This window comes from Lactuca virosa, chromosome 9, assembly GCF_052849685.1.
Source record: "Lactuca virosa cultivar CGN04683 chromosome 9, Lactuca_virosa_CGN04683_v6, whole genome shotgun sequence".
Classification (NCBI taxonomy): domain Eukaryota; kingdom Viridiplantae; phylum Streptophyta; class Magnoliopsida; order Asterales; family Asteraceae; genus Lactuca; species Lactuca virosa.
The window spans coordinates 2185776-2257864 of NC_136434.1; the positions used below are offsets into that span (position 1 = coordinate 2185776).

At 36.6% G+C, this 72089-nt stretch overlaps 1 protein-coding gene across 1 annotated transcript; it reads right to left on the reverse strand.

The window, feature by feature from the left end:
• Positions 1 to 28707: 28707 nt before the first annotated feature.
• Positions 28708 to 30643, reverse strand: LOC145137247 (uncharacterized). Its single transcript, XM_079071391.1, has 3 exons — positions 30422 to 30643; positions 30197 to 30326; positions 28708 to 29846 (listed from the first exon to the last, which is right to left on the reverse strand). The coding sequence occupies exons 1-3, from the start codon at positions 30552 to 30554 to the stop codon at positions 28940 to 28942; spliced, it is 1170 nt and encodes a 389-aa protein (XP_078927517.1). The 5' UTR covers positions 30555 to 30643; the 3' UTR covers positions 28708 to 28939.
• Positions 30644 to 72089: the final 41446 nt, after the last annotated feature.

Consider the following 72089-nt stretch of genomic DNA (forward strand, 5'->3'; position numbering starts at 1 on the left):
TTGAATATTAGACAGGGACCAGAAGGTATCTTTATCAACCAGGAGGCGTACACAAAGAACCTGCTAACAAAATTTGGCATGACAGGAGACTCAAAAGTGAAGGTTCCTATGGCGTTTGGCACTAAGTTAACACCTTCTCTGTAAAAACCTGATGTTGACATAACACTATATCGACAAATGATAGGGTCCCTTATGTATCTAACAGCTAGTAGACCGGACATTATATTTTCTGTTTGTTATTGTGCCAGGTTTCAAGCTAATCCAAGAGAACCTCACATGGTGGCAGTGAAAAATATTTTCCGTTACCTAAAGCCAACCTCATCTCTCGGTCTCTGGTACCCTGCTAGATCTGGATTCTTCATTCAAGCTTTTTCTGATGCTGATCTTGGAGGATGTGGTGTGGACCGAAAGAGCACTACAGGTGGATGCCAATTTCTTGATGGGAAACTTGTTAGCTGGCAGTCCAAGAAGCAAACCTGCGTGTCACTTTCAACAGTCGAAGCTGAGTATATAGCTGCAACATCTTGCACTTCTCAAGTAATATGGATTCAGAGTCAACTAAGAGATTACGGGCTAAGTATGAAGAAGATTCCTCTCTATTGTGACTCAGAAAGTGCAATAAGAATATGTCATAATCCAGTGCAACACTCAAAGACTAAGCATATTGCACTAAGATATCATTTCATCAAGAACCATGTAGAAGATGGGAACGTGGAAGTACATTTCGTTCGGTCCTCTGATCAACTGACTGACATATTCACTAAAGCCTTACCTGAAGCGAGTTACAATAAAATTTTACAAGGCCTGGGCATGATGGAAGCAGAGTCGGTACCGAATCCTCAAATCTCTCACTAAAAATTAGACAAACGAAATGGAGCGAACGCTCGGTCTATTTCGGCTCCATAATTTTCGGGAACCGAAATGAACCGAACGCTCGGTCTATTTCGGGTCTGGAATTTTAAGGAACCGAAATGAACCGAACGCTCGGTCTATTTCGGCTCCATAATTTTCGGGAACCGAAATGAACCGAACGCTCGGTCTATTTCGGTTCTGGAATTTTAAGGAACCGAAATGAACCGAACGCTCGGTCTATTTCGCTTCATTCTTTTAAGATAAGGTTTCGGTTGTACATTTTGTTCACTCTTTTATTTTTTTTTAGTGTTTTGTGCTATTTTTTTTGTTTCTCTTTCTGTTTTTATAATTTTTCAGAAAACTTCAAAAATCCAAAAATATTTTCTCTTTCTGTTTTTATTATTTTTCAGAAAACTTCAAAAATCCAAAAATATTTTCTCTTTCTGTTTTTATTATTTTTCAGAAAACTTCAAAAATCCAAATATATTTTCTCTTTCTGTTTTTATTATTTTTCAGAAAACTTCAACAATCCAAAAATATTTTCTCTTTCTGTTTTTATAATTTTTCAGAAACTTCAAAAATTCAAAAATATTTTTCTCGAAATTTTTTTTGTTTTGTTTGTTTGTTTGTTTTGTTTGTGTGGTGTGTTTGTTTGCTTATTCTTTTAAATAGGTCCCAAGTATACCAGTACAACAGAATTTGGAGCTAAGGCATGTATGATTATCCTTATCTGAACTAGTTAAGGGTCCCTAGAAGCATGCTGCTGCATGTTGACCGAAGCCTCTTCGACTAAGAGCTTGGCCTTAATGATTCGATCTATACCTATCGTTTCTTCCCAATCAGGCTGTTAGAATCATCTCACGTCAAGAGCTACCTTACTCTTCTCAAATGAGTTCAAAGTTTTTCTGCTTTGTCATGTCTTTATCGCAGAAGGTACTTTTGGTTCTTTAACCACCCTCCTCATATTCTCCATTCACTTTCGGTTCACCACTGCAACCCTTGAGACTCTCGGTCTTTACCACTGAGGTTTATGGTTGCATAAAATCTGTGTTTGTGATCTTAGATACGTACACCACGTGCTGAGTGAAACCCACAATCCAACACCTACAATGAATTGACGGTGAATTGTTCTATTCAAGATCTTATTGGTTACCTATTGAAATCTCATTTTTATTTTTGCGTGGTCTTTTACGAAATTGTCTAACACCAAGGCTTTTCTTCCCAAAAAGATCCAATTTGTTTTTTGTTTTTGAGATTTCTATCACTTCTTTTGTCACTATAAATTATATCCCACCTACTTGTTCAACAGACCACATCGGTCTCACAAGTACTTCTTCCAACGTTCGGTCTTATGTTAAGAATTGACGTTCGGTTGAAGATAAGCTGCCCTTAGCCTTTAAATTAAAAGAAGCCTTTCAATGTTTATCTACAAACACTTGATCGTATTTTCTCGGGAAACCACACAAGCACTTCAAGTCTCTCTTGACTTTGAAGGAAGCGATTCTTGCCCGGAATCACCTGCTTTCTGTCTTCTAATAGACATCACTGACATCCAATACACATTTTGCTTTATTTCTTTATCTTTTTTCACACTATTGCACGCAAATTTTATTTTCCAACATTCTGGTTGCTGTTGGTTCGATTTTTGTTTATCTTTTGGAGAAACAGGGGTAATCCTAAATCTTGGAGCGAAACTGAATTTCAAACGATGATTGAAGATAAGATTTTGGGCGCGTGAATTTGAACGGTCTCTATACCCACGCGTGCTGACGTATACCTGGGAGTAACCAACCTGTCACATCACGCTTTTTCAGGCGACGTTTTAGTGATCGCGTCATTATCATGATGATTTTTATCTCTCCTGGCAACGGTATATAAAGGGTTTCTAATCTTATTTGTCTTTTACCAGCAACAAATTCTCTCAAATTACAAGACAAGTTGAAACTGTTCATCTTCTTTCTTCGATCAACAATGGCGACTTCTTCATCGGCTCACGATCAAACTGCTTCGTCTACATTACTCTCGATTAAGCCAAATCAGAATATGATCATCGAACTCAATCATTTTCTGTACGATTCGTATATGCTACAAGTGGTTGAGTGTTTGAAGTATTCACCGCTGGTTCTTGCCCTAACGTAGATGGAATCCGTTCCTATGTCACTTCTCTCGCAAGTCTACACTACCGCTTCGTATGATAAGAACAAGGAATGAATTTACTTTCAAATCTTCTCTCATAAGGCATCGATTTCGAAAGGAAGATTTTGTTCGCTGTTACAACTTGCTGTGGATTCCTCTGTGATCTCACCGGACTTCATTACCATAACTCAGTTGTTCTCAATGCTCTACGAGATGGGCTATACCGATGTCCTAACTACGGTTACAAAGGTTAAGAAGTCTTGCTTACCGCCCCAGTGGAATGGATTACTTACTCTTCTCATCAAGAGTTTGGCAGAAAGAAGTGGTGGTTCTGATGGTACCAGTAAGGGTTTCCTAACCCTTCTCTATGGCCTTTACAATGGTCTCAATCTCGATTACGGGACGATTATCTGGTCTCAGGTGGTGTAGAGCCTCAACACTTCAACGAGGCATTCTGAAATCTCGTGTGCACGCTTCTGGACTCTTATTACACGACGGGCGATTGATTCCTTGCAGATTCCGGTCATGAAGGATGCCCTAATTGCATCTGTGGCCACGTTCCACACCAGGAAAATCATTATCTCTGATCCTAGAAAGTTTCCTCACATTGGTTCTATCCCAGAAACAATGTACAGATGTGTCACCACTGAGAGCAAGGTCATGGCTGATTATCGCCAAATTCCTCCTAAGGAACCGAGGGTCTTATCTCCAGAACAGCAGGCTGCCTTGGAAGCTGTGGAAAAGCCTGGCAATCGTGGAAAAAGGGCTACTACCAAGACAGAGGATGATAAGTCTAAACCTGCCAAATCCAAGAAGCGGAAGTCTGAGAAAGGGGATTCTTCCAAGCCTAATAAGTTCAAGAAGAAGGCAAAGAAATCCAAGAGTCCCACTCCTCCCAGTTCAGAAAACGATGAAGAGGATGAAGAAGAGGAAATTCATCATGAATCACCGAGAGGTAACACTCCTCCCCGATCTCCTACTCTAACTGAATCTCCTCATCACAAACTTCCAACACCACCTCCATCACCGAAACAGACAGTTCCAGTTTCGGTTGCTCCTGTTCCCCCACCTACCACATCTCAAACAACAACTTCTTTTCCACCACCACCAGTTTCTTCTATTCCTATTTCTACAACTCCCTTACCACCTCCTATAATTTCCCAATCAACTACCACTACTATCCCAGAACCGACAGTAAGAGTCAACGTATCTGATACGGGGGCGACTATTGAAACAGAACCTCCAGTTACTTCTACACCACTTTCACCCTCACCTTCAACCGATTCTGGTGCCACTCTCGGTGATGCTAATGATGAGTTTGATTCAACATACTACATTCCCTATAGGCTTCCTACTGATGAGGATGATGATGCTCCAGTCACACGCCAACACTTGCAGAGCATTAATGAGAAACTGGATAAATTGCTTGATGACAACAAGTCCTACAGTGGTGTTGTGCTCAAAGCCTTTTTAGACACAGCTCTTGAGCAATACACTGACTCCATTGACAAATCCACTAAGGCTATTCATGAGTCTTCTTCTTCTTGCAAAAAGGCTACTGATGATGTTGCTGATATTGTTCATACTACTCAGATATTTCTCGAGTCACTTAAAGGGCATGCTGATACAACTGCAGCCAAGGTGCAAGCCTCTGTGGATTCATTCTCCAAGTCCCTTCAAGAAGAGCACACAAAGTTTGAGGTTGTACGTTCTTCGATACAAGCAGAGAACACTTCACTTATTAGTTTTGTGAATTCTCGACTTGAATCTCTTCACGCTGATTTAGCAAAAGAGAGTGCTCTGAAGGAGGATCTTGTTCGCCAAGCCTCCACAATTGAAGTTCAGAAGGTGCAGCTTGCTCAAGCAGAAAAGGAAATTCTTTGTTGAAGACCGAAAGAACTGTCTTTCGTAGTTGTGCAGGGGATGTCAAGGATATGCTTACCAATATTCTTGGTGCTCTTGATCCTATCCTTACTCTCACAATCAGAAATCATCTGACATCAAAACTTATTCTTGCCCTTGCACTATTACACGAGATGAAGGGTATTTCGGAGAGATTCATTGCTCCAAAACAAGGGGGAGAAGGTGCTCATCAACCGAAGGTTAAAACCGAAACTGAATCTGCCCAACCGAAAGTCAAAGTTACAACCGAACTGAAGGGTAATGAAGCTTCAGGTTCTGGTTCTCAAGCTACGAAGAAGGAGATTGATGATGATAGTAATGACGAATCTGATGAGACTATTGCTGAGGCCCTTAAGCGAAAGAAGAGGGATAAAGAGTTGGATGAAACCTCGAAGGTTGCAAGGGAAGCTGAGGAGAGGGAAAGGAGGAACAAGGAAGAAGAAGAAGCCTTAAACTACAAGAAGGCCTTGTTTCCCCTGTGGACAAAAGAGGCACTTATCAATCAAGCTATAGATTTTCCAAGTGTTTACTGGTTGGAACCTGTTGCTTCATTTGATTGTGACAACTCTAAGGACTCGCAGTTCGACATGCCGATAACACGAAAGGCATTTACGTTTCATTTTTTCGATTCGACTGCTGAAGTTCCTTTCCCTCATCCAAAGGTTGATCGTGAGCTTATAGACTTCTATCTGAAGTATGGTCAACCACAGTACTTGACATGGAGCGCACAAAAGATTATCATTGTCAAGGTACTCAAACCTTCGTCTGCTGGGAGGTTCATAAATGTCAATTTCAAAATTACACGAGGATCAGCAAACTCGGTGTCATTGATTTCCCTGCCGGACCTTCCAAATCTAAATCCTCATGACTGGATCCTACTGTTTAACATTCTGCTCACTAATCCTAAAGAATACGAGCCGATACTGGATCACTTGAAGAGGATGTTGGCTTCTTACATCCATGAGGTTGCTGCTATGGATCAGGAGATAGCGAAAGTAATGAACAAGAAACCGACCATCAAGCCAACACCGAAACCAGGAGATGTGAATAAGATGAAGATGGGCCAAATCGATTCTACACATCTTACTGTGATGTTTACAAACGGCGAAGCACACATATTTTTATTCGCTCTTGTGTATAAACATTTGTTTTCAACAGGCTGCTTGGAGCACATTATCAACATTATTCATCGGTGCAAGCAGAACTCAGAAACAGATAAGAAGAACTTCACAGACATGCTTCGGTGGTACATAACGTTTCGTCATCATCTGTTGGCTATCATACCGAAGGTGTTCAAAACAATAAAGAAGTCTTCTGCAGCTCAACAGAAGTGAGCTTTCGGCTCTATTGACGCAAAGGGGGAGATTGTTGGGTCTAATTGTGTTGCGTCATGGGCTTATGTTTTGTATCTGGATTGGGCCTGTCCATCCGTTATTTGCTAGTAGGGTTAGACTATAAATAATGCATGCATGTATGGATTAAAAGGTTAACGTTCTTGATTATCGATTATTGTTTTTGTAACCCTAAACATCTCTACAGTCGAAGTTCTTAATCGAGCTCTTCTGAGGTGTTAAAGCTTTAATCATACGACACATTCAAAGCCATTCTCGTGTTCATAATTACGTTCTTAATTGTTTGTCTGCATAGAATCTATCGATCCTAATTGAACTTTGGTTCTAACATCAGGTAATCGTTAAGCAGGAGATTTTCAAGTGTGTATGGTTTCGTTTATGTAACATCACTCAGCGTATTATTAATACTTTGAACTTATGTAATTTATAACAATGTACTTGATGTGAATAATACTGGTTGTAATATGTAATGTTGGTGATGAATGTGTTATGATTCATGTATATTCATTGTGATGATAATTCAATTGTTAGTCACACGAGCCCCCGGACGTTTCCGCCGTCTGGTTCGAGGGTGTGACAGGTTGGTATCAGAGCAATGTTTATAGTGAACTAGCATATCTAACCATACATGATATGAAACTATAAACACAATGGGACTAAATAACTCTGAAGAAAACAAAAATTTCACACTTATGTGCGCAAATTAGAATAATAATCTAACAATATCTAATAAAAGCTTAGGGAGGAAATTCAACACTATGACTAAACCTGGGCAGTTATGTAGTCATATTAGGGATAAATATAGCCTGATCAACTATATTTATTTAGAATATGATCAACATGTGTTTGGGAGTAATCATAGCGGGAAATGAATCCAAAAGCGTACCTCACTCACCAATAACTCTAGGGAACCCAAACTTAAATAACTAAAAATATACTATAGGGATAATCAAAACGTGATTTATTTATGCACTCTCATACAGTCCGTATGGCTGGTTTCCACCTTCCCGGAGATCCTTATTTTCCCAATCAGGGAAATAACGGATGGCTAGAAGAATCTGAAGAGGAACTTGAAGAGAACCCCGAGGAAGAGGAAGAACCGGAAGAAGAAATCGAAGAGGGACCTACGGAACCTGTGGCAAATGTTGAAGTAGAAGAGTCTGGTGACGACAGCGATGATGATTCGGACGCGGAGTCCGTAGTCATCAACTTACCGTACCCCGTGAGGGTGACAACTCACCGAATGGGCCCTAGTGGCCCGACACCTCCCTGGGGTATCGACATTTGGAGATGGAGCAGACAACAGGGACAACGACCCCCGTTTGGCATGGCTCAAGAGTTCTATGACTTGAGGGATGGAGGACCGGCTGACCGAGCACTTCCAGTCATGGTGAGACGATTGAGGGATACTGGCGATCTGACTCAGAGTACCGCCGATCAGATGCACCAGATGCGAACTAGGGTTGAGAGGGCAGATCAAGAAACGCGAGAGGTTATCCGATAATTGCACATGAGGCAGGTGAGGTGGGAGGCTCGACTTCGAGACGCGGAGCGACAGGTGGCTCGCCTTCAGGGAGCATCCACTTCCTCAGCACCACCCCCTGGCACATCCCACCATGACTAGGACCAGCAGTATCTATTGTTAGTATTATGTTTATGTGATCTATGCTATGTATTATCGACTCTATGTTTAAGTGACCACATTACTCATAGGGTCGTCATGCTGCCGAATTTTATATTTTCCCATGTACTGTATGCCGTCTGGCAAATTTTCATGTATCAAAACTATTAGTATTAATGAAAATGCTTTATGTTTTACCATGACGTTGTCATCTGCTATGTGTTTTATTTTCTTGTTTTATGATAATGCATGAAATTACTTAAATACACACACTATACGCCTAGTCTATGGGATTCCAAACTCTTAAAACAATAGGCACTCAACATCTTTCCGTTCCATGACAGAAAGATGCCTCAAAGACCCAACCGTGGAAACAACGCAACACCGACCCCACATGAGATAAACTCGGTTGCATTCCAGGCAGCAGTGTCCGCGGCAGTCACTGCAGCACTTGCGCAGATTCGCAATGGAAACAACATACAAATACTACTTACTAATACGGTACGATTAGCACTTCAGGGAACATACATACAAATACAACCACAAAACACTATTTTCTAGTACAGTACAACTTACATTTCTGAAAGGACCATTGTTGTTAACTTTGTGATTGCTTAGGGTATACGTTAGGGCTATATACAATGAAGATCCGATAGGCAGTCAAATGTGTGATTTCCGCTTTACTTCCTGTTCCTTGTTTGGTTGTGGGATTAAGGCAGATCCACCCATTCGACTGTCCGTTTGGTCTTGATTATATATAACTGGTATACACTAAGTGATCATAGTAGGAAACAGTATGGGTCACACCACTGCATAAATTAGAACTTCGTATTACAAATTTTAAGCATAAGAAACTTATATATTTTGGTCTTAAGGTACTAAGACTACAACTCATGTACAAAGAAAATATTGGATTTTCTGGAAGAACACATTAACATTTGCAAGGAACAAGAAAAATACTTTTCATACAAAATGTTTATGAACTCACCAACTTAAATGTTGAAATTTTTTCAAAACCACTTGTATTTTCTGGACATCAGTAGACAGGTACACACACAAGTTTTCAGAAGATGGAGCATAGTATCGTCACATCTTAGTTTTTGCTATAATTTTGTTGTCAAACAAATGATGTTTCGAACACAATGTAAATTATATATATTTCAATATGATGGTTGTTTTGCTTTTATTACTATTATTCAATTGTTATGATACTGTACATGACGTCATCCACCCCCGATAGTTTCCGTCGTTCCGGTTTGGGGGTGTGACAATCAGTGTATGGCAAATAAAACGAATCATTAAATTCTTTAATAAAAGATTTGTTGGGAAAGAATGGGTAGGTGTGTGTAATATATCACGAAAAATGATATACCCATCGATAAAAAAAAATTCGAAATTTCATCAGCATCTGGTATCATACGCCGAATCACAAAATTCTAAAGAAGAATGTATGATGAGAATGGATTGGTGCGTGTGATAAGCTACGATACATAGCCTAGCCATCGACAAAGATGTTTCAAGCTCTCATCAGTGTATGGTATTTACGCTGAATCATAAAGCTTTTAAAAAGAATTTATGGACAAGAAGGGGTTGGTGCGTGTGATAGCCTACGATACATAGACTAACTATCGACATAGAGTTTCAAACTTTTATCATTGTGTACTATATCATATTGAATCGTTAAGTTTTATCAAGAAGAAATTGGGGAGAGATGAAGTGTTTCAATCAAGTTGAGGTGGTATCAGCGTGAACCATAAACATTTTAAACTTATCAACGAAAAGTGGTTTATCTTCTTTATCTTAAAGTTAAGTTTCATTCTAGAAATTATAGTTCACCATCAATTCATTTATTATGGTACAAGAAAAAAAAATGGTAAAAACGATAATATTGAAGATATGGTCAACAAATGAATAGTTAAAAAAATATGCAGCTATTTCAGAGGACCTTTACATAGCCTTTTTTTCGGAGAATCATAAAACTGATGCAAGAAAATATTTTTATTTAAAAGCTCATGAATTAGTTTCCTTTCTTCGAGATATCTCCCCCTTCAATACAACCTATAAAGTAGTGCACAAACAAGAAAAAAGCCATCCATACCAAATATGATTTAGCACAAACCCAGAGTGAAGATGTCTTTAATCGTTGAAGTGTTGCGGATAGATTCCAAACTTCATGTTCATAAATAACAAGAGAAGAACATGAACCAGTATTTATAACCAACGAGTTAATCGGATCTAAAATGTATAACCATCAAGTTGACAAGATCAATATGAGGACACTCGAGGTTTTATCAAATTATAAGTCAGTAGATGAAAGTAAGACACATTGTAATTATGGTGGCTTCTTGCATCCATAATAGCGAGTGGAGGAGAAAGAGGACATTGTCAACAAGAAGAAGACTTGATGCCAATATTCTTCTCAACAACTACAGCATTCAAAACATTCTGAATGACCCTAGCTTTTTCTAACTCTAGAAGGAAGAGGTGCAGTAGTGATTGACCTGAAAATAGAGAATAGAGAAAAGAAAATACTTGTAAACATTAGATGCAAAACTAGAGCAAACTATGTAAATTTATTTAATGAGAGCATAAAAAAAGAAAATAAAAGCAAAGTTATTTTAAGCGAGTTATAAGAGGATCAAGTCATTGAAAGCCTGCCAAGATCTGTAGTCAATTTATTCAGGGTATTCTCATCCAATGCTTTAGTGAAAATGTCAGCCAGTTGATCAATGGATCGAATGTAGAACAACTCAACTTTTCCTTTTTGAACTATGTCCCTATTGAAGTGATGAAGAATGTCAATGTGCTTGGTCTTGGAATGTTGCACTGGATTCTGTATTATCTGAATGGCGCGGGTGTTGTCACAACAAATTAGAGTTTTTAAGAAGTTGAGACCATAGTCTAAGAGTTGATTTTGAATCCAAAAAATCTGAGCACAAAACCTTCCAGCGGCTACATATTCAGATTCGGCGGTAGAGCAAGCCACTGATGTTTACTTCTTGTTGGACCAGCTCACAAATCTGTCTCCTAACATTTAATCCCCTCCTGAAGTACTTTTTCAATCAATACTACATCCATCATGATTTGAATCAGTGTATCCTACTAGCTTGAACTCAGAATCACATGAATACCATAACCTAAGATTAGGTGTATGCTTCAAGTAACGAAAGATCCTTTTTAGAGCGAGAATTTGAGATTCCTTTGGATAGGCTTGATATCGAGCACACAATATGGTGGCAAACATAATGTCAGGACGACTGACAATAAGATAGAGCAGTGAACCTATCATTCCTTAATACATCATTGCATTCACATCAGCACCAATTGGATCAACAAATATAAACGTTGATGAACACATTGAGGTCTTTGTTGGTTTGCTATCAGAAAAGCCAAACTTCTTCAATATGTTTGTAATATATTTAGCTTGAAAAACAATTATTCCATCAGTTAATTTTTTAACCTGCAAACCTAAAAATAAAGTTAGTTCACCCATCATGCTCATCTCAGATTTCTTTGATATAACCTCAACGAACTCAGAACTTAGTTTCTCATCAGTGGATCCTAAAATGATTAATGTACAAGGTGTTATCAATGTTTCCTCGTTTGTATCCACTTTGCAGAAGATAACTATACCACGCCCTGGGTTCCTGCTTCAAACCATAAACAACTTTATCAAGACGATGTACACGATTGGGAAATTCTTCACTTTAAAAACCTGGAGGTTGCTTTAGAAAGACTTCTTTTTGAAGATCCCCATGTAAGACGGTAGTTTTTCTGTCCATTTGATAGACTTTGAAGTTCTTGGATGAAGAAAAAGAAAGGAACAGAATAATTGCTTCAAGTCTAGCAACAAGGGCAAAGGTTTTGTCATAGTCTAACCCTTCCATTTGACAAAATCCTTGGGCGACAAGTCTTTCTTTGTTTCTAATGACGATTCCATCTTCATCCTTTATGTTTATGAAGATCCAACGGGTACCAATGATGGTTTTTCCTTGAGTCCTGGGAACTAGAGTCCACACTCGATGACGTTCAAACTCATTCAGCTCGTCTTGCATCGCTTTGATCTAGTCAACTTCCATGAGAGAATCAACAACATTATTTGGTTCGATCATCGAGATAAAATTCACAAACATGCAGGAATTATTGTTGACTTTGTTCCGAGTGAGAATCCCAAAATTTAATTCTCCATTGATTTGAGATTCATGATGATCTCAAAGGATTCTAGGATTAGTACTCTCATTCATGTTGTTTGGAAATGAGTCTTCCTGATTTGAGGAGTTAGATGGCTCAGCTTCATCAGAAACAACAACCTGATCTTCAAAGTCGAAATCACAGTTGACGGTTTGATCATTATTGGAATAACATGCTTAGTGACATTAGGTAAGAACTTGGGAACAAGGTCTGAAGAGCTGAAAATAAGTTTATTCGTAATAGAAGAAATATGATCAATCCGATTATGGATGAATGAATCTTGATTGAACTTGACTTGAGCGGTTTCCTCAACAGTTTGTGTTGCAAGATTGAATACCATGAAGGCCTTGGACACACTAAATTATCCCGGAAACACTCCATCAGCTTTAGCTTCGAACTTTGAGCGTTGATATCTTTGTTTCAAAATGTAGTCGACACATCCAAACACATGAAAGTAGGGAAGACTTTATGATCATAAAGAACTTCCCATTGCTTAATGAGTGATTTGATTTCATCAGCAGCATGACTTTTCTTTCTAAAAAAGATTACAAAAGTAAATCTTGAATATTCATCTACGATGAATAGAGTGAACTTCTTCCCAGCTTTTGACTTAATTGGGACCAGTCCATATGGAGGAGATGAAAGTGTTTGATGATGTATGAACAGGACTTTGGCTTGAAGGAGGACTTGGTTTTCTTTCCTTTTTCACACACTGAACATAGTTTATCTTTGACAAACTGCGTCTTAGGAATTCCTCACACAAGCCGATTCTCAGAAACCTTTGATATGTTCTTGAAATTCAAGAGAGATAGTCTCTTATGCCAAATACAATTTAAATGAGACTGAGCACGAAAAAAGAAGTAGCGTCGTAGAGAGTTGGCAGCAGAAAACATGTCCAAAAAATGTCATTTTGTCTATTTGCAGTAAGTGTAGTGACATTCTTTTGATCAACAACCTTTCCTTCCTTCTTGTTAAAGTGAACTTCATAGTCACCGTCACATAGTTGGCTGATTGAGATAAGATTGTTTTGAATACCTTTTACATATGAAACATTCTTGAATACAACATAATTGCACTTGATGGTTCCATATCCCTTTGTAGTTCCCTTGTTATTGTCTCTATATGTAAAAGTTTGACCATCGTTCCTTACAAAGTCATCCAGAAGTGACTTGTAACATGTCATGTGTCTTGAACAACCACTATCTAAATACTAAATATGTTCTTTACCCTGAAAAACAAACAAAAGAACTAAATTATACAATTAGTATACACTGACCGATCTTACAATGGGCACTTAAGAGAAAATTTGATAACAAGCATCCGAGAGACAATTTAATGTGTTTTCCTTTTTGATCCATTTGTCATTTCGAGTAATGATGTTGTCAACACAAAAAAAAGTTCTTTTCAAAAGTACACTTGCTGACTCTATGAAAAGCATCACCACACTGATAACAAACTCTGGTTCGAGGATTCTTTTTTTTTTTTTTAAGATTAGAACTTTGTTTTCTTTTAACAACAGAACCTAAAGAGTCTTGATCACTGGATTTAAAAACTCTTGATTTAGTTCTAAACCATGGAATATCATCGATGGTACGCTTTGATGACTCTTCGCCATGAGACATAGAAGAGATTAAAAAATCATCTGAAATAGAAGGCTTTAATTGATCTCCAAATTCAACGTTGCTAAAATAGAACTGAGGAAACATGCTGAGAATTTCGTTTATAGAATGAACTTCACCACTTGAGATAGGAAATTTTAGCAGGATCTTAGTAGAGGGCAAAACATACTCATGATGAGGAAGTTGACGAGAAGGATCAAGAGTAGATAAACGAGATACATATTTGGTATTACCATTAGAGTCCATAGTACAATGTGTATTAATTAGAGTTTGATTTATGAAATAGGTACTTACAAATCTATTTTTTAAATCTTTCTCGAGACTTTCAGTGTTATAAAAATTTTGTTTAGTCTCGACCTTTCTGATTAATGAAACAGATCCTTCAACATCACCCCAAGAATTTTCTCACATTGACCAAGAATTTGATCATTAATAATTCTCGTGACATTACAATGTGAAGAAGCCCAATTATTTAAAATAAGTTGAATGCTTATTGCATGATCAACAACTTTTTCTTTCTCAGCATGAAGAAAATTGTTGGTCAGTGAGATACAAGTATTTTCCTTTTTTAAATGAGAAAGAGAGTCCTAAAAAAATAGAGTTTTTCTCTATGATTTTTTAACTCTATTTTGAGAGAAGATTTTTCTTTATTAGAGATAGATAGATCAAAATGTAAATGATGAAACATGTCAGCCTTTTCAATGGAAGAATAGTTAACGAAATTCTTTACCTGATACGTTGAGCCTGAGTCCTAGTCCTGAGACTTAAAGTTTGTAGTGGCTTGAGAAAGGTCAGTGTCAAATGTACTAACACTGTCCCTTGGTGCTTTAGAAGGAGACTCGATGATTTGAGCCATGATATACTTACCTTTTGAGACTTCATTATCTGAGAGATCTTCTTTGTCAAAGGCGGATGATAGAGTGATCATCATCTCATGCGTAGTTGAGCAATTTTGAACCAAACGATAGACATGAAATGGAAATAATTTTCAACGGAAATCCTAACCTTTACATCGAGATTTACGATCCTTGTTTCTTCCTTGTTGTATCCTGGTACAGATTTCTTTTTTACTTTACTACCATATGCATTGTCATTGGATAACCGATGCATAGAGATGATGGGACCCTTGTTGATGATATCAAGCATGTTGTAGTCCATGATTTTGAGAACATCCATGGCCTTTGATTTCCAAGAAGTAAAGTTTTATTCATCAAAATCAAGGATCTTGTTAAGAGCAGACGACTTGGCATTATAGGAGGTCGACATGATAACTTGAGTGTATCAAAAACCTGCCCTGATACCAATTGAAGGTTTCTATCGATCAGATACACTCAAGTATGAATAACAATAACTAAACAAACTAAGAAAAAGATTAAACATAAAAACAAAAGAACAGAAGTAATCACAAAGATGCTTTCACTAAGAAAGAATGTTCTCACCAAGAGAATGAGGTCACAAAGACCATCACCAAGAATTACATTAGGGTTTCACCCTAATGTTGATTAAATACGATTACTATAAATGAAATACCACTAATTAAGGGATGTATACCTATCTAAGTAAAGGTCTAGTCCTAATCACTAAGATTACGGATCAGACATATATTCTATATATATGTATAAATGTTGAATATACATAAGATCAGCAAGATCATTGGTTCACATTGACGCTGATAAGATTTGGTGTTGGCGCTGACGCTGATGCTGGCGCTGGTGGTCAGCGTGTGGTGTTTGACTCATCAGATCATAAGGTGTGACCTTACACTTTCTTCACAATCTATTCTCCGTCATGAAACCAACCCTATCCTCCCTCCATACTGACATTTTCTTACCTTAAATGTATGGAGTTATGATGCTTGAAGTTCATGTTTGAAGCCTTAGTCAAATCCCCTCAAGTTCAAGCATTTAGAGGTAGGTTCTCCCATTTTTCTCTTTTATTTTTTTTCTAGAACATCATGGATGTGGTAAATCCAAACCTCCCTACCAATTATTAAGCTCACGTGAGTTTTATGTTGTGTTTTCATTTCTAGAACCATCTTTTATCTTCAACTAGCAAATACTTGGTAGATTTGGTGATTAGATTGGTTTAAATGGATTTTCAAACCCTATATCTTTCAAATCTGGATCTAGGTCTTATTTGTGATGTTTTATGTTCTAATTTCACTCCTAGATCCATCTCTAAGCTCCAACTAGCTAATAGTTACGAGATATGGGAAGTTTGGGTGTGATTTGGGGGGTTTTCTTTGCCATCAATGGTGAAATAAAAAATTTGTCATTTAATTGGGGGATTCTTGGTGCCTCATGTTTATCTAATGTTTTTAGTTCCATTTTCAGAATTGCAATTCATACTCTCATTTGGATTTACTTGATTTTTGGTCATAATTTGGGGTTTTCTAACCAAAGGAATTCTAGATATTAAATCCATGGTTTATGATGAGTATGAAGTTTTTTTATGTTCTCATGAAGTTTAATCATCATCTTTAAGGTTTTGATGGAAATTCATGCTTGGCTTGGTAATTAATGAGTTTTTGAAGAAGAAAACCTTCTTTAGAGTCCATGAGAAGCTTTGAGCTCAATGTTAATCATAGATTGAGTTTTAACCTTCCATGACCCTATGAATTTCATATGTTTTAAGTTCTATATTGGTATTAACTAATTTGGCTGCAATCCATCTTCACACATAATGATTTTCGGTGTAATTAGAGTTCTATGTGCTCATTAAGCTTCTTATTTTAACTTATATGAGTCCATTGTTTCAGATTTGATGTTATATGAAAGTTAAACGACTTAATAAGAAAAATTTGCAAAACTTGAACTCTGTTAGCGATTCCACGACGCATCATGAAGGGGTCTCGATGTATTCTCTATGTAGACTCATTTTGAATGTCGTTTTTAACCTGAATTTTGAGTTCGGTTCCATTCCTTTGGTTCCTTTTGGTTTCCATGAGTTATAACTGGATAATTAAGGATTATTATAGACTTAGAATGACGGGTTAATCCTTATAAATATATTCTTAGTCTTTGACACTTTGTAACAATGATACTAGGTGTTGAGTTGGAGGAACAAGCTTGGTGAAGTGTAGGAAGTGTGGAGTATCACCCGCATTGCACTAAGGTGAGTTTACCGAGAGCATATTTCCCAAACTATAACTTTTATCTAAAACTTTTCACATGCTATAAATTGCAAATTTTCTATGAAATGTTTTGTTGATTCTTGTATGCTTCTATATGGTATGTTCTTTCTATATTAGGAAGCAGGTAAAATGTTTTGTATAAGTTGTTTGGAAAATAAAATAGTTTTTCCATAAATGGTTGATTTGAATATAAAAGAGATTTAAGATGAAATATTTAGAAGTTGTTTTCGAAAAAGGGCTTTTATAAAACTAACATGTTGTTTTATGTTGGTATGATATTTTATGATGTTCTCATGTTGAAAGGATGTTTTTATGGAACATGTTGCTTTTTGTAAGTGACCAATACCAACCAAATCCACAATTCCAACATCCATATCCTCCACCTCCTCAACAACCCGAAACGTCAAGCATGTCCTTAGAGGATATTGTGAAGAGCATTGCCACTTCTACCTAAAATTTCCAGGAAACAACCTAAGCTAGCCTCAAAAGCTTAGAGCAACAAATAACACAACTTGCTCAATCAATAAGTATAATGGAAGTTCAAAATAAACTACCATCTGAAGAGAGCCCATGGCATAGTGCATGTGCCATTCCTTTGAAAGATGAGAAAATTTCTGATGCCCCAAGAGTGTTATATGGAGAAGTGGAAGAAGAAGTAGAAGTGGAAGAGGCTATCAAGGAGGAAGAAGAAATTGAGAAAGATGTCAATGAAACTATAGAGGACGTGTTGGGGGTTAACGAAAGAGATTTTGAACCACCCACTACCATTGAGAAACTAACTCCAGTGATAGACCAACCACAAGAGCCGAAAACGCTAAATCTGTCAGACCCTTCAAAGGATACGTATCGCGAGAAAGAAGACGCTCAACCAGTCATCTACTCTACCACCATGTCAAAGAGGGAAGAGTTAGTCACCTTATTGAACAAGTACAAGAACGAATACGGTTGGACGATTGCTATTATCAAAGGTCTAAGTCCGATATGGTTCTCTCGTAAAAATAAAGCCAAATACAAGAAAAGAGTCCTAATAGAGGTGTGAAAATTAAAAAATATCGACACGGGACAAATTTTCAAAGTCAATGGGCATCGTTTGAAGCCATTCTATGAGGGTTTCGATACAAATGCTCTTGAAATCATCCATTTGGATGTCCCGATGTGTTGAAGCAAGCAAGGAAGACGTCTCGCCAAAGACGTTAAAGAAAGGCATTTTTGGAAAACGTTATGTTTTCATCTTTTCTAATTCCGAATAAATGTTTTAGCTAAGATCTTTTTTTTTCATTTCACATTTCTTCTTCCTTTTTGCAGTGAAAGATTGTTGAATTTTGAGGCCCGGTGTTCGTTTTGGTCAAGTATGAAGGTTTAGGAATTTTTACGGGTTCACAAATGGACCGCGTGTACTCGAAGACTTGTCCGCGTGGATCCACAAATGGTCCGTGTGCACTCACCCAAGTCGTCCCCGTCATTCTTTGAATTTAGCATCAATACAGAACTTTTTACGCGGACTGCGTGTGCTCTAAGACTTGTCCGCGTGTCCTGCAAATCGTCCGCATGTACTCCAGAACTGTCCGCGTGGATTCGTTGACCAACTTTGACCAGCTTTGACTTCCATTGACTTGTTGACCAAATAACCTAAGTGAAATGCAACCTTTCTTCTTCATTAGCGCACCGGTTGTTTCCCTCTCTCTCTCTATGCATTCTTTCTCCCTCAAGAAACCATTAACCCAAACCCTCCTCCCATTCATCCTTATCCCTCTCCACCTTACCCTTACCCCCAATACCCATATCCTCCTCCCGATCCCCCGGTTTAGGTACTTTCACCTCGCCCCAAGCATTGAGGACAATGCTTATTTCTAAGCTTGGGGTGGGGTATTCCCTTTTTCTTTTTTCTTTCTCATGCATTCTAACTTAGGTTACATAGCATTTTAGCTTTAATTTGCATTACATAGCATTTTAGCTTTAATTTGCATTCATTTTCTTTTCTCAAACTCCAAAAAGATTTTATTTTCTTCTTTTTCACTTTTTATTTTTACATGACATTTAGCTTAGGGCATTAGCATTCATGCATTTTTGTTATCTGTTTATTCTCACTCCCTTGGATGCCATGGAACAGGTTCACAATTATTGTATCATTATTGGTCCAGGATCTTGTTGCTATCTCACCCATCGAACCGGGACCACTAGCTGCAGTTTGGGACTTCATACTTGGGATCAGATGCTGGAAGCTTAAAGGGGTAAGTGATCATGGCCATGTAGCTTTCATGAAGAATTATGCATGCAATACTAACAATTGTAGGATATACTATAGCAATTGATGTTTTGAGCCATGCGGTCCATGCCGCCGAGAGGATCACACTTGATCATGTTTGAACCGTTAGGATGAAGCACTGATGCTTGTCCCCGAGTAGAATCTAAATCCAGTCTCCTTGCATCACCATATTTTTTTTGCGATTTTCTTAGGATTTTAGAGAGTCTTTTAGTCCACATTTGGACATTTTCATTTTTTTTTTTTGGAAAATCACAAGTTTGAAAAGGAGCTTACATCTTTATGCTCCACACATGGTCATTTTCATAACTTAGACCATTCGGATTATTACTATTACCCTTTCGGTTCCACTTACATACTTCTAGGAACCAAATTTTGAGTTAAAAAGTTTTCTTGGTAAAAAGCAAAAATTCAATATGTTAGTGCATTACCTTCAAGTAACATCTAGTTGAAAAAAAAACAAAACAAAAAAAAACAAAAAACAAAAACAAAAAAATCGAGAAGCTCAACCAAATTCCAGGCTGCGATTATCTTAGATGGGTGACCGATTCAATTATTGAACAAAATTTTCTACATTTTGGTCACCCGGCGTTTGATATTTATTTATTTATTTATTTAGGAATGTTTTGTTGTATATAGATCGAGTTGTTTTCGCAAATTGGTGATGTTAGGGAGACTGTCGAGTCGGATACTACGGGAGGTTCGGGCCAACACTAAGTGAACTGATTCCTACAAAGGTGTCCGAGCGATGTAACCCATTCACATATGAGAGTGGCCGGAAGACGTGAGATCACGCAACTTTCGTGATAAGAGTGTACACTTAAAGAACAACTCTACACGAGCCCGTCCATATGCTTTCTCCCTACTATAGATGTTCTTCATTGTATGCATGTTTCATTGGGGCTGCGACTGACTGTCCCTCCTTACTCCCCTAGAGGAGTTGTCCTGGCTGTGGTTTATGGTTCCATTATCATCGGATGAAAAATTCTTGGGATAATAACGAGATCAATTCTGACCATGTTGACTAACGGTGATCAGGTTCCGCGGTTCTATCCATTCTTTTTATTTTTCTTAGGATAGTTCATCCCGAGTTCATTTTAGTATTGTCTTACTTGAGGACAAGTAAGGTTCAATCCTCATCACTTTCTGGTAATCAAGTCTCTAACTTGATCATTCATTCATTAGATCTACTTACTTCCATTTTTATGAAGGTTTTGGTTCAAGAACCTTGGTCTTTGGGATTTGGACGTCCCAAGTGACTTATATTTCAGATCTGGGATCTAGAAGGGGTTCCATGGCATAAAGGTGTAAACTTTATGACCATGGAAGCCCCATGCAACCTTAAAAACATTATAATGGCCTATTTAGCCCTAAAAGGCCATGCATGGAAGGAAATCTAGGAACTTTACGTGTCCAACTGATGTCCAAGGCCTAGATCTATTATACTGCGCTTTGGTTTAGAGTCTTATGGCTTATGGACCAAGATCTATGTTCTAGAGAGTTAGGGTTTGAGCTAAACCCATTAAGAAGGACTAATAGCGGGTAAAGTTGGAAACTTTACCCTTAAAAGTGTATTTCCAGTGTGTAGATGAAGTATGGAGTTTGGATCTAAAGGGTAGGAGCTTAATCCATTGAGATGGCTCAACCAGACAGGGGAACTCAGCGAGTCCATAGAGGGACTAGACGAGTTGAGTTGGTTTGTCCCGTTTTAGCTTAAGGTAGAACTCGACGAGTCGGTGAAGGGACTCGACGAGTTGATTTGGTAGATCGCACTACAAACAAAATGTCATTTAGTGGCATACAAAAAGTGCTACTAAATACTAAATAAGGTGCTACTAAATGTCTCAAAGAGAATCAGTGACACAAATAAAAAGTATCACTAGAAGCGCTCCCACTAAAACCATTTAATGACACTTTTCAATTTTGACTAGGGGTGAGCACAAGCGGGTACCCGGCCAAATTTACTGGAACCGGAACTGGCGGTTCCTAACATATTGGAACCGGAACCGGAACCGATAACATCGGTTCCTAAAGATTTGGAACCGTTCCCGGAACTGCCGGAACCGATTCCAGTTCCGGGTACCCGATGTCTAATTAAAAAAAAACATAAAAAATGACATTATACAAAAAATTACAAGATCATGGCTTACGTTATAAATTATAAATATTATATTATGTTGTTTAAAAAAACATACCTTCGATATGCACATGTTAAATTACATAAGCTTGCTTTTATAGTTTATAAATATATATGTGATGATCATCCGTCAATATACAAAAATTGATTCAGAATCTAAAACACATAACAAATAGTTAATTGTGCACAACACATAATGTAGGATATTAATTAGTTTTATATTTCATGCTTACTGTAACCGAGTATTAATTGCAATCACAACAGCAACTTTAACATCTCACATAATATATATATATATATATATATATATATATATATATATATATATATATATATATATATATATATATATATATACCGGTTCCGACGGTTATCCAACGGGTAGCGGTTCCAAAACAATAAAAACCGGAACCGGAACCGCTTTAGACGGTTCCGAGACGGTTTCGGTTCCGAAAGCCAACCTTGTTCCAGTGCTCACCCCTAGTTTTGTGGCACATAATTTGTGCCGCTTTTTTATGTGCCACAACACACAAAAACTATTTTGTGGCACATAATTTGTGCCGCTAAAAACTAATGCAATTCTAAAATTGATCCTACTTTTAATGACACTTTTTCATTTGCCATAATACAAATAAATATTTTTATGGTATATATTTTTAACTGCTAATTGCACGTGATTCTAAAATTTATGCTACTTATAATAACATATTTTTTTAGCTATAATATAAAATAAAAAATTAATTTAATTGTACTTCAAGGAAAATAATAATACATTCATTATTTTTAATCAATATTTTGAATTACTTTAAAAAATGTCTAAGTAAATATAAAAAAGTACAAAGCTGTATATGAAGCATCATCACTCACTAATCCAACCCAAAATTGTAAGCAACACAATCAACAAAGGTAAATCCATATGCGTTGAATCATTATCAAGACTTTATATATCCTGTGCACAAATGTAGTGCTTAATGAATATGATTATATATAAATAAAGTATTTAAATAATAATAATATATTAACAATGACAACAAAACTATATAACAAAAAGAGTATACCTCCTTTATAGCAAGAACATGAACACATGCCCAATGTTGCCATTGATAAAGGTGGATAGTGTAAGCATATTTACTAATTTTCTTTGAATTACCTATAAACATTTAGAAACATAATATTTAAATAAATAATAACATGTTATCTACAAATGACAAAATATGACCCTCAATAGTAGCATAAATGGTTCATAATATATATATATATATATATATATATATATATATATATATATATATATCATAAGTTGACATCATGTTATTTGAGTATTTTCCCAATTGGGAAACTACCAAATTAATTAAAAAATAAACAGAAGGAATTTCATTTGTGTTGGTTGACGGTTTTTCACATGACATTTTTATTAAGAGTAAATTACACGAATGGTCCCTATGGTTTGAGGTAATTTGCACGTTTGGTCCCTAACTTATTTTTTTAACTCGGATGGTCCCTATTGTTTGTTTTTGTTACCCGTTTGGTCCCTACTGTTTGTTTTTGTTACACGCTTGGTCTCTGTCTTACCTAAAAAGACTATTATTTAAATAGAGAAAAATGGTGGGGTATGCAAGGTAAGGTGATGGGCTGCGGTTGGGGGTGTGTTTATTTAAATAAAATAAAAAAATCAAGTGAAAAATAGTATTTTTTTAAGTAAAACAGGGACCAAACGTGTAACAAAAACAAACAGTAGGGACCTTCCGAGTTAAAAAAATAAGTTAGGGACCAAACGCGCAAATTACGCTAAACCATTGGGACCATTCGTGTAATTTACTCTTTTATTAACTTCTAGTCTAAACTTCAAAACTATCAAAAACGGCAAGTTAGTTTCTAATATGACTTTCTGACCCTGGTTCAAAAGACAAAACAAGAGTAAAGAGAGGGGCTCAAGCATCATTCAAGGTCAGCATACCTGAAAGTGTTTTTCCTTCTAGAAGCTCCAAGTTGGCACCGACACCTGTCCAGATGTGGCTCATCTTGTCATTCCCTTTCCATTAAGTTCCACCAGTTTCTTCACCAGAAAACTCATTCACACATCATAATTTACTTGGAAAGACTATGCATTATGGGTGCTTATATCAAGGGTATTTTAGTAATTTGACTAAAGAATAAAAACAATCTTAGAGGGTAGTATGTATGTGTACCCATATAAGGAAATTCCAAATAACAATTTAGATAGTTTCTAAAGTTTCACTGAATGACTTAATGGAATCTGGTCAATGTCCAATCCCATCCAGCCATCAGATATACTATTGGTCAGAATAATTTGTAATTGAACAACAACCACACTCTTTTTACCATATACTAAGGAAATAGTAATATCTAGAAAAAGAAAAGGAGAAGGAGAAAAGAAAACCTTGTTGTAGGCATCTGTATCAAACTTGTCAGAAATTACCACATCGGAAAGGAATAGTTCTAATAACTTGATTCATTGACAAATCACTGCAATCTTTTATCATATGAAATTCTTTTTTTATTGAGTATAATAATCAAGAACAACACCCTGTAAGAGATCAAGTGTTCTTACATTGTTGTGATATCATCAGAAAAAGTCATGGGTTGTATGGATCCCTTAAGATTAATACTGCTCAGGTCTCTGAAATATACAATTTTCATCAAACTAACAACTTACAAATAGTTTTGCTAAATATCTATAAAACAATTAATAATTATTTCATGCTTACATATAAGCAAGATGTGGTATCCTGCTAAGATCATGGATTAGTCCCTTAAATGTGCACTTCCTTAAACTCCTGCCACACCCAACAAAAACCAAACCAAAATTATCACAAACTGTGTAAAAACTCCTATTTAAGTAAAGATGTGAAAAAGTAAATTAGATTTACAACTTCAATAAGTGAATCATGTTGCCATAAGAGGGAAGTATATTTCCTTAGGAGATATCTTAAAGTCCTGAAAGAAAAGATATAGAACTTTTATGAGATATAAATTTGCAGCAGGGAATAACTTTTCATTATATTCTTATACATGCTTTCGACAAGGAGTAAGATTTCAAATAGAATCTGTGGACAAACGGATGAAATATATGACTAGGTCCAAAGGAAAGATAGCAAGAAAAAAGGTAAAAAACCTTAAACATATCAAACATGTGATGAAATCAAGATACATTTCGATCAGGAACAAAATTAGAGATACTAAAGACCAACAACAATTAGCGATTTCTAGCAGTGAGACGCCTCTCACCAAAATCAACCTCACAGAAGAATGAAAGTAGAACAATTGAAAAGTTACCATCTAACTATGCCTCCCACTGAACCTGTAATATCATATTCAAGTAAGATCCATTGAAGAACTGAGGAAGTATACCTTTTGTATGAGAACATAGTCCAAGAAGACCCAATGACTCCTCATGTTCAAGTCTTGCTCAACTAACCTTCCTGTCACATCATCAAATCAAAGGAAAAGAAGAAATGATTATATATTACAATGAATTTTCAAAGTATACTAAAGCATAGATGAAACCATTCTCCCTTAAGATAATAACATTTCTAAAATGGAAATCCAGATTTCAAAGAATAATTTACATTAACATCAAAAATCCTATTAGAAGCATTCTCGTATTACCTAATTTTATCCCAAATCGTAAATTAGTGTTCAACTTTTGAGAAATTGAGTCTACAAAATGTTGATTCTTAGCATCAATTATATAATCAATAGAGACAAACTGAAAAATCAACTTGCGTATGATAAAAGAAATTAACAAAGACTGATCCTCATGCATAAGTATATAGATGTAAACACATATAGAGCAATAGACACATATAAATATATGCGTACACTGTATGTGGCCTAAAGAACCTGATGAAGAATAGCGGAAGTTGAAGGAAGAATGATAGCCACGACAAAGGACGGGATGAGCAACTCATTTGCGAAGTATGTGTGTTTATTCTTTTCAGTTCAGTTGATTGAGCATCGTTTGTTTAAATTGGGGAAAATCTATGATGGGTAGGGTTAATGATGGTGGTGGAGAAGGTGGTGAGATCATTACAGATGGTGAAGAAGGCGGTAGGTGGTGTAGAAGGATGTGAAATGGTGGTGATCGATGAGTTTTTTTTTAGAGAAAGAGAAAGAAAGAGAAGTTTAATGAAGTAGATTCAACGGAAGACGGTCTATACAGCAAAAAGAAGGAATCGATATTTAAGAAAATGGGGAAATAGGGAGGATACGAGAGTAAGATACCAGATATAATGACATAAAAAGGTTAAATGCCACTAATACTATTTTTTTCCCTTTTATGGCATATGTAAAGTGCCATTAAAAATGTAAATTAGTGGCACAAAAACTAAGTGCTACTAAAAACATGTGCCACTAAATGGCAATTTTTTTGTAGTGTCGCGACAATGAGTAGCCTGGGAACTCGACGAGTCGGGGGGGGGGGGGGGGGAGACTCGACGAGTTAGATCGCGATTTCAGGTTCTACGACTCGACGAGTTGATGGAGCAACTCGACGAGTTGGGTCAACCAGAAGGTTGACTTTGACTAGGGGTAAAATGGTCGTTTTACCCTAATGAGAATTATCAGGTTTTGACTAAGTGTTATTGTGATAATAATAGCCAGGGAGTCGTGGGAGCAGCCGTCAGAGATTCCTCACTCGAGATTTCAGCAGTCAGCTTTGCGAGGTGAGTTTCCTTCAGTAGGAACGGGTCTAAGGCACCAAGGTCGGCCCATAAATGTGATATATTAGTAGCTGAGTGTGGGCGGGGCCCTAATCTCATAGTAGCCGAGTGTGGGCGAGGCCCGAATCTCGTAGTATTATTGAGTATAGTTTTGCGATTATTGATAGGAATAGATATACTTGTTATTTGTGTGATACTTGTATGCATGTTAGACAGCGGAGTGTGGGTGGGGCCCGAATCTCCTAGACAGCGGAGTGTGGGCAGGGCCCGAATCTCCTAGACAGCGGAGTGTGGTGGGCCCGAATCTCCTATAGAACGGAGTGTGGGCGGGGCCCAAATCTTCTAGACATCGGAGTGTGGGCGGGGCATGAATCTCCATGAGAGTGGGCGGGGCCCGTATCTTGTAGTTGCATGTATATGTATGGTATGTGGTAGTTTGGGGAGACTCACTAAGCTTCGTGCTTACAGTTTTCAGTTTTGGTTTCAGGTACTTCCGGTAGTAAGGGGAAGAGCTTGGTATGATTATAATGCACACACCATTGATTCAGCCTGGGATGTTTAGACTCTGATATTTGACACGTGATTTTGGATACAGTATTTCATTATGATGATTTGAGATACATTACTTATGTTCTTTTTATGAGATGACAAATGGTATTTATGGTTTTTATAAATAATCAAAACAAAATTTTTGGACCGTATTTTTGTGATGTTTCACTAGGAGGGATGGATGAAATTCTCTAGGGAAGGCCCCTAGAAATTTTGTTCATGGCCTTAAGGATGAGGTTCGATGAGCTGCTTAGGCCTTAAGCAAAGGGATTAGGGCTTCCTTATCTTAACCTTAGCTTTGGCTCTAAGCAATCAACAACTATATAAATGGCATAACCCCTTATGGATTTCAGCTAGGCTAAGGTTCCTAAACCCTAAGAAAAACCGAAAATTGTCTCCTCTCTCCTCCTCTCATAATCATCCTCTTGCTAAGTGTGTTTATGAGCCATTAGAGGTGTTACACTTGTGACACTAAGTTCTCAAAGTTCAAGATCTACAAGGTTTTAGATTGTTATTACAATATAATACTCAAGGTATGTATTTTGATCCTTATGATGTGAATTTCGATTATAATAAGTAGATCCTAGGGTTTCTTGCATTGTGTTCATTGTTTGCATGTTCAATAGAGAAAACTTAGATCCAATCAATTTAGGGTTGCATGCACATATAGGAATGTATGTTTTGCTCAAAACCCATCATTTGATTCAATGTAGTGTATGAATTAAAATGATAAAAGGCGTCAAAGCTATGAAATTTTATAGTATTTATTGCATTATGGTTCGCTTGAGATCTTAAATATCTAAATGTACAAAGAAGTCAACATAGACGAATCTTTATATTTATACATCTAATAAAAAATGTATTCAAATCAATGTGGTTCAAGATAAGTCATTAATCTTGAACTATATTAATTTTAAACTCCCAACTCTTAAACTTGCTACTAATTATCCATAAGATATATATATATATATATATATATATATATATATATATATATATATATATATATATATATATATATATATATATAGTTTACATATGTATATTTAGCTGCTAATCAAGTTTGAAACATAAGATGGAGGAAAATTTTTACATGATAATATCCATATTTTTATTTTTAAGGTGCATGTTTATTTATGTTGAATTAGGAGGAGGATAAACAAGATAAAACATGTTATAAGTCGAAAGACAGGAGACAATTTGCATGCTTGATAGTAATATTAGTGTTATTGGTGGGATAATGAATCAGTGTCGGGTTTATTTGACTAGAATCAAGGAAATTAAATAGGAGATTAGTATTATGTGAATGTGTCTTGAAACTTGTAGTAATATGAAATTTGCATATAGGTTGTGGATTGTTGATATGTTTTGTTTCTTTATATATGTGGTGTATTTGGATGGTGGAAGATATTACGAATGAAATTGGAAATAATATATGTTTAATTTGTTGCGGTTACTATCTAAAAATTTTCATTTAATGTTAGAATGATGTATGTGACCTTATATTTATGCAAGAATTGGTTATATCATAGTTAGGAGAAGAAATTAATAGGATCAATATTTATTGTTTTGGTAAATAATGTCATCCCGAGGCTTAACCCACCCCTCTACTACCCCTCCACTGAAATTATGTACCACAAATGAGACAAGATAGCTAAAGTTAAATAGCAAATAAAAAGAATAAAATTTATGATTGATGGACCCAGTTATTATATTGAATCACATAGAAATACTTAGAATACCATAATTTCAAAAAAATAAAATAAAATAAAATAAAACAAAATAAAAGAAAAAAAATGCTAAATGAATTGCAACGTAAAATCTACTTGAGCTTTTTTTTTCTTCCTTAGCATTCACGAAAATATTTTCATTGATTTATTGGGCTTTTTAACTGAATACGACTAACCTATATTTATATAGTAAGCATTGTCAAAAACGATCAAAATATATTCTTCAAAAAATATCTTTGGAGACATTCATGATTAAAAGTATTAAATAAATAAAATATTGTAATGTGAAAGTCTTGTAAAAATATGACATAATTTGCATGGTTGATTGAAGATGTATATGACTAGTCAATGCTTTTCTGATGAGTTATAAAACACAAATACATTGTATCAAAAACCATTTACACAAAAATATAATCAAAAAGAGAAAATGTTGTTCAACACAAAACGGTGTTCATATTTCTCTTTTGTGTATTAGATTCAAGTATTTTAATATAAATCTTTAATTTCAACCATTTAATAATTGTCTCTTTTATAACACGATTTAAGATATATATATATATATATATATATATATATATAGTTATCAATGTACAACGAATGAGAAGTCAAACGGACAATAAGTTGTGTCGCTGGTATCGTTGTATCGTAAATAAAAACTCACACCCTCCTAAATGTATACTTAATTTTCGAATTCATCATTAGCAATATGAGCCATAGGATCGAGGGGGGCATTTCAACATGACAGTTCATAGGCCAACAAAAGATAACTTGTTTAAGAGAAAAGCCATGCATGCATCCCTACAAAATCACCTTCCATGGTCCCGTCATATGTTTTTGTGCCTTCCCATGGCCATGTCAAAATGTTGTCTTCTTCCTCACCCCCGAACCCTACTATACCTTCTTCAACATCAAAATCCCAATTCCAATCCCAGTCACCCGTGTTACAGGAATCTGTTGATGAGCTTGCTGTACCACCAACTTCCATATTTTCGCTTCCTATGGAAGCAGTATTGTTTCCTTCGTTTCCACCAATTACGGTTTTCATGGACTCACTTCCATTTGGTGTTTCTTCCTCACCAATGGCAACATCCATCAAGACTCTATCTTTTTCGGTTTCCTCCTCTGTTGACAAAACCCCATTCGGATTCATTAACCCGTCTTTATCCTTAACGTCAATAAAGCTAAGGATATCCTCATAAACCAACTCATCTCCGCTTTCATGCCTTTCCACATCCTCAGGCCAATAGTCCATGGTTTGTCCATCCTCTGAGTACCGGTGATAGCTAGCGGCACTAGGGTCCACGTAATAGTCGCTTTCTTTATCTGCATGCTGTGTCAATGGTGATTTGGGAATCTGACTATTGACAAACTTGGTTTGTTGTTTTATAGGTTGTTCCCGTTGCACCTTTGATGAAGTCGCAGCAAGAACAACCTTATGGTCATTGGCACTAGTATTACTTGACGAGGATCTATAAGTTTCGTTGATCTTCATGGTGGACCGACTTGTTCTTCCTTTGCGTTTGTTGAAGGTGTGTGATGGTAGGTCAGATGGGATTCGCATTGGCAGGGAGTTTGACAACTTTCTTGAAGGGATAATTTTCCGGCTGAGGTGGGAGTTCCAGTAGTTTTTGATTTCGTTGTCTGTTCGCCCAGGCAAATGGGCAGCTATCAAAGACCACCTGCGAAGAAGCATGTTAAATGCTGACTATAAAATATTATAATATTTCTAGCGATTGATTATATTTGACATTTTCTGAGGTGAGATGTGAGTTACACAAGAGAAGAGTGTTTTGGTTTTCCAGTGACTTTGTGTATTGTATGGGTGTTGCTAACCCTGTTGTCATTATTTTTAAAAACCAAATACGATGTCTATATAGAAATTTAATTAACGAGGGCTGAAAAGACAGGGGGGCTTTATTAATAAAGGAAAAACTATATCATGTGAATAATGCAATAAGTTTAAATACATATATTTAATGCAATTAGTGATGTATAGTGTATAGAGAGCGGTGATGAATTAATGACTAACCTGTTACCTAAAGATACATGTAGCCTAGTTATGACATCTTCTTCCTCCTTTGATATATTTCCTCTCCTTACATCAGATCTCAAATAGTTGATCCACCTCAGCCTGCAACTCTTGCCACACCTCAATAATCCTACACATATATGTTTAATCATGTTACCAGAAAGAACATTTTTTTTAATCAAAAAAGACATTTTGAAAGGCACTTCTGTATATATACATACGTACCAGCATTTTTGGGTAAAGAACGCCAACAGCCTTCGCCATGAGCTTGGATGTAATTGGACAGTATCTCGTCTTCTTGGGCAGTCCACCTTCCCCTCTTCAACCCTACTTTTTCACAACATGGCGCTCTTCCCATTTTTTTCCTTTCAAAACACAAACACAAATTGGGCAGTATTTGATATTTATAATAACTCAAATGCACGTATAGACCTATATATAGTATGTAGTATATAAAAGATTGGTAAAAGGAAGTCTATGTAACCATGTACATAGAGAGAGAGTGGCGTTTTTGTATTTAATGAATGAAAATGAGATGGGAAAAGAGAGTGATGTGATGTGTGAGTGTGTGCGGTGGAATGGTTAGCCACGACTGAAGTTGTACTAGTAATAGCCAAGTCCTTTGTCGTGGCTTCTTCACTGTCTAGGGGTAGTGACGGGGCATCCATCTCCCACGTTGATCGTCGCCACTCTCCACATTTTTTCATCTGCTCAACCCCCTTTCCAAATTCACTTCCTCCGACACACCTCCCACTTACCACTAATCAGCATTGTTCTTTACCAAAAATAGAGTAAGACAAAGCTTTTTGAAGTTTATGTCTATCAAGAAAAATCTTAACTACATCTATATTACATGCTTTTTCATATATATATATATATATATATATATATATATATATATATATATATATATATATATATAAAAAGCTTAGATTATTCTATTCAAAGTAATTATTGTGTTATTGTATGCATAAATATGGGCCAATCAATTTTATTTATTTTAAGAAAGTGATTAATATATATTATCTAATTAAATATAATTGAAAAATATCATCTAATTTAATTACAAGGGTATTTTAGTCAATTAATATAGATTTAATAAAGGAAAATTGCATATTTTAAGGAATCATAGATTCTATTAATTTTAAAAATCCAATTTTACGAATTATAATTCTTTTAATTCGGACATTCTAACAGAATATGTTTTTGAGTATATTCAAAATTAAAAATATTCTTGAACCATAAATAATAAAACTATTCTTGAACCTATTTCTTGATCATGACTTTAAAAACTTCTTGTAGAATAACAAATTCTTGAACAATTAATTTAATAATAAAAACAAAAAATACATTATTTCTTATAGAATACGGGTAACAATTGTTAAGAATTACATTTATTGTTAAAGAATAAAACTAAAAAAAACTTTCAAAACCGGAAAGAAAACATCAAAATCTAACAACGACACTACTACATTCTAAAAGAATAATGTTGATTAGAATCACTTTCAATTTTGCGGTCCGTTCTTCAAGCATCAACTTCTGTGAAAACAAAACCAAATTGTAGTTTAGATTCCAACAGAATTGGAATTCATGATTCCATTCCAACAGAATTGGAATTCATGATTCCTTTTATCTTCTTCATGTCAATCTCAAGAATTGTACCACACGTTTATGTTTTCTTTCCCTTAGATCACAATGTACTGCATATCTATCAAAATTCACAACTATACAATAAGATCATCAAGAGAATTGATATTTTTTTATCTATTTAACTAGTAAAACCCAATCAAAAGAAACATACCCAATTCTGTTTTCCTGCCACAGAACACCACTAGAGATGGGTAAACTTGGTTCTTGCTTCTATATATATGACACAATCGATCTTTCACCTCGTAAAACTGCAGTTCATATTCAAGTTTTATGAAACATATATGTAACAAAACAAACACGTATTCATGAATTTTATGAAATAAATGTGTAAACAACAAAAAATAAAAAGTTCATACTCTTTAATAAGTGATTTAACAATTTGAGCCCTTAAATTGTATATCACCCTAAGCAATTTAACAATTTCCAAGAAGAATTAGCAATTCAAATAATTGAACAAAGCAACACCAAACCGTGACATATTTTAAGAGACAATAACATATATGCAATACCCCATGGATAAAAATACCCTTCCAACAATACATTGAGACAATTTCAATTGGATTGATCAGCTAAATACTAATTAATGACTGCTGAATTTTTCTCCAATTGAACCAGATTGTAGCGACATTTTTCTCCAAGTGAAACAGATTGTATCGACATTCATCATGGCATACATGAGATACAAAATAATAAAATGATAAAAACTCAAACCTGAATGCAGAAAGCAAGTCCCAAAAAATTGTTAGCCAGCCAATGCTTCGTCTGTGCACGCTGTTGATTTTATTCAGAATTTCTGCAAATTCAGGCCGTTGATTCAGGGCTTCGTCTGTACATGCTGTCCTCCTTAATTTCCTTCAGCATCGGCCTCCAGTGCTTTGTCGATTTTCGTTGGTTTTTGCGCCGGCAAGTTGTGGAATCATCGGCGGAGATTATCTTCGGCTTCGATGTGTTGACAGAAAAACACATGAACATGGAAGGGTTTGGTGGTGGTCGTCGGCAACGGTGGCTATAAGGAAGGAAAAGCGTCGATACCCTCTAGGATGCTAGGGCTTTATCGGGTGGGAGATTGAGAAAGACATACAATAACACAATAATTACTTTAAACACCTGAACCTATCTCTCTCTCTCTCTCTCTCTCTCTCTCTCTATATATATATATATATATATATATATATATATATATATATATATATATATATATATATATATATATATATATATATATATATATATATATATATATATATATATAGGTGAATGATCAAATAAGAACACCTAAAAGGTTGAGAACGCGAGAACAATTCTGGACCAATCAATATATAAATGCATATTACTAATTGTATTTTAAATTAAATTAAAATAAAATAAAATTCAATAAAATTCCCTTAAATTTAGGATTAGTTACCAAAAACAAGAAATATTCGATTTTTTATTTTTCTTATTAATGTAATATAAAAAACATTTTTACTAAAATTTATTTTAAATTTGAAAAAACAATTAATTTTTTTTCTTAAAAAATTAAAATTTTCTTCTATTTCATGCTTTTTTTTTTCAAAAAATGAATATAAATCCAATCCCAAATAAATACACCTGTATACATAAATGGAAATTTTCTTCGAAAAACCTAATACTACTCAAATTAAAAATGAATACACATCAATTTACAAATAATCCAATGCCTTTTTTTTCATCAAAAAATAAAAATAGTGTAAAAATTATCATTTCTTTAATAAATGAATACCTATAATCATAAATAAATATATACTCATTCACACATGAATACATTGTTATTCATAAATAAATAGTCATTCACATATGAATACACTGATATTCAAAAATAAATACACTGCTATTCATAAATAAATACAAAATAAAAATAGTGTGAAAATTATCATTTCTTCATAAAATGAATACCCCTAATCATAAATAAATACACTCATTGATCACACATAAATACACTGCTATTCATAAATAAATACAGTCATTTACACATAAATACATTGATATTCACAAAGGAATACAATGCTATTCATAAATAAATATAAATTCTATCATAAATGAATACACCAAAATATAATACAGTTTTTCGTTCTCCTCTAGTTCAAATTCTTCACCTTTCATCTTCTCAAACAATTCCAAAGAACCTCCAGAAAAAAACATATTCAAATACCCATATATCATTGAGTTCAATAAATCATGTCTCTCTTATAAATTTCATCAAACAACTTCCGTGTACAACCTTTTTCTGTGAATCTGATTCCAGGTCAGTATGACTATCTTTTTCCTTGATTATAAGGATTGGTATGAGAGGAATTAAAACTAAGAAATAAATCATTGGTTTATAAACAATAAACATGATTCTTCCCCTTTACCTAGAAAAATGATGAACATGGTAACTTAAAACAAAATCAGTGAACATGGGAGAACTTACTAGGGCGTGAGTGATGATCCTCAAAAGAAATTGAATTATAAGTGTGGTTATGATGAGGAGCCCCTCTTGATTTGTGTCCCCGTGTACATATTTTAACGCCAAACACTAGATCATCCTCACCATTGATGGATTTTTTTTATCAATCCATCATCTTCGCCATCACAGACTCGGTAAACCACACCCTTCCGCATTGGCTATTTATGAATTTTACTTTGATGTTAAAATGATTTGATCACTGTAACTGGTTTTGAAACAATTCAATTGTGTGGTTTAAGTGTTTTCAAAAGGAAAATTTTATTCTAAATTTTTTGGATGTTACAATTGGTACATATCTGCTGTTAATAAATTAACACAAAAGAATACGCATTTTTTTCTTATAGATTTTATGCTTTTTAAGTATATTTGGTTGGTTTAGCTTGGGAATTGGTTATTCTTTTGTTTTCTTTTGCTTAGTTTCGTATCAAGTCGTGATTGATATGGAATATACAATGTTTCATCAACATTTTTACTGCCATCTGTTTTTTATGGTATCTTGAACACCAAAACTTGAAGATAAATGGGAAAATTGGTAAATTTTTACCATTTTTAGTTTAAAATAAACCCTTTTTTGTTATTTTTTAGGATTTTGAAATGACTAGGAACTTAATCACATTATGTGTCTTTGATATTTGTTTTTATGATTTGTAAATGTTGTTTACTATGATCTCATCTTATATCGTTGGGAAACTAAGTACAAGAACCATGTTATTCTAGATAAAAAAAAATATTAATTATGTTGCTTTCTATTTGGTTCCTGGTGGGTGATTGTTGAAAAAATACAAGAACCTCTGATAGTGGATGCTACTTTATATCTTGACCATTTTAATTGTATTTGGAATCTGGTTGCTCATTGCATTTGTTGAACTCGAGTTCTTTCCCAAGTTGCTATAGATTTTTTGAATATGTTATAAGGGGTTGTGATGTTTCGACTATTTTGCCCATGTTCGAATTATGCTGGCAATTATGATTCTAATTTGCATTTTTGCCCTAGAAATTAGGTGTTTCGACGTAATGCAATTCATAGGCCTGTAAATCTTGTCACAAGTTTTGTAAATAAATAAAATATTGATGAAATTTAAAGATCTCAATAATCAAACTTACTTAAAAACAATACTTCCGCTAGTTATAATCATAGTATAAAAACCCATCGATTTTTTTTTTCAAAAAGAAAAGATGTGTGACCTATTGCACCCAACGGGTGATAATACTAAAGACGATGTTCATAATACGCACCCTACAAGCCGAAAGGAATGATAATATCGAAGAGTCGATTGATATGGAACCTGAAAAGAATGATGTGCCAAATTTTAGACAATTAACAGTAGCTTCTTTGATTCGTGATCACAGATAGAGAAAGAGTTTTAGTTGTAAGACATTCAATTCACTAACGTGATGATGATATTAGACGATTATATATTAAACTTAGACCATACCAACTTCAAAAATCAAAGTATTGCTCTAGTCTTAGTAGTCCTAACGGTCATTGTGTAATTATCAACAAGCTAGTTTTAAAAACTTTTGATAAATGGAAACTCCCCTTATACTAAAATTTTGGTTCGGTCCATGCTATTAATTAAACTGTAAAATTATGCCAACCACAAGGGCCATATCAACAATTTAGTCTAAAAAAAATAAAAGTATACCGAAAATGATAATTTTATTTTAATGTAAATTTAACTAAAATCCTAGTTCTGTCTCTGCTGGTACTAAATCTGTAAAATTATGTCAACCACAAAGGCCATTTAAACAACTTAGTCCAAAAAAAATATAATGAAAATGATAATTCTATATTAGATTAAATTTAATATAACATGAGAGAGACAAAAACCAAAAAAATAAATATGAATGCATAAGTACAATGGTTTAGCATTTTTGTCTTTAAAATGAAACTTTATGTAAATCATAACGACCGATTTTAAAATTTGTTAATAGTAAATTATTATAAATCTGTTTAAAACTTCAAAAAGTTTAAAAGAAAAAAAAATAAGACTCTAACAGATATTTTGAAATTATATATATATATATATATATATATATATATATATATATATATATATATATATATATAGATTTTAGACATTAAATATGATATTGGGACTTTTATTTATGACATATATAAAATTCTTTTTAAAATTTTAGAAAAAATAATAATTTATTTTTTCAAAGATGAAACTACACAAACTATAAAACTATATATAAAGAAATATCATGCAAAATTGTATTTCATGAAACTAAATATGTAAGTTAACTTGCAAGGAAAAAGGTACAATTCACACCAAAATAGATAACATTTTGTTACAAGAATATATAACATGCTACTTAATAACCTTCGTTAATTTATATTTTTGTTCTTTAAGTTTTAGGTCTGTCCTGAAGATTGGGCGATAGGGGCGACCGTCCAAGACCTATCTTTTAAATTGACCAATTTTTTTTTATAGAAATTGTTATATTTAGAAGATAGTACAAATAAATTTTTTTTCAATTATTGAGTTATTATAAAAACTTGATGACATTTGTGTATTTTAAAGGTTTATTTTTTTTATCTCGCCCTGGGCTTAAAATATGTTTGAAACGGCTTTCTTAAGTAGCTCAGTAAAGTAAGAAAACCATGTTTGATAATAAATTTAATCGTTAGAAACCAAACTTAGCCATGTTAATTTTTCCACCCTTTTATTTCAATACATACTTTATATTAAAAGAAAGTAGGAGGGTTGCATTGATCCTTACTTTCAATACAGGGTTGCATTGATCCTTACTTTCAACTATTGAGTGAGTCAGTGGTGAACACTTTTTGTTTGTTGGAATAGCCTAATAATCTATCTAATGTCTTCATATTTACCTAAAACTAAAAGAACTGTGTCTGACCACAATTGTTTACATATGGAAACTTACCATATGTCAAATCTGTTGAACCACCGGTTATAATAGAAACTTACCATATGTAAAAAATTTAGAGACACTACACCAACTTTAGCGGTATAAGAGGAAGTACTGTAAATCCAATATCAACAAAAGAGTTGTTCAAACGGACATTTAGAAAGACATGCATGTTCAAATATTGCAAAATGGAATTAAAAAAAAGTATTGTTGATAAAGAAAATTTCATGAGTGCCCTTGCGTTATTTTTCTGTTCTTGAAGACAAGAGGATCAACACTTGAAGAGGATCCAAACCTACAAAGTCTGACCTTCTTCTTGTCATCTTCTTCGGTGGGTGTTACTTATGTGATCACAAATCTGAAAACAAAGAATATAATGATATGATTATATGTCAAAATAATATCTTCTTTTTAATTTATGGTGAATTATTATTATTTGATGATATGGTCATAACAACCTCTATGTTGCAGCCTTCTTTTTCAGCTCCTTCACTTCCTTTGTGGCACTGGAACCTTCCGAGCCAGGTGCAGTACCAAACCTGAAGTACAAAAAGTCATTTTTATTAAGTAAGAAAAAAAATTGTTAAAAGTACAAAATATCTAAAATAATAAGCTAATTTTACAACTTTTTGACAGGAACTATTAGTGAAACCACATAGACGTACGACAGTCAAAATCATCTACATTTTAATAAATGAAGATATTTGTATGCAAAACTGTAGTTAGAAATAGTTACACAGTTGATCATATTTTTAAACAGACATAAAGAAATCTATCACAACTCTATGTTTTTTTTTTGCTGAAAATAGATGCCTCATATTGATATTCAATACAAATATTGCACATTTTCACTCCCTGCTGGGTCATTAACTCTTTTGGCACTAAAAATTCCAGAAAGATTAATTTAACTGTGTTAGATTTCACCAAGCCAAATTTGAAAAGGAAGTGGGAGGCTACTAAGGTAACATGACCAGAAAGTTCCACCTGGATAGAACAAACCGAGAACATAATAATTGTAACCTAAAAAAAAAGTTAATAGCACATTAAATAAAAGTTAAATTCAAGTCAACAGAAAGTCAATACACATGGGGTGTCACTGGAACAAAGATAAAACTGCAGGCTTGAAGCTTCTCCGCTTGCCATCATAATTGCCTTCTGTCTTAAAAAATTAAAAATTAAAAAATGATAAAAATAAGTTAAAATTTTACAAGAAAAGATGTTTAGAATGACATACATGTTCAAATATACCATTGTCATATGCGTCCATGAAATTTTTTGATGATACCTTATTGTTAATCGTTTGTCACTAGTCCATTCTTCCATGTCTTGTATTACGATCAAATAACTATAGAAAAAAATATGTCATATCCAATCAAGTATACGGTAACATACAACTGAATTGATTAGTATAGTATAGAGAACACAAACTATATACACACCATTTGAATCTTGCAAAGTTGCACCAAGCTGTTAATTGTAGAAGACTACAGACGGAAAAGTCTTGAGTCCTTGGTCTTTAAAGGGACTAAAATCATTGTCACAACTGTAATAGGTGAGTGAATCATTAGGCGTGAACTTCTATTCATGTCAACCACCGAAAGAAAATAAAAAACTAATGTGCCAAGATATCAATCAAAATAGAAACAACAATACTGAAATTATAAGACTAGTAACTTTGTATTTCACTTTCACGTGCTAGACTTAGAGATGGTCATTCAGGCAGTAGAACTTGTTTCATAATTTTCCCCCAACTATGATCAAACCAGAGCACACAACCTAGAAAGTACCCAAGATGAGGAGGCAAAACAGTGAACACTTGGCGTGCAAAAGTGTAAACCAAAACAATAACGACCAAAATCAATAGTCGCAAACACATACCCAAATCAGTAATGAACGGCGACAACATACGAAAATCAGAAGTTGCAAACCCAGAGGAACAACACCCTGGATCATGACATACACGTGTTATGTATACCTACAGGCGTGAAGAAGTAAAGTGGAAGACGCGATGGTGATTCGAATGATTCAACTATATGGTGAACAAACCGATTTCTAGAGTTCAGATCGACTGTTACCTGTTTCTTGAAACCAAATAATTAAAACTCGAAATAGAATGAAATTGGAAGAAACTGAAATAGTGAGAAGGAGTAGTAGAAGTCGACATCATCGTTCGATTGGAATGCAATAATGGGAATAGAGCGGAGGAGTTATGAAGTGAATAAATCCGATAAGCATGAGGAATATATTCATATACGCAGTCAATGGCGGTGGAGAGTCCTATTGGAGGAGAAGGGCGGCAGTCAATGGCGGTGGAGGGTCTTATTAGAGGAGAAAGGCGACAATGAATATATGATAGGGTAAGATCGGCTCCAACCCTGCCAGACAATGCAAAACCGAATCCATCATAAAAAATTGTCGTTGCTATTCATAAGCACCATGACTATTAATAGAGTATATGAATATGAATACCGCATTCTAACATCATTTATTCATCAAGAAATTAAAAAAAATGGTTACAACAAGTGTTATTATTTTGGCCTATATAAGTATTTCAAGTGATGTTAGGCGAATGCTCGCGTGTTGCGCAGAAACACCTATATAGTTGAAGTCTTTACAAATGTATGTTTTTTTAAATATAGAAACAACGTTGTTGTTAAATTTGATATAATAATTTGTATACTAAATTGATATGATATATTGATTATTTTGAATTATATGATAATATATATACATCTATTATAACTGCATAATCTCAATCGTTTGAATGACTTCTACCTACGAGTTACACATGAATAAAATTAAATATAATATATGGTTTAATGTTATTTATAGTTGTTGTTATTGTTAATTAATTTTTAAAAATTTATTTGCTTAATGTTTTAATTTCTATCATTATAATTATTTAAAACATCAAACATTGTTTTTTGATTTTAAAGGAAGTAATATAATCATTTATATAGAATTACTTTTAACTATTGTTATTGTAAGTTATTTTAAGCTACTTATTTGAAAACTTTTGACGATTATAAAAATATCTTTAAGAAATATTTTAGTTAAACTGAGATTACAATTTACATTTTGCATTTACCACTACAATTTATCACTTTTAATTATTTACAAAATATTCTTTGGTTTTTTAAGTGGAACTAAAATTTATATTTAACTTGACATTGTAATGTTATATTTAAATTAACAATTTAAGTATTTTGTCCAAACTGTTCAAAAGTTGTTGCTTTAAACTGATAATGGTTTATATACAACAACATATTAAATCTAATAAATTAAGTATAATATGTTAAAAGTTAAAGACATAACTTTATAAGTAGAAGTAAAGATATTATTTTAAAATTGAAATTTAGTATATATTTATGATTACACTTTAGGTTTGATATTTGTTTAACCTTATTAACCAACTTGTAATCATTATTAGAAAGACACTACAATTAATCAATTTTAACTATTTACAAAATATTATTTGGATTGTTTAAGTTAAACTAAAATTTATATTTAAGTTGACCCTGTAATGTTATATTCAAATTAATAATTTAAGTATTTTATACAAATTGTTCCAAACTTGTATCTTTAAAATGATAATGGTTTACATCCAACAATATATTAAAACTAATAAATTAAGTATAATATGTTAAAAGTTAAAAAACATAACTTTATAAGTATAAGTAAATATATTATTTTAATATTGAAATTTAGTTTATATATGATTACACTTTAGTTTTGATATTTATTTAACCTTATTAACCAACTTATAATGATTATTGGAAAGAAATTGAAAAGTCATGGAAGTTTCAAATGAATGTGGTGAAAGAAAAAATGCATGAGAGTTTCAAATGAATGTGGTGAAAGGAAAAATGCTTCATTTATAATATAGTACTAGACGAATCCCCATGCGTTGCGCGATAATAGAATTATATAGTTAAAATAATAACTTTTACCAAATTATTGTTTAATATTTCTACTTTGAAACAAAATGTTAGTAGTAAAGCAAACATATAGTTAACATATTAGTTTTATTAAACATTATATTTTAATTTTTAAGTCATTGTGATATATACAATTATTTGATAATTTTATAAACCGTTTAAAATTGTGTAAATTATATATCAAATGAATGATAATATAACGGGTAACAAAACGTATGAACAAAAATATGAACTGCAACTTTTAGTAACATAAAAATAGAAAAACATATATTATAACATTTGTATTAAAAAAGATATATAGATACAACGAATAATAAAAAATATGAAAAATAAACACTACAACTTTTAATAACATAAAAACACTAAAACATCTATTATAACATTCATATTAACTCTTCATATTTAAATCGCAAATCTCTTCAAATACATTAATGTTTTTAATAAGCAAAACTTTACAACCTTATAAAAGAAAGGAAAAAAAATGTTATTAGTGATTACTAATTAATAATCATAAGTTAAAAACTCTTGAGTTGTAACTAATAAATATAAATAGATTAGAAAACTGTTAGTTGTAGTGTGAGTTTCAAATAAATGTGGTACTTGGAAATGTGTATTTATTATTATTATTATTATTATTATTATATTCGTCTAAATAATTGGTTTTGATGCATCATTTTAATCCCTTCAATTATTAAACATAAAGATATTTAATTATAAATTTATAACATACATAGGTGCATATACATGTTAAACAGATCACATATAATATATATATATATTTTCGAAAATGTCATATGTAATTCTTGTCGTAGTAATATAGATAAATTACGTTCATATGAAGAACATATCATGATAAGTCTATCATAATTACATATCAAATGTTAAAAATTATGTTATCTTTTGAATATTGTCTTGTAAATATGTTGTGAAGGATAACCCAACAAAATAATAATAGAAAATAAACATAATCAAAATAGAAAACTACAATCAAATAAATAAGAGCAGTGGATGGTTGAATATATAAATAAAAATGTTACATAAACATACATTTAAATCAAAATAAAAAACTAACATTCGTCAACTTTGCTCAAACAAAAAAATCTATATCCGTTTTCTGAATCTTCTTTCTTCATTTAACACCATTCAACCACAGAAACTTAATGACAATTTTTCACTAACTTGCAATCAAAATATTTTTCTTGAAAAAGAAGAATCGGAAAGATATTCCAAGCAAAACATTGATGTTTGGGGAGTCATATTCAAGATTGAGTAATACACACAAATCACATATAAATATTAAATAAGAAACTGAATATAAAGAAAGAATAGAAAAACTTCATTTGTTTTGGTTGGAAGAAAAAATCATATTACAATTATCATCGATGCGACATAACCCATTTCTTCAAATCATCATATTTGGATCGGGAATGCTTCAACTATATGAAAACTTTTAAATCGCAATATCTTCAAGCAAATGACGACTTTTTGTAAGAAAAATGTACTAATATAACTACATATATAATAAGAGAATGCAAAAAAATTATTGGAAATTTATAAATACTATAAATGGTTTTAATTAAGGAATATAAAAAGTTATGTAGGTTTTAAATCAATATTGTTTGAGAAAACAAAATATCTCTAAACATATGATTTTGAATGGTATTGTTTGAGAAAACAAAATATCTCTAAACATATGATTTTGAATGGTCTCATTTATATTACTGGAAAAAAATATAACATGATCAAATTATGAGTAAAAAATGATACACTCATCCACAACCTTGACTTGTAGAGCTCTTTTAGGGACTTCATCACTGCAAATACGTTCTAAAAAATTGTGTCTATTGAAAATTTTTCTTTTCATTTTCTTATGACATTCTTCTTACATGTAAGATTTATATATAACACAATAGATTGGCCTTTTTATGGTAAACTTTTCATTAAACGCTAATTAAACATAATATAAGTTATAAACTTTTGAATGTTAAATCATAATTAAGAAAACTTTTGAGTTGCATTAGTTAAAAAAGGGGGTTTCAAATGCATGAGATTCAAGAAAAATGCTAGCTTTATAAGTATGTATGATGTATGATATATATATATATATATATATATATATATATATATATATATATATATATATATATATATATATATATATATATATATATATGTTCAAGTTTATTTGAGACCATGCTAATTTTGTGAGATCGTGACACCAAATCTAAAAATAATTTTAAAATACAAAATAAAAGGAAAAATCCAAAAAAAAATTAATTATTATTTTCGGAACTTTATTTACCTTAAAAAAATAAAAAAAATAAATAAATAAATACCTTTTTTTTAAAAAAACATGAAATATTCTAATAGAATATTACACTGTACATATTTTAATATGATTCTTAGAATGTTTAAAATATTCTACTAGATTTGCCAGATATGTAGAATATTCTAAATATTCTACTAAAATATGTAAAAAATGTATTTTTTTTATATTTATTATTATTATTATTTTTGGTATTTTTTGTTATTTTTTTTTGGAAAATATATATTCCGAAAATAATATTGGAAAAAAAAATTTTCGAAAATTTTCAATTATTTTATATTTTAAAAATGTTTTTGTTTTATCTAATAAATAAGTTGCTAGGATTGCATCTTACGGTCTCACAAAATTAGGCCGTCTCACATGAACATAACCTTTTATATATATATATATATATATATATATATATATATATATATATATATATATATATATATATATATATATATATATATATATATATATATATATATGAAGATTCTTTGTATTCAATTGTAATTATTATTATATTGGATTTTGGAGACATACGATTTCAAATATGAAGCAATTTTATATAAACACATTTTTTGAAGTTTGATTATGTTTATCGTCTTATCTAAATTCTTGGCTCCACTATCCAAGTCATGTATGCTTGGCATGCCAATTTTTTCATCTTCTATCACAAGAAATCATTAACTTCGCAGATCCGCAAAACAACATTTCACAGTAGAGTGATCTCGCTAAATTTTAAAGATATGCATTTATTTCATAAACATACTTTTTATCTAATCGAACACATACTTAGTTTAATAACACCTTGTGAGTTCACAAGTGAATTAAAACTTTGGATTCTTTATTATCAAACTTTTTTTAGAGGATAACACATTTTATATGTGTTCTTTGCATAAATGCCTTGATAGGGAGACCGATGTTATTCCACTAGAGGATTTAAAGGGGAGAGTGGAAAGAAGTTAATTGCGAAGCTTGAAGCAATTTTCGAGTGAACGACAAATAAACTACATAGCATGACGATTGAAATGGTTTCTTGTGAGATGGAAACATAGTACGAATGTAACGTCCCAAACTTCAAACTAAAATTTTCATTAAAAATTAAAAATATTTATTCAAATTACAACTTCAAAAATATTGATAAAACCATTTGATTCAAAAACATTTATTAGAATGTCATCAATAGTCATTATGTACAGAAATCTCCAACGGGTGCGATGCAATCGAGTTATGTCCCTCCTTTAATATAAGAAAATCTGAAAACATTGAAACCACAAACCGTAAGAACAAATTTTAGTGAGTTTCCCAATGGTATGATCTAACCATAGTCTTACAGTCACTTCCAAAATACAGCCCAACGGTAGCCTTTTTGCCATGATCCAACAATGGTCTTCCATGTATGTCACAAAGACAAGCAAGTGTTGTGATCCAACCACATTCTTTTATAAAAGTGATGTGATCCAACCACAGTCTTTCATACAAGTGTTGTGATCCAACCACATTTTTTAATGCAAGAGTCACATAGACAATCTAGCAACCTACAGAGTATAGTGAGAAGACTCACCTGAACCACTCAACGGACGCTAATACCTTAGCAACAGACAGCCAACCCAAGTTTCCTAAAGCAAAACTGAGACCAAACCTTAGCCAAATACTCAATTTTACCCAAGTTTGTCAAAAAGTCAACGGTCAAAGTCAACTGTGATGATCCCTACGTCGTGATAATTCCTTTGTCACGTCATGGTCACGTCTAGATAAAACAGACACGTTGCATCGCACCACCACGTCATGGTTTCAGTCAGAAAGATTTTTCTTTCATTAAGAGCTTAATCCTTAAAGACCAAAAATCATCTCATAAGATATGGTTCCTAATAGCTTCATAATGGATAAAGTTTACAACTTTATTCATTATGATGGTCCAAACAACTAAGATGTAGTCTTTAAGTCTCAAAGGGACAAATAATTCATCTTTCTCAACATAATCAATTAAGTCTAAGTCTCTAACCTTCAAATCTGAATCAACATATGTTTAGATGGATAAAGTTTCCAACTTTGTCTATAATAATGTCTTAAACTTTCAAGATCTAAACTTTAATACACCCAAAATGACCTAGGACCAAGATAACTTCAATGGCTAAAAGGGAAGGCAAAAGATCATAACTTTCCTAGTCCATGAGGTCCAAACTGATCAAAAGGTTTTGGAATCCACTCAACTCCAAGATCACCCATAAAATAGACCAAAAATCACAAATAAGGAGATATAAAGAACAAAAGAGAAAGATGTGAACTTTATACTCACAATAGTCTAGAAATGGAGTGGCTTTGATGGATCTAAACTTAAAACAACATTCCTTGAAACCAAAAGAACCTTCTTGATCTTCAAGATTCATCAAAAATACCATTAAAAATATCCAAAAGAGGAGAGAGGGCATGGGAGGGGCTCAAATCTTGAAAGAGGGGCTAGGGTGGCTCCTAAGGAATTCTAGGAGTGATGGTCGTTAAAAAAAATACCCTAAAACATGAATCCTTACCTTTAAATACCTTGAAAACCCTAAAAACAATTGTGAGCTTGGGCTACCCAACAATCACCTTGTGACAATCTGCTTGTCACATTGTGATGGCTCTCACCTCGTGACAACATGCTTGTCACCTCGTGACAGCGTGTGTTCACCCAATTCCTCTCCAACTTCAAACACTAATAACTTCTTCGTTTCAACTCCATTTTCGATGATCTTTATATGCACGCGAAGGTATTAACAAGCCACGTAACCTTATCTAATTACTTTTTAGCTTATACATGTCGAAATGAAACCATAATCCATGAAAGGGTCCCAAAATATTACTTTTTCCCATTTTTCCTTTTTTGCTTCAAAGCACAATTCAAGGGCTTTAATCACATAACCAAGATTATCAATATCTAATTCAGTATAAACTCTATTCCCTTGAAGCCCAAAGCCTGTTCATAAACGAATTACGGTCCACAAGCCCGAAATAACAAACATCATGAAACCGGATGTTACAACTCTCCCCCACTTAAACTGGATTTCGTCCTCGAAATGTGTCTTGGTGAGAATATCTAGAAACAATACCAATAAATTCCATAAGCTCCCTCCAAGTACTTCAAATTCAAGGAATCCATGAAGAAATTCTAGAGACCACCCGGAACCCCATAACTGCCAACAAACAACCCAACAACTTGAAAACATCAACTACATAACTATCTCTCTTCCTAACTATAAAACCCAACTAACAAGTCATCACCAACCCACCGCTCCCACGAGTGTAAAAATGATTAATCCAAAAATCTCATGTTGCATCCAAATTTCCACGTCATCTCAAGTGTACAGCCACCTGACAAATCCTTCAATGCATTTACCATGAACTTCATAACTTGAAGTTTTAGAAGCAATACCCAACATTTGTAATCAAACTCCTAATAAACAGCCCACAACCAAATGGGGGTCCAAATGTGACCCATTCAGCAAGCAACTTCCAATGCACAACTAATACTTTCAACAAAACAAACTTTTACGAACCATGTGATCAAACCAGCTAGCCCCTGAGTCTCCCGACTCCCTAAAAAGTACTAACACCCAACCATGCCATTGAGACCAACGACCCGATACCTAAGAGTATCAGACAAATGACTACTGGGTCCCACTCACAAGAGTCATACAATCCCTGGTTCAACATACACCATGACACCATCTAACAATTTGAACGATATGCTCAGTGTAGAACGCTGATCTCGCCATCATCCCATCACTAGCATGAAGACTCATAACCAGCACCACATGGCCCTAAAGTTACTCAACCATCATCATACCGACTTAAAGGAACTCATACAACATCCCCTCATCACTTATTAATGAAGGTTTGTATCGATTGGATACACTTCAAGTATAAAGAACAAAAGTAAACTAATCTATGAAAAAAAGAACACAAAGTAAATAACATAGGGAGTTCTCCAAATTGTCTTCAACAAGAAAGGTTTTGTCTTCACTAAGAAGACGTTTTGTCACAAAGACGGTCACCAAGAAAAACTCCACATTAGCTTTTACCCTAATATTGATTATATACTAATCTATACAATTATATCCCTTGATTGAAGGGATTGCATCTAATCTATACTAAGAACTGATCCTCGTCACAAGGATATCTTTTATACTTATCTATATCATTACCTAATATACAAAAGATTACATAGAATAATGATACTAAGCGTTGGAGGTGATGTAGACACTGACGCTGACAGATAGCGAGTAGAGTGTTTGACTCGTCAGATAGCGAGTAGAGTGTTTGACTCGTCAGATCATAAGGTGTGACCTTACAATCTCCACTATCTGATGATGGAAAAAACTAATCTTCTTCTTCAGAGTCATCCGAACAACCATTGTAGAACTTTTCAGCTTCTTTTAGGATCTCAGGCTTGACCCATCTGAATTCATCAATTTGAAGCTCTTCCAATCTTTTACTAAGCTTCAGAGATATCAGCACACGATATCCTATTTCCATTTCAAAATGACTAAGTCCTTCCATACGAAGATGAAACAAGTGTTCAGTGGGAGCAGTAGGAAGATCATCAGTGCGTTGAAAGTACATGTGATTTTGACTGTCAATATAGAAAATGCCATGCTCCAGTTCTTGAAAGAACATGTAGTAAACTAGATCAACACCCGCTGGTAGTTCACTGTTGGCGTACCTAGTGCCATAAGGAAGAAGAACCTTGCTATTCTTGGACTGTCTGGGATTTCCTGTTCTTCCTGAGGAGGATGGTCTAGATGGAACTGTAGGGTTTTGAGCATTCTAACACTCCTATGGTGTACATGCAACCCTAAATACCTTGGATCTATGTTTTCTCTATTATACATGCAAATATCAATTTTCCAAGGTATTGTTCTAACTAGCATAATATAAAGTACACATAATATAAATTCTCGTAGAATTACATACCTCTTGTTTGGTGCTTGATTCCATGGAGCTCAAGAGCCTAGTGCCCCAAGTGTGACACCTCAAATGGTTCACACAACATCATGAACACTTGGAATAACTTGAGAAAGAAATGAACACTTCATGAAATCGCCTAGCCCTCTTCATGCATACATGGTGTCCGATTTTTGCACAAAATAAGATGCTTATATAGTTGTTACAATTAGGGTAAACCCTAATTGTCATGGATTTTCATTTCCTTGGATCCATGGGTTCAAATACACCATGGAGCATCCATGGAGTATCCTATGGGTTTTAGTCCAACTTGGTAATCCATGGAGTCTTAGCCCACTATACAAGTATGGATGATTTACACAATCAACCCATATATTTAATTAGTCTTCTTTTGATCACTTAATTAATTCTTGATCAATACTAATTAAATAATCTTATTAATATATTAGAACTTATAATATATTAATAAACCTTAAGTGTTATTTCTCTCATTTTAGTCTATCCAAATGCATGATGCCATGCAACCCAAATGGACCATGCCGGGTCGGGTCAAGAATATACCAATTATAGTTATGGACTTAGACACTAATCCAACAGTCTCCCACTTGGATAAGTCTAATAACTATTATTGCAAGTACGCCTTCATAACCTGACCAACAATCGTAGCTCTTAAAAGCTATTGCCGAACTCTGAACAAATCAATGACGCGTCCATTAGATAAGTGATCATATATTCCGCCATTCTAGATATCATATGGACTGAGACATGGATAATAATCATTCTCTCTGTCCATTTGTTGTTTCCCGATTTCCGATTTATGATGACTGACTAATTGAACAAATCAAATCAGTCCAGGCCCGGCCGAGCACTTACATTTTGTCATCACTAAATCATCGAGGGGCCCATAGATATCGCTTTTATCCCGAAGGTAAAAGGAATGGATAAACTTCGACTCATATGCTTGTACTGACTACTTGTTGAATCATACACAAAGGCACGTTTTATAACATCGAGTTACCAATGCGTTTTCGTGCAATCAATGTATAACCAACTCATAGTCAACAACTCATATCTATAGGTTTGAAGAATATAAGATATTATCGTCTCATGATTCACTCGTGATAAAATCCATGAAGTGATTCAAATAAGCGTGGGTTGAATCCAATACTCAGAACTTATGAGCACTCATGAATGTTGTAGCAACCACTGCTATGTCTAATGCACATTAGACAAATCATACAAGCCAAATTCATGACAATCTTGATTCATATCTACTTCCAACATATGACCGACTGTGGATGGTTTGAATAACTTAGTCAGTCGGGAAGAATGACCTAGTTATTCTGGAAGTCAAAACATGCAAAGTGAAACACAAAAATAATACTAATCCTGTATGGCCCCAACACTTTGAGTGTAAATAAAAACACATTTTATCTAAGCACCATATTGATTACTCATTATTCATGTTTCGATTAATCAACTTAATACTTGAATTGAAACAATAGTCACGCTGTCACAACCAAAATTTTCAAGCAAATTTAAACTTTTAAAACATGTCAAGTTCATCAAAACATTACAAATTTGTTTTCAAAACATTATTTCATCAGAGTGTTCCCAGAAACATAAACATGATAGGAGGAGTTGTACGATCATGCCTTCGCCTTGCCACGATCCCTTGATGTACCTGAAACAATAAACTGAAACTGTAAGCCCGAAAGCTTAGTGAGTTACCCCCAAAATACCGATACACATACAGTCCACATAACCATGTCAACAATAACATATCATAACAACCTGAACAGAACAACACATAACGGGTCCACAGCCCTACAGACTGAAATACCCACGAGCCCACAGTACGCGTCTCCCTTAGCCTGTAACTGGAATGCTCCTGAGCCCACAGTACGAGTCTCCCTTATCCCGTAACTGGAATGCTCCTAGGGTTTGTTGGCTACCGCACGAAGCAGTACAACCTCAACCCATCCCATATAACAAACACATAACATAACCACTGAGCATGCAATAATCACATAACATCACAGGTAGTCCTACAGATCTACCTAACTGGCATAACCACTAGCATGCAACACTAACTCGTACTCAACCTCTAACACTGCTAGGATAACATATCCAATGGGCCAGCCTTGGTGCCTTAGACCCCTTAGTATAGTGAGGATAACTCACCTTGCAACTGTCGTCTGAAACTCGAAAGCTCAACTCCCGGATCACCAACACGAACTCCACCACCTATAGTTACCATAAAACCTTTTTTTTCATAAATCTCCAAATTACCAGAATACCCTCAGAAGTCAACTGGTCAACCCTTGGTCCAAGTCAAAGTCCACAGTCAAAGTCAACAGTCCATGTTGACTCGACTCGTCGAGTGCAGTTCACCAACTCGTCGAGTCCTTCCTGAACTCGGGAAGTCGTGAAATCCTTGATTGGCTCGTCGAGTTCCCCTTTAACTCGCCGAGTTCATACGTGTCCAAGAATTGGGAGAAACCCTAGCCGACTTGCCGAGTCTTCGAACGACTCGCCGAGTTTAAGGCAATCTTCAACGGACTCGCCGAGTTGTTCATCCACTCGTCGAGTTCATGGCCATCTTCAACGGGCTCGCCGAGTTGTTCATCCAACTCGCCGAGTCCTTGCAGATCTTTATCCATGCAGATGCTTTTCAAGCCATGACAAGGTTCCAGATTACAGATCCAAGCTTCTAAGGCATGTTTTTCACGTAAAGTTGCAAACTTTACGTGTATGCATGGCTAACAAGGCTCTTCATGGCAATTCTAAGCTCTTAATGGGGTTTCATGCACAAGGGGGGGGGTCTCAATCACTCCCAAAGCCGCAACTTTATGACTCTAGGACTTAGGAAGGGTCCAGATCTGAAGTTACAACTTCAGATCTAGCCCATAGCTCCCCACATCAACTCAAAATCCACAAAACCCTAAAACTCAACCAAAAGAAAAGAGATCTAGAAGGAAAGGGAAGTAAAGATTGCAACTTGATACCTCTAGAAGATGCTAGCTGAGGTAAGTTCTGCTTCCCACACCTTCCTTGCTTCCACTCCTTTGCTCTTCAAGCTTTTCCCTCCTAGCCAACCTTCTTTCCAAGGCTTAAATCACACCAAGAAGAGTACCACACGAATTAGGGTTTCACTGAGCTCTCAAAGACTGTAAGGAGGCCAAAGGAGGCTGATGCTCCTTTAAATAGGGTGTAAAACCGCGGGATTTAGGGTTTCATCTGCCAGCTCCTACTCGTCGAGTTCCTTCATGGACTCGACGAGTAGGTCACTAAACACGCGTATTAAGCCCGTTGCTACTCGACGAGTTGGGCAACCAACTCGTCGAGTAGGCCTTAAAACCAATTAAATTCCTATTTAAACAATACCTCGGAATCGGGGTGTTACAATTCTCCCCCACTTGAACTAGACTTCGCCCTCGAAGTCTGCTGGAATAAACAATGACGGGTAATGCTCCTGCATTTCCGCCTCCGGCTCCCACGTCCACTCGGATCCTCTCCGATGCTCCCACTGCACTTTTACCAAAGGTATCTCTTTATTCCTCAAAATCTTCTTTTTACTTTCCAAGATGGCTATAGGCCTCTCCACGTAATTCAGGCGTTCATCAACCTGAATATCATCCAGCGGCACCACCGCTTCTTGCTCCATAATGCACTTTCGCAGCTGCGAAACGTGGAAAGTGATGTGTATCCGACTAAGCTCCTCCGGCAGCTCTAGCCTGTAAGCCACCTTGCCAACCCTGACAATGATCCTGAACGGCCCAATATATCGGGGACCCAATTTTCCCCTCTTCCTGAAGCGGATCACGCCTTTCCAGGGCGAGACCTTCAGGAGTACCATATCACCGACCTGAAACTCTAACTCGGAGCGGCGTCGGTCGGCGTAACTCTTCTGCCGACTCTGAGCAGTCTACAGCCGCTGCCTAATCTACTGAATCTTCTCGGTAGTCTGCAAGACCACCTCCGTCCTACCCATCACTCTGTGGCCAACCTCACCCCAACAAACTGGGGTGCGACATCTTCGCCCGTACAACAGCTCGAATAGCGGGGCGCCAAGGCTAGAATGATAGCTGTTGTTGTAGGCGAACTACGCAAGTGGTAGGTGAGAATCCCAACTCCCACCGAAATCGATGACACACGCCCTCAACATGTCCTCGAGGGTCTGAATAGTCTGCTCACTCTGGCCGTCTGTCTGCGGGTGGAATGGGGTGCTGAAGTGCAACCGCGTGCCCAGCTCCTCGTGAAACTTTTTCCAGAAGCTGGAGGTAAACGTGACGTCCCGATCAGAGACGATGGAAACGGGAACCCCATGGCGAGACACGATCTCGCGAACGTACACTTCGGCCAATTTCTCGGCCGATGAGCTCTCCCGTATAGCCAAGAAATGGGCACTCTTGGTCAATCGATCCACGATGACCCATATAACATCAACCCCCTTCGGCGTCCTTGGCAACTTGGTAATAAAATCCATCGTGATCTGTTCCCATTTCCACATGGGAATCCCCAGGGGCTGCAGCTTGCCATGCGGCTTCTGATGCTCGGCCTTGACCATCCTACAGGTCAAGCACCTCTCGACGTACCAAGCGATTTCTCGCTTCATGCACGACCACCAATAGCTCAAACTCAAATCTCGCTACATCTTGGTGGCCCCCGGGTGAATAGAGAAATGAGACTTATGAGCCTCCTCCATAACCGTCTGCCTAACCCCACCAGACATCGGAACCCAAACCCGACCGCATCGGGTCAATAGTCCCCGACTATCCTGCACGAACCGGGTATTCTCACCCTTGATCCTCTCCAGCTTCCATTTCTCTGGTCGCATGCCCTCTACCTGGGCATCTCTGATCAAACTCACAAGCGGGGAATCCACCGCTATCCTCATACATACCGCGGGGGTGGAAGACCCAGCTGACTTGTGGCTCAAAGCATCCGCAACCACATTCGCTTTACCAGGGTGGTAAAGGATCTCGCAATCGTAGTCCTTGACTACATCCAGCCACCTGCGTTGCCTCATGTTCAGGTTCGGCTGATCCATGATATGTCTCAAGCTCTTGTGATCCGTGTAAATGGTACAACGGACCCCATAGAGGTAATGTCTCCATACCTTGAGGGCGAACACCACCGCCCCCAGCTCCAAGTCATGCGTAGGGTATCTAGTCTCATGCGGCTTTAGCTGCCGCGATGCGTAGGCTATCACTCGTCCTCTCTGCATGAGGACCACTCCTAAACCTGTGATGGATGCATCACAGAACACCACAAAATCCTCAACTCCCTCTGTGAGTGTCAAGATTGGTGCCTCACACAAACGCTGACGGAGGGTCTCAAACGCCCTCTGCTGCTCGGGGCCCCACCGGAAATCCACCCCCTTCCTCGTCAGACGAGTGAGGGGTACTGCAATCTTGGAGAAATCCCGTATGAACCTCCGGTAGTACCCTGCCAATCCCAGAAAACTCCTAATATCTGAGGGAGATTTCGGAATCTCCCACTGCATAACCACCATGATTTTGGCCGGATCGACCAAAATCCCCTCCTGGTTAACGAGATGTCCGAGGAACTGGACCTCTCGTAACCAAAACTCACTCTTCGAGAACTTAGCGTACAACCGTTCTCGTCTCAGAACTCCCAACAGCTCTCGCAGATGCTCCTCATGCTGCTCTCGGGTCTTGGAATACACCAAGATATCATCTATAAACACTATGACCGAGCGATCAAGCATCGGTCTGCAGACCCGATTCATCAGGTCCATGAACACTGCTGGCGTGTTGGTGAGCCCAAACGGCATCACCACGAACTCGTAATGTCCATAACGAGTTCGGAACGCGGTCTTCTCCACGTCCTCCTCCCTGACCCTGACCTGATGATACCCAGACCTCAAGTCTATCTTGGATAACCAAGATGCGCCCTGCAACTGATCGAAGAGATCCTCTATCCTTGGGAGTGGGTAACGGTTCTTCACCGTTAACTTATTCAACTCCCGGTAATCAATGCACATCCGGTGCGAACCGTCCTTCTTCCAGACAAAAAGAATCAGCGCTCCCCATGGAGAACTGCTAGGTCGAATGAACTGCTTGCCTAGCAGTTCCTGCAGTTGCGACGACAACTCCTGCATCTCTGGTGGTACCAATCGGTACGGCGCCTTAGCGATAGGGGCCGCACCTGGTACCAGGTCGATCCTGAACTCGACCTGCCTCTCCGGAGGTATCCCTGGCAACTCCTCCGGAAACACATCTGCAAACTCCCTGACCACCGATACATCGGAAACCGAAATCTGATCCCTGACCCGTGTATCTATCACATATGCTAGATAACCCGCATACCCGTGCTGAATGTACTGTCGAGCCCTGGCAACTGAACAAAACCCTGATCCTACTCTGGTGCCCTCGCCATATACCACCAGTTCTCCCCCACTTGGGGTTCGAACTACTACTCACTGCCCCTCACAGTCGATCATGGCACCGAACCGACTAAGCCAATCCATGCCTACAATCACGCACACCTCCCCCATGGGGATCTGAATCAAATCTATCGGAAAGGACACCCTGAAAATCTCCAAGTCACACCCTCAATAAACTGAAGAAGCAGAAACCCCGTGTTCGTTGGCGATAGACACTCGCAACGGACACTCTAACTCGCCCACTGGCGCACTGAACTCCCTACTGAAAGACTGAGATACGAAGGACCGACTCGCCCCCGAGTCAAATAAGACCAAAGCAGGCAGAGAGTTCACTAAAAACATACCTAATCACAGGTACAATAGATAAGCATTCAACAGATATAGGAAACGAGATAAAGGATAGAAACATACCAGCAACCACATCTGGTGTTGCTCTGGCCTCCTCCACTGTAAGCTGGAAGGCACGACCCTGAGCCTTCGGAGGCTCTGCCCTGACTGGTCTCCCATCCGTGATCCTCATAGTAGCCGGCGCTAGAGCCTGCGCCGGTTTGGCGGCGAGTAACGGGCAGTTGGCCTTCAAATGGGCAACCTGATCACAATGGTAACATAACTTCATACTCGGTATCGGAACGGCCTGGTGACAATCCTTCGCATAGTGCCCCTCCTTGCCACACCTGTGGCACCCACTGCTGGCTCGACACACACCAGAATGACCCTTGCCACACTTCCCACAAGTGCGGCTCTTCTGACCCCCGGTCCTAGTATCAGCGGTCTTAGACCGCTTCGGCGCCGGCTGAGAATGTGCCGGGGCCTGCCGCTGTTCTCTCAACTGCTGCTCAATCTCCAACTCACGCCGTCTGGCGGCCTCCTGCAACTCTAGAAGAGTATCACATCGCTGGGTAGACACAAACTGACGGATATCCGTCTTGAGCATGCTCAGATAACGGGTCATCTGAGCCTGCTCTGAAGCAAACTCCGGGCAAAACATCGCCCTCTCAGTGAACATCCGGGTGATCTCCGTCACCGACTCCCCATCCTGTCTCAAACTCAGAAACTCTTGTGCCAATCGATCCCGCTCAACCCGTGGAATGTAACGGGCGAGGAACATATCCCTGAACTGCTCCCAAGTAACAGCAGCTCTCTGATTATCAGTGTACGACCCAATCGCAAGTCTCCACCTGTCCTTGGCCCTAGACCTAAGCAGGTTCAGAGCACACCTGACCTTCTGGTCAGCAGGACACGAGCAGGTGAAGAAACACCCCTCCACGTCTGAAATCCATATCATAGCCTTAATGGGATCCTGCGTCCCATCAAAAGTAGGGGGCTTCGTGTTATCGAAGTCCCTGTACTGAAAACCTCTACCAAATCCTCCTCCTGCCGCTGATACAGCTGATGCAGCTGCTGCGGTAGCTGTCTCTGCAAGGGCTGCATAGCGCTCATCAAAATACTCCACCATGGCGGTCTTAATCGACCCGAACATCTCCGGTAACTGATCCCGGAATGCAGCAGCAACCTCATCATGCAGGATCTCTCGAATCCTGGCATCCAACTCCTCTGTACCCATCTGCACCACCGGCTCAGGTGTTGTCGGCCCCTCCTGGCCTCTGTCCCCTGCTCCTGATCTCGAACCGGATCCCGAACCGGATCCAGCCACAAAGCGCCTCGTCATCACCATTTTGAAACATATCACAAGATATCAGATAATCCATATTAACCACTGGGAACCAACTCCCTACTAACCCTAGGGATTGTGACTTACTTGACACGCGTATGGGTCCTGTGCTTTCAGTAGTACGGGCCCATACTACCTTCCACACCTACCCATATTTGTCTCAAGCATCATCACAATGCCCCAGCTGAATTCACAACATGGCGAGCGCTCAACCCTCACCCTAGAGGAAGATAAACATCTCATAACTGGCCTCCCGGTCTCACTCAATCCATCATATCCATGAAACTTCCACCAACCCTGCAGCACTAATGTATGCTAGCCATGCATAACGCTGGACCCTATAGACTTTCGAATATCCAATCCTACCCTAAGCTCCCAATCAAACAAGAACAGAACATAAGGCCAAATCAAACATTCTCAGGCTATAAGATCTTAATTATGTACAACTGTGATGCATACATTAAACAACTTTAGTAATGATGTCAATCTCATATAAAGGAAACCCTAGGCTAGCAGGCATCATGTAATCAGGCAATTCTATCATGCAATTCCTGAAGATCCCTAGCCTAGCACTAACATGCTGTTCTATCATATCACATAATCAGATAACTTGTATGGTATTTTGGGGTCTACTTACTGGCTCCAGCTGATCGTACGCCCTGCATCCTCCTTTATTTATTTTGAAAACTTTTGAAAAATCATTTTGAAAATCCTTTCCTTGATTTGAGACTGGAGTTACATGAGTGTTCCTCCAATTCACTCAAACCAAGGCTCTGGAACCAACTTGTCACAACCAAAATTTTCAAGCAAATTTAAACTTTTAAAACATGTCAAGTTCATCAAAACATTACAACTTTGTTTTCAAAACATTATTTCATCAGAGTATTCCTAGAAACATAAACATGATAGGAGGAGCTGTACGATCATGCATTCGCCTTGCCACGATCCCCTGATGTACCTGAAACAATAAACTAAAACTGTAAGCCCGAAAGCTTAGTGAGTTACCCCCAAAATACCGATACACATACAGTCCACATAACCATGTCAACAATAACATATCATAACAACCTCAACAGAAAAGCACATAACGGGTCCACAACCCTACAGACTGAAATACCCACGAGCCCACAGTACGCGCCTCCCTTAGCCCGTAACTGGAATGCTCCCGAGCCCACAGTACGAGTCTCCCTTAGCCCGTAACTGGAATGCTCCTAGGGTTTGTTGGCTACCGCACGAAGCAGTACAACCTCAACCCATCCCATATAACAAACACATAACATAACCACTGAGCATGCAATAATCACATAACATCACAGGTAGTCCTACAGATCTACCTAACTGGCATAACCACTAGCATGCAACACTAACTCGTACTCAACCTCTAACACTGCTAGGATAACATATCCAATGGGCCAACCTTGGTGCCTTAGACCCCTTAGTATAGTGAGGATAACTCACCTTGCAACTGTCGTCTGAAACTCGAAAGCTCAACTCCCGGATCACCAACACGAACTCCACCACCTATAGTTACCATAAAACCTTTTTTTTCATAAATCTCTAAATTACCAGAATACCCTCAGAAGTCAACTCGTCAACCCTTGGTCCAAGTCAAAGTCCACAGTCAAAGTCAACAGTCCATGTTGACTCGACTCGTCGAGTGCAGTTCACCGACTCGTCGAGTCCTTCCTGAACTCGGGAAGTCGTGAAATCCTTGATTGGCTCGTCGAGTTCCCCTTTAACTCGCCGAGTTCATACGTGTCCAAGAATTGGGAGAAACCCTAGCCGACTTGCCGAGTCTTCGAACGACTCGCCGAGTTTAAGGCAATCTTCAACGGACTCGCCGAGTTGTTCATCCACTCGTCGAGTTCATGGCCATCTTCAACGGGCTCGCCGAGTTGTTCATCCAACTCGCCGAGTCCTTGCAGATCTTTATCCATGCAGATGCTTTTTAAGCCATGGCAAGGTTCCAGATTACAGATCCAAGCTTCTAAGGCATGTTTTTCACGTAAAGTTGCAAACTTTACGTGTATGCATGGCTAACAAGGCTCTTCATGGCAATTCTAAGCTCTTAATGGGGTTTCATGCACAAGGGGGGGGTCTCAATCACTCCTAAAGCCGCAACTTTATGACTCTAGGACTTAGGAAGGGTCCAGATCTGAAGTTACAACTTCAGATCTAGCCCATAGCTCCCCACATCAACTCAAAATCCACAAAACCCTAAAACTCAACCAAAAGAAAAGAGATCTAGAAGGAAAGGGAAGTAAAGATTGCAACTTGATACCTCCAGAAGATGCTAGCTGAGGTAAGTTCTGCTCCCCACACCTTCCTTGCTTCCACTCCTTTGCTCTTCAAGCTTTTCCCTCCTAGCCAACCTTCTTTCCAAGGCTTAAATCACACCAAGAAGAGTACCACACGAATTAGGGTTTCACTGACCTCTCAAAGACTGTAAGGAGGCCAAAGGAGGCTGATGCTCCTTTAAATAGGGTGTAAAACCCCAGGATTTAGGGTTTCATCTGCCAGCTCCTACTCGTCGAGTTCCTTCATGGACTCGGCGAGTAGGTCACTAAACACGCGTATCAAGCCCGTTGCTACTCGACGAGTTGGGCAACCAACTCGTCGAGTAGGCCTTAAAACCAATTAAATTCCTATTTAAACAATACCTCGGAATCGGGGCGTTACAATTCTCCCCCACTTGAACTAGACTTCGCCCTCGAAGTCCGCTGGAATAAACAATGACGGGTAATGCTCCCGTATTTCCGCCTCCGGCTCCCACATCCACTCGGATCCTCTCCGATGCTCCCACTGCACTTTTACCAAAGGTATCTCTCTTTATTCCGCAAAATATTCTTTTTCCTTTCCAAGATGGCTACAGGCCTCTCCACGTAATTCAGGCGTTCATCAACCTGAATATCATCCAGCGCACCACCGCCTCTTGCTCCATAATGCACTTTCGCAGCTGCGAAACGTGGAAAGTGCTGTGTATCCGACTAAGCTCCTCCGGCAGCTCTAGCCTGTAAGCCACCTTGCCAACCCTGGCAATGATCCTGAACGGCCCAATATATCGGGGACCCAATTTTCCCCTCTTCCTGAAGCGGATCACGCCTTTCCAGGGCGAGACCTTCAGGAGTACCATATCACCGACCTGAAACTCTAACTCGGAGCGGCGTCGGTCGGCGTAACTCTTCTGCCGACTCTGAGCAGTCTGCAGCCGCTGCCTAATCTACTGAATCTTCTCGGTATTCTGCAAGACCACCTCCGTCCTACCCATCACTCTGTGGCCAACCTCACCCCAACAAACTGGGGTGTGACATCTTTGCCCGTACAACAGCTCGAATAGCGGGGCGCCAAGGCTAGAATGATAGCTGTTGTTGTAGGCGAACTACGCAAGTGGTAGGTGAGAATCCCAACTCCCACCGAAATCGATGACACACGCCCTCAACATGTCCTCGAGGGTCTGAATCCCAACTAAACACGCGTATCAAGCCCGTTGTTACTCGACGAGTAGGGCAACCAACTCGTCGAGTAGGCCTTAAAACCACTTAAATTCCTATTTAAACAATATCTGGGAATCGGGGCGTTACACATGCCATGCACCAAGCATGCATACTATGTTTACTTATGGTCTTTTCTTTTGTGAAATAGATCAATTGAACACGACTCCAACGATGCTCATTTCACAATCCCAATCCTTTTTGTAAATGTAAGAATACCAAACTCTTGCCATTTACCGTAATCTGTTAGACTCTAAACTTATATGCAATGATCCCCTTGTAATGACTATGCAAAAAAGTCACAAAGACTTGGCAACATACATTACAGAGTATTCCAATGGAAAGCAATCCCATGGAAATGATCTCAAATTCAAAGTACATTCCTTTGAACATCCTTCTTTGCATTAAGTTCTTTAATCTTACACAGATTCAAAGAATAACTTCCACCTATGGAAACAATTCCACATTACCATTTTGACTATCACTTCTGAACAAGAGTTGCCTCCTTTCAGAATATGTCAATATGGTCCTAATTATATACTTCCAATTGTCCATGAGCAACCAGTCTTTGGTAAACCTCAGATTGTCCTCGACAATTGCTTAATCATTTTAGTCATATCCAGTTCTATTCCTTTTTCACTCCTAATGTCCTAGGCATTTGGAAAATTTAGAATGGATAAATATTATAGCACATGTAATCAAACCTATACCCAAAGCATATGGGACACGATTCATGCTATAAAAAATTTTATTTGCCATGTTCTCATAATTCGAACTATGAAGAGGCATGCCGTAATCATAATCGAATTTTGAGAACGCAACATATATAGAATTTCCTTATGTTGAACCATTCCAACATAAAATTCTTATATATCCTTGACTAAAGTAGATTAAAATCTCAATCTAAGCTTGTAGAATTGGAATGAAGTATAAAATCCTCTCCCTTAATTATAGCAAAACAACTTTTTCAAGGCGAATTGAAACTTTTGTTTTCTATAATTAATATTGCTAACTTACAACACTTAACATAATAATCATGCTCCCACTAGCATAATGATTATTATCTTACTAGCATAACACTTATGCTCCCACTAGCTTTGACATGTATCCAGAGATCAGCTGGACTTTTAGAAACCAACACTTTATTGAATTTCTTACCAAAGTTCAGATTTCTGATACGAGATTGCTTTGATAATACTTTATCAAAATCATACACCTTTCCTTAGATAGCTCACATGTTTGTCTAGACCTTTTGCAATTCTCACTAGTTAGTGTGTCGGTTAACCACACACGCTCCACTAACGACATGAGAATGCAAATATCACAACTGCTATCTACTTAAAATCCATTTAGTGAAAGCTTTTCCTCACCATCATTTTCATGAATCGAAGAGAAACCTTATGACACTTAGATTTTTTATGGTGTATGTGTTCTTATCCATGTGAAGTTGTCCTAAATCCAAACACATATGGACTGAACTTGTTCAATCTTAATTTCTTGCCACCCGGCAGCACAAGGGCCTACCATTGCTTCCAGGTTGTCTCACAAGCATAGCCAACTTTAACTGGAATGGCACAGAAACAAGAATAAGTCAACACGATAGGTTACAAACCTCAAATCGTGGGCTAGTGATTAACAATACTCTTGATTAGTTCTTGAAACCCTCTCAAGATCCTTTAAGACTCCCACTGTCCTCTTGACATATAGGATTCTCTTGTCAAGAACCATTCCTTGACAAATATTCAAGAGTTAGGGCGAATTCTAATCAACACTTCATACAATTGGTCTAAGTTGGTCTTTGTTTTATCCAAAACATCACAACTTACCAATTTCAAATGTACAATAGTAAGAAAACATTTTACTCTACATTTGACAAGTGTTTTAAACCTTTCTTAAGATTATGTCACTCAAGGCTCAATCTTGGAGTATAACTCTAAGATTTTATTTTGGAATGAAGTATGATTTATCTTTTGATTTAACCATTTCCACAATTCATGATTCCTCTCCTTAGCCAACAAATGCACTAAGGTGTCCTTAGAGGATCAATTGTGATATGGTTCCATAATCACTAAGATAATCATAAAACAAGATACACAAGTACTCTTCCATCTCTTCAGATTGGAGAAACTTTTAGCTTTCTGCCTTATTTGATTCTTCTTATTCATTCTGCCATATATTGAAACTTTTCCAATCTTTCAGAATTACACTTAAACGTGTAAGCATAATCATATATACTAAACTTTAGTAAATCATAACGATTAATCTTATCAACCTTTGTGGTGGACCTGACTAGTGCACAACCTAATGTACCCGATCCTTTAGTCCTTCACTTGACTCACATGTGAATATGAACAAGGAATTAGTCTTAATTTACCAAAGATGAAAAATCTCATTCATCACACAATACAACTTGCATGATTTCAAGTTTCTATCCAACTGAAACTTGGGTGATGAGAATCTTTCCTTATTTGATAAATTATGACACTACCACAAACGAAAGAATCAAACCCATTTACCAATATTGCTTATCAATGGAAACATATAAACAACAATTTTTCACAAATGCCTTTGTAAGGATACTTAAAATAAATAAAATCAAAACTTTTCTTTTATTTTAAAACTTGCAGAAAAACTTATCCTTACAATGCAAATTCATATGAAAACTTTGTTGTTATCTATTCCTAAGCAATATCTCATAACCCTTATGCAGTGGCTCAAAATTCTGGTCATCGAACCATGCGATCAGAATCAGCACACCTTTTCTTTAAGCTTCCTTTGATTCTTCAAAAACATCAAAATGTAATTACATTACATCATGTATTAAGAATCTCCAAAAGAGACTTAATAGAGTTAGATAACGGACTTTACCTGAAGTAGAGTCAAACTCTTGACTTTACCATCCTTATGAGGTTTCAGGTAAATTCGACAGCTTCGCAACCAATGCCCCTTTCCTTTGGCAATAGGCACATATGGACTCTTTGGGAATGGTACATGGGACTATCTCAGACTTAGCATTTCTCTTTACCATTTGGTCAACCGAGTTGACTATGGCCGATCCCTTTCCATTGGGAAGAGAAAGTTTTTCTGGATTTCCAGTGTCACCATTGTCAATGTCCATGAAGTTTTGGGAAGTTTATCTTCTAATCAAATTTGCTTTACCAGTGTTCCAAATCATTGCTGATTCAGCAACACCAAGCAAATAGATAAGATCATTAAAGGGTCATGTCGTGATTTTTCATCAAGGAGTGACTGAAGAACCAAGTCAACAGCCAGCTACCTCGAGACTTCGACACCCGACTCTCCCGGCTTGTCAATATGTGACTTAATCTCCAAGACCTAAGCACATATAGACTTGCTTGCCAATAGGGATTGAGTGACTTAGAACTTATCAAGTCTTAAAACTTGTAGGATAGGGAGAATTATTAGAGGAGGTGGAGGAAATGAAGTATGATTTCCAGTCCCACTAATGCATAACAAAGGGATTGATCTTTCACCTTGATTGCCATTTGGGATATCATCTTCATTAGGAAGCTTGTTCCTAAAGATTTGGGAAGACCATAGCTGTCTAAACTAGACATCTATAATGGGAGGAATTCAAGTTAGTTGATTGAAAGTCCTTAATATAACACCCAATATGAAATATTAAGGCTAGGACCCAACAACCTATTTATAACTGCAAGAGGGATGCCGTAATCCAAATTATAAAATAGTTGAAGGTAGGTAAATGACGATTTACCAATTTCCACCATGAAAAACGAAATATAGTTAAGTTTTAATTGGATTTGAAACTCCTAGATCTTTTGAGATACATTGAACTTTTAATGGCATGTTTGAATCTCGATTGTGCCCTCTCAAGTTTGTGACTGGGATGCCGAGGATCACAAACAAGGTAGGAATAACCATGCAAATTGACTTGGTACCCTTAACTTTATCACCTAATCGATGTGCCGGTTAACCACACACGCTCCACCGATGTACTCCCTCCGTCCCAAAATTATTGTCCACATACAAAAAACACACAGATTAAAAAAACATTAATTACCACTTACTTTATACAATAAAATGACAGTTTTGTCCTTACTTTGCATTTAATGTTCCATTAATTGCTTAGTTGGTTAAGTAATATTAAATGGGTATTTTGGTAAAAATCTTATTTATTTTTAGAAGTGGACTATTATTTTGGGACAAACCAAAATGGAAAGATGGACTATAATTTTGGGACGGAGGGAGTATAATAAAGTCAAGTTACCCTTTGCCACTCTTACTAGTCCTTATTAGTGTGCCGGTTAACCACACACGCTCCACTAACGACTTGGTAAGGTACAAAGTGTAATTTCATGGGTTAGCACCTTTTCACATTTTCCTAAGTAACTAAGATTGGGAATTTATAAGTGTTTAGTTACTTAGTATTTATCATTATACTTTTAATGAAGGGAGAATTATAGTCCTTTCCTACCCGTTCGGCTAACGACCCTCCACCGGTCAAGGAAGCGGTGGGTGAGAGTGGACACCCATTAAACTGCCATTTTATAGGGAGTAACCTTATACCCCCCTTGTAGACCAACTTCGTGAATGAGGCCTACTAACGGTAAGATTGACTTTATCTTATACTTATCTATATAATTAAAATTATAATAATAGTATAAGTGTTGAATTTTAAACTTTTAAAATTCTAAGGTTCAATTTGGAATTAAAGTATACATGAGAGGTAACTTTAAATATTCCAAAACTTGAGGGCAAGTTTTGAAACTATTCAAAACCTTTCATTTCATAACTTATGAGTTTAATGGTTCATTAAAATGAAGACTCTTCATTTTTATGTAACCTCTTATTCTTTAATAACACTTTTAAAGAAGTGAATCTTAAACATCCATAAGTTGAAGACAAGTTATGGAGTCATGAAATAATTAAATGAAAAAGACTCTTCAATTCATAACTTATGAGTTTAATGGTTCATTAAAATGAAGACTCTTCATTTTATGTAACCTCTCATTCTTTAATGACAATTTTAAAGAAGTGTCTCTTGGTAATCCATAACTTGAGGACAAGTTATGAAGTCCATAAAGAAAACATTTATGAGAAGAAACCTTTCATTTTGTAACCTTTGGCATATTTATGAGTTTTAAGATTCATAAATGTGACATTTTATGTAACTTGAGGACAAGTTACAAAAACACATTTTATGAACTAACTCTAGATTAATTTTTTTTAAAAACAACTAAAACACAAATTTTTTCATTAATCTAAACTAAGTCATAAACCAAGGAAACATAAAACTCTTGGTAATCCATAATTTGAGGACAAGTTATGGACTCCATACAATTTCATTGAGATCAAGAATTATACTAACAAACAATTTGCACATAATTCCTATGATCTACCAAAACTCATAAGCATTAACATTCATAATCAACATTTTTCAAGAATTACATAAACACATATAAAACTTGAAACTTTGATCATAGCATTGAAATTGGTTTAACATAATCATTACCACATTAAAAACAAGTTTTACAAGACCAAAACAATCAAAGGTAATGATTCTAGACCAATTCTAGCACCAAAACTCGAAGATATGCTGTTTGGGGGTCCAACTCGTCGAGTGCAAGAACAAACTCGGCGAGTTGGATGCATTTTGCCTTGGACTCGTTGAGTCCCTTGATGGACTCGTCGAGTCCCCTGTCCAGACAACACAAAACTTCGATTTTCAAGTAGTTTGCATCAAGTATAAGTGAAAACAAGCCTAGGCTCTAATACCACTGTAGGGTTTTGAGCATTCTAACACTCCTATGGTGTACATGCAACCCTAAATACCTTGGATCTATGTTTTCTCTATTATACATGCAAATATCAATTTTCCAAGGTATTGTTCTAACTAGCATAATATAAAGTACACATAATATAAATTCTCGTAGAATTACATACCTCTTGTTTGGTGCTTGATTCCATGGAGCTCAAGAGCCTAGTGCCCCAAGTGTGACACCTCAAATGGTTCACACAACATCATGAACACTTGGAATAACTTGAGAAAGAAATGAACACTTCATGAAATCGCCTAGCCCTCTTCATGCATACATGGTGTCCGATTTTTGCACAAAATAAGATGCTTATATAGTTGTTACAATTAGGGTAAACCCTAATTGTCATGGATTTTCATTTCCTTGGATCCATGGGTTCAAATACACCATGGAGTATCCTATGGGTTTTAGCCCAACTTGGTAATCCATGGAGTCTTAGCCCACTATACAAGTATGGATGATTTACACAATCAACCCATATATTTAATTAGTCTTCTTTCGATCACTTAATTAATTCTTGATCAATACTAATTAAATAATCTTATTAATATATTAGAACTTATAATATATTAATAAACCTTAAGTGTTATTTCTCTCATTTTAGTCTATCCAAATGCATGATGCCATGCAACCCAAATGGACCATGTCTGGTCGGGTCAAGAATATACCAATTATAGTTATGGACTTAGACACTAATCCAACAGGAACAACTAATGGCATAAGGTTTAGCTTCTTGACTTTGTTGAGTAGCTGCTGAATTGATAAATTCACCTCCTGAGCATGAATACAATTGTGTTTGTCAATAATTTCTTGAATTTTCATCCACTCGTTGTAGCCAAATTTAACTAGCTCACGAGCAAATACAACATCAGTGTATTTATATCCAATCTTCTTCCTAACCAAGTGAAGCTTCAGTGACTCATTCCTTGGTTCTGTGAATCTCACTTTGATAATGGGATCAGGCTTTACCCTTCGAGTCAGAACGTATCCAAACTTCTTCAATTCGATCCGGTCATTCAGGTCTGAAACCTTGTGTTGTTTCTGCACATTGTTATTGAAGAGTTGGATTTTATTGACTTGATCATTAGAGATTTCAGAGCTTGAGCAAGTTTAGCAGACATATATTCTCCTTTTTTAGCTTCTTTCTTTTATCGAATATCAACATTATTCTCAATCATGATCTCTCTTATTTCATCAACAGTTAAACTCCATAATTTAACCAATTCATTTAGATAAAAAAACGAGATTACTTTTCTTTGAAGGAGGAGGTGTTGAAGGATTACCAGCAGCAAAAAAACCTCCAGCTTCAGCGTCATGAGCTCCCCATAAGGAGGAAGCCTTCCTCTTTCGAGGATTGATCTGATCAGACTCAATGTCACTATTAGTTCCTTGAGCAAGTTCGGCAGATAAACATTCTCCTTTTCTAACTTCTTTCTTTTATCGAATAGCAGCATTATTCTCAATAATGATTTCTCTTATTTCATCAACAGTTAAACTCCATAATTTATCCAATTCGTTTAGATAAAAAATGAGCTTACTTTTCTTGGAAGGAGGAGGTGCTGAAGGATCACAAGTAGCAGAAAAACTTCTAGCTTCAACGTCATGAGCTCCCCCTAAGGAGGAAGACTCCCTCTTTCGAGGATTGAGCTGATCAGACTCAATTTCATTATTAGTTCCTTGAGGAACCTCCCCATCAATATGTGAATCAGTGTAGACGACATTCAAAGGAACAGCAGAAATAGCAGCTTGTGGCATGAATCCAAGATCAAGAAACCCTTCATAATCATCGGTCTCTGATTGATCACCCGTGTATGGAATGGGCTGATGAGTTGTTGTGTCAACATCTGGAATGTCAGCAGCAACAATTTCCTTTTGAAGTTCAGCTTCAAGCCTTCCAGTTTCAGACATCTCAGGCTGAGATGGAGTTGGTGCAATCACCACCATTTGCATTTGCAGATTAGGACTTCCTTGATTATTCTCCCCTTTTTGGAAGCATCAGATTGGGGAGGAGAACCAGGTGGTGGTGAAGGAGTGCGAGGAAGAGGATGAGATGGTAGAGGAGGTAGAGGAGGAAGATTTTTTCATGGAGGTGGAGGTGGAGGAGGATTATCCCCTATAGAGTTTGGAGGTTTGTCATCAACAACCATATCATCAACATCATCATCAACCGGTGCCATAAGTTGTTTCATGTTAGCCACATCCCTTTCATCTTTATTCAACCTTTTTTCCAGTGATTGAGTAATATACACTATTAGAGAGAGTTGGGAAAGCACATCAGTTTGAAAGTTGGAGCTGGATTCTTTCTGATCATCCCGATGAAAAGCATCAGTCTTGATAGGAGTTCGCATACGAGAAACAGTCTCAGTTTGAGGAGAAGGAGATGTTGGTTTTGGAGAAGTTTCATCTTGGATCATTGGCTCAGCAGTTTCCACAAAAGGTGGGGATGATCCATGTTATACGACATCATTTATAGAGGGAGTGGATAAAGAAGTGGATGAAAATCAAATTTGCTTGTTCATCCTTGGAGAAGAGTTCATTCCCTGAGCAAGGTCTTCTCCTTTACCAGTTGCTACTTCTTCTTTGTCTTTATCAATGTCTTATTCTTCATCAATCCCTTCATTATTGCCAGCGTCTTCTGATGGGTTTTGAGCATTCTAACACTTCCTAAGTGTACATGCAACCCTAATAACCTTGGATCTATGTTTGTCTAATAATCATGCAAAGTTGAATTCCAAGGTTATATTCCTATCTAGCATACATGGGGAACATTTTAACTTGAATGAAAGATAGAATAACTTACCTTGTTGTTGATTATGATCCTTGAAACCTTGTGAGCCTAGCACCCCAAGTGTGATGCCTCAAATGCTTCACACAACACCAAATGCAAAGGAGTAAACTTTGAGAGAATCTTACACTTGCAAAATCGGCTCTAGCCCTCTTGTTTCTAGTGTAGCCTATTTTGGTGGAGAATAGGTTTCTTATATAGTGTTGACACATCTAGGGTTACACCATGTAAACCCTAATGTGTCATGACTCTTCATTTCCATGACCCATGGGTTTGTAACTCCCATGGAGCATCCATGGAGCATCCTATGGGTGGAACCCAACTTGATAATCCATGGAGCCTCTTAGCCCACTATATAAGATATGGAAGATTTACATAATCTACCCATATATTTAATTAGTTATCTTTTGATCACTTAATTAATTCTAAATTAATTCTTGATCAAACTAATTAAATAATATTATTAATATATTAGAACTTATAATATATTAATAAACCATAAGTGTTATTTCTCTCATTTTAGTTTATCCAATTGCATGGTGCCATGCAACCCAAATGGACCATGCCGGGTCGGGTCAAGTACATACCAGAAATAGTTATGGACTTAGACACCTTATCCAACAGTCTCCCACTTGGATAAGTCTAATAACTATAACTGCAATACTTCAGGAACCGATCGGCAATCGTAGCTCTTTCAAGGTCTCTCGGAACTGAGAAGATGATGATACACCATTTAAGATAAGTGATCATATAATCCTCTGTTCTAGATATCAGCCGGACAAATACATGGAACAGTGTCTTACTTTGTGTCCAGCAGTTTGTTTCCCGATTTCCGATTTGTTTGACAAAGAACTTAATTGAACACATCAACTTAGTTCTGACCGGGCCCGGTACATAGGTCAAAACAAAATCACCGAGGGGCCCAGATATCAGCTTCTAATCCAAGAAGGAACAAATAAACTTCGACTCATATGTTTGTTCTACCACTCATTGAATTATACACAAAAGCACGTTTTATAACATCGAGTTGCCAATGCGTTAACGTACAATCAATGCATAACCAACTCATAAGTAACAAATCATATCTCTAGGTTTGAAGACTTATAAGATATTACCGTCTCACGATCACTCGAGATAAATTCCATGAAGTGATTCCAGTGAGCGTGGGTTGAGTCCAATGCTCAGAACTTATGAGCACTCATGAGTGTTGTAGCCATGTCCAACAACTTAGACCTCTGCAACCAATCATGATAGTCTTGATTCATACCTACTTCCGACATATGACCGACTGTGGAGGTTCGAATAATATGATATACCAAACATAATTATTCTGGAAGTCAAAACATGCAAAAGAAATATAGTAAACGATCGACAAGAGATAGCAACACTTTACTCATAAATAAAACACCTTTTATTCATCATCTAATGTCAATTACACTTTAAAAATTTCAAGGTTATCTAACTACTAAATCTAATATCATCCTTCAGCCCTATGCTCCGAGCATGCTGGAGATGCTTAACCCGAGTCAGTCCCTTCGTGAGGGGATCTGCTGGATTCTCATCCGATGATACCCTCTTTGCCACGAGGAGTCCTTCTTCTATTCGATGTCTGATGAAATGGTATTTTCTGTCGATGTGTCTGGATCTCCCGTGATCCCTTGGTTCCTTGGCTAAGGCAACTGCACTTTCACTATCACAGAAAATTTCCATTGGTTCTTTAATAGCTGGTACAACTCCAAGGTCTCCAATGAAGTTCTTCAACCATATCGCCTCCTTTGCTGCCTCGCTAGCTGCTATATACTCTGATTCGCAAGTTGAATCAGCCACTGTCTCTTGCTTGGAACTCTTCCAAGAAATTGCTCCTCCATTTAAGGTAAAGACCCAGCCTGACTGAGAGCGGAAATTATCCCTATCGGTCTGAAAGCTAGCATCACTATACCCTACAACTCTCAAGTCTTCACTCCCACCGAGGGTAAGGACCCAGTCCTTAGTCCTCCGTAGGTACTTGAGGATATTCTTTACCGCAGTCCAGTGTGCCTTGCCAGGGTTCCGCTGATACCTGCTAACCATGCTCAAAGAAAAGGCTACATCAGGTCGAGTACACGTCATAGCATACATGATCGATCCTACAGCCGAAGTATAAGGTATTCGACTCATTTCTGCTATCTCAGCCTCAGTACTAGGGCTTTGTGTCTTACTCAATCTGGCGTTACTCTGGATGGGTAACTCTCTTTTCTTGGAGTCCTACGTGCCGAATCTCTTCAACACCTTATCCAAGTAAGTACTCTGACTAAGTCCAATTAGTCTTTTACTCCGGTCTCTCAAGATCCTTATCCCTGGAATATAGGCAGCTTCTCCTAGGTCCTTCATAGAGAAACACTTCCCAAGCCAGGACTTAACTTCCTGCAGAGTTGGGATGTCATTTCCTATGAGTAGTATGTCATCCACATACAATACCAAAAAGCTAACTATACTCCCACTAGCCTTGACATATACACAAGATTCATCTTCACTCCTAGAAAAGCCAAATTCCTTGACTTTCTCATCAAAGCAAAAATTCCATCTGCGAGGTGCTTGCTTTAACCCATAAATGGATTTCTCAAGCTTACACACTCTATTAGGATACTCTGTGTTGATAAAACCCTCTGGCTAACTCATGTAAACATCCTCAGCCAACTTTCCATTAAGGAAAGCGGTTTTGACATCCATTTGCCATATTTCATAGTCATGAAATGCGGCTATGGCTAACAGAACCCTAATAGACTTAATCTTGGCCACTGGAGAAAAGGTCTCATCATAATCAACTCCCGGAGTTTGTGAGAAACCCTTTGCAACCAGTCGTGCCTTATAAGTGTGTACATTACCATCCATGTCGGTCTTCTTCTTGAAGATCCATTTGCACCCTATAGTCTTACGACCTGGTACATTCTCAACCAAGTTCCAAACTTGATTGTCATACATGGACTGTATCTCGTTGTCCATTGCCTCTTTCCACTTGGCTGACTCAGGGCCTGCCATGGCTTCCGCGTAACTGTTAGGTTCATCCAGACCTATCAGCGTCTCATCACTGATAAGTGTATCACCTTCCGCAGTAATATGGAATCCATAGTAATGCTCAGGTGCATTCCTAACCCTTGTGGAACGCCTCAGAGGTACAGACTTGTCAATTGGCTCAACAGAAGTTTCCTCCTCAAGTTGAGTGCTAGGGTTTGAAGTTCCTTCACCACTTGACTCTTGAATTTCTTCAAGGTCAACTTGCCTCCCACTGTCTCCTTGGCTTATGAACTCTCTCTCTCGAAAGAAAGCCCTCCTAGCTACAAAGACCACATTCTCACTAGGTCTGTAGAAGAGGTAACCAAAGGATTTATGTGGGTAGCCGATGAAAATACACCTCTCACTTCGAGGTTCGAGCTTATCATGAGTCTCGCGTCTCACGAAAGCCTCACAACCCCAAATCTTAATGTGGTCTAGTTTGGGTACTTTACCAGTCCACATCTCATGAGGAGTTTTGGCAACTTTCTTTGTGGGAACTAGATTAAGGATAT

What these genes read in the sequence shown, in the direction of transcription:
- LOC145137247 (XM_079071391.1), bottom strand. Translation starts at nt 30,554, where the DNA reads ATGGGAAGAGCGCCATGTTGTGAAAAAGTAGGGTTGAAGAGGGGAAGG. An exon ending in TTCTTTACCCAAAAATGCTG is followed by an intron (nt 30,327 to 30,421) that starts GTACGTATGTAT and finishes ATATATGTGTAG; the next exon opens with GATTATTGAGGTGTGGCAAG. An exon ending in CATGTATCTTTAGGTAACAG is followed by an intron (nt 29,847 to 30,196) that starts GTTAGTCATTAA and finishes GCTTCTTCGCAG; the next exon opens with GTGGTCTTTGATAGCTGCCC.